Source organism: Ranitomeya variabilis, chromosome 2 (genome assembly GCF_051348905.1).
Source record: "Ranitomeya variabilis isolate aRanVar5 chromosome 2, aRanVar5.hap1, whole genome shotgun sequence".
In the NCBI taxonomy this organism is placed as follows: Eukaryota; Metazoa; Chordata; class Amphibia; order Anura; family Dendrobatidae; genus Ranitomeya; species Ranitomeya variabilis.
The window spans coordinates 548915981-548987909 of record NC_135233.1 but is presented as its reverse complement, the minus strand read 5'-3'; the positions used below and the strand labels follow the sequence as shown (position 1 = coordinate 548987909).

The 71929-nt window shown below is 46.7% G+C and overlaps 9 non-coding genes across 9 annotated transcripts; all 9 read right to left on the bottom strand.

The window, feature by feature from the left end:
- Positions 1 to 34859: 34859 nt before the first annotated feature.
- On the bottom strand, positions 34860 to 34931 carry TRNAQ-CUG (transfer RNA glutamine (anticodon CUG)). The gene has a single exon. It is a non-coding gene; the product is annotated as a tRNA-Gln (tRNA).
- A 626-nt stretch (positions 34932 to 35557) lies between these two features.
- On the bottom strand, positions 35558 to 35639 carry TRNAS-UGA (transfer RNA serine (anticodon UGA)). The gene has a single exon. It is a non-coding gene; the product is annotated as a tRNA-Ser (tRNA).
- A 759-nt stretch (positions 35640 to 36398) lies between these two features.
- TRNAQ-CUG (transfer RNA glutamine (anticodon CUG)) lies at positions 36399 to 36470 on the bottom strand. Its single transcript has one exon. It is a non-coding gene; the product is annotated as a tRNA-Gln (tRNA).
- Positions 36471 to 37095: 625 nt separating this feature from the next.
- Positions 37096 to 37177, bottom strand: TRNAS-UGA (transfer RNA serine (anticodon UGA)). Its single transcript has one exon. It is a non-coding gene; the product is annotated as a tRNA-Ser (tRNA).
- A 759-nt stretch (positions 37178 to 37936) lies between these two features.
- Positions 37937 to 38008, bottom strand: TRNAQ-CUG (transfer RNA glutamine (anticodon CUG)). The gene has a single exon. It is a non-coding gene; the product is annotated as a tRNA-Gln (tRNA).
- A 625-nt stretch (positions 38009 to 38633) lies between these two features.
- Positions 38634 to 38715, bottom strand: TRNAS-UGA (transfer RNA serine (anticodon UGA)). Its single transcript has one exon. It is a non-coding gene; the product is annotated as a tRNA-Ser (tRNA).
- Positions 38716 to 39474: 759 nt separating this feature from the next.
- On the bottom strand, positions 39475 to 39546 carry TRNAQ-CUG (transfer RNA glutamine (anticodon CUG)). Its single transcript has one exon. It is a non-coding gene; the product is annotated as a tRNA-Gln (tRNA).
- A 625-nt stretch (positions 39547 to 40171) lies between these two features.
- On the bottom strand, positions 40172 to 40253 carry TRNAS-UGA (transfer RNA serine (anticodon UGA)). The gene has a single exon. It is a non-coding gene; the product is annotated as a tRNA-Ser (tRNA).
- A 1462-nt stretch (positions 40254 to 41715) lies between these two features.
- TRNAS-UGA (transfer RNA serine (anticodon UGA)) lies at positions 41716 to 41797 on the bottom strand. The gene has a single exon. It is a non-coding gene; the product is annotated as a tRNA-Ser (tRNA).
- Between the last annotated feature and the right edge of the window lie 30132 nt (positions 41798 to 71929).

The following is a 71929-nucleotide window of genomic DNA, read 5'->3' as shown; positions in this document are numbered from 1 at the left end:
TTATAATACAAGTCAATGGCAAGGTTAGCGTTTATCTCGAGGTGGTGGTGCAATGATAAGGCTGCTGTCTGTGGTCTGTAGGGTATGTGCACACGTCCGGATTTCTTGCAGAAATTTCCTGAAGAAAACCGGAAATTTTCTGCAAGAAATCCGCATTTTTTTTGCTTTTTTCCCGGTTTTTTTTGCGTTTTTTAGCATTCTGCAAGCGTAATTAGCTTGCAGAATGCTAAAGTTTTCCAAGCGATCTGTAGCATCGCTTGGAAAACTGACTGACAAGTTGGTCACACTTGTCAAACATACTGTTTGACAAGTGTGACCAACTTGTTACTATAGATGCTGCTTATGCAACATCTATAGTAAAAGATAGAATGTTTAAAAAATAATAAAAAAAATAAAAAATGGTTATACTCACCCAGACGATCTCCTCAGCGACGTCCGTTCCTATAGATGCCGGTGTGGTTCAGGACCTGTGATGACGTCGCGGCTTGTGATTGGTCGCGATGTTTCACTTTGATGAGATAAGGCTGGTTTCACATGACTTTTGGATATGGGATGGACCCACTCCATCTTAAAACCACCATATCTGCTGTAAACCTAGGTACTAAAATAAATACACAAAACACATTATTTTGGTTGTCAAAATGGCCACAGCTTTTATTCAAATCACAGGATTAAATAATCACAGTAGGAGTCAGGTGGAGTGCTAGTACATTGGGATTCACAAGTACTACGATATCCCCAGCTGTCTGACATACAGCACCAGGACAGACAGCCATAAAGGGGCGGCACGCACTGGCTTGCCATTCAAGCAGAGCCAGTAAACTTTCAGGGCACCAATGACCCTATTATCCTCACTCCTGTGCTTAACCACTGTGCCCGCCCCTGATTGATGTTACCATTACAACGTCCCTGAGGCTGGCCACCAAAGCCGAGCCTGCTCACCACCATGAGGTTTTACATCCTCTATTAGTTAAAATGAGTCCACCTTAACTTGTCTGCAACTTCCACCTGACTCCTAAACCGCCACCAGCGAGGCCATTTGACACCTGGAATGGACTCGACCCCCATCACCCATGCCTAATAAAGTCATCAACCAGTTCTGCTTGCTATGGAAAGACTGTGCATATGAGTAACAAAGTTCCAGGGCTACAAAAGATTAATTTTAACAATGCAACACTACCAAATTATGATCGATAATATGGTAACTACAGCAAAATAACAGCCACTAAACATCCTGCAATGAGGATCCTATAATGGGGAATGCAGAAACTGAACTATAATAAAGGGGTAGCCACAGTCTGACCACCTGTATAATGACATCTGTCATGCCCCAAAAACTATTATACTGCATGTATTGTTGCCAGCTCTAATAACTCACTAATTCACAGATTTTAGTTCTAGAAACCACCATTACATACAGTAGCTGGGATGCAGTAACCAATTCTTAAACCCACTTACTATTACTACCCAAAAAGTGATGAGTGTAAATAAAGAGAAAGATGCTATAAACAAGGAGTAATTAAAAGCCATACACAATATAATATTGACAGTAGAACCGATCATTAAATACTTTAAATAATTTCTGTAATATTTGGACATAGTAAATGAAATAAGCCTATAGCAGAAAAGTCTACAAAGGCATTATTAATAACCTTGCCACGCCATTGTTAATTGCTTTACAGGCACTCGATAGCATATACCATTAACCCTCTTCAACTGGGACAAAGGCATTGGGAATAGGCACATTGTTAATGCGCTTGATTACTTCACCCTTAGCTGCACCTACTGGCTCAAGGGCATCGGGATGCACTTTATTACTTTTCCCTTAGTCACTCCCACTGACTCCAGGGCACCCATATTAGGTACCTTGCTCTTCAGTTTAATGCCCCATATTACTGCATTTTCCAGACGACCACCTTGAAAGAAACAGGAGTTGGTCAATATAAACAGTCAAAATCTATGCCTCAGCATTCTCAAGTCACATGAAAAAAGAGAGCGTCCTTGAAGCTACCGATTGTATTGAAATGCATGCCTATTTTTCCAGCTATTGTTCCTAGCTCATAGGACCCAATTTAATTTGTAGGCATGTAAAATATTATTGCCATGACCACAGGGACTTTACCCTAACAGGGTCTTGTAAGATATAAATGCTTCTGGAGACCAGGGGGCCATACCATGATTGTCACTCCTCCACACCAGGGGGCCATACCAAAGATGGTTACCCCTTCATACCAGGGGGTCATACTATGATGTACACCCCTCCATCCAGGGACCATACCCGAAAAGTTTACTCCTCTACACAAGGGGTCATACTATGATGAATACCCCCCTAAACAGAGGGTCCATACCTGAGATGGTTACCCCTACTGACCAAATTATATTAAGCTTCAAGGACCCACTAAAAAAGAAGCAAATAAGTGTTTTTTTTTTCTTTTTTTAATACACACCTTTATTAAAATAAACATACAATAACATAACAAAGCATAAATAACCTTAGCTCGCTGGGAGGAGTCCTTGAAGCTCATAAGATCTGGCGATTACCAAACATAAAGTGAACATAAAATGTACCAATTGCTCCCAGCCGTTACCCCATTGGCTCGGGAGTACCATAACCACAGGGTTCCAATGTTCACTTGAACTTCATGAGGATCCGACAAACCCTTGCCGAAACTCCCCACCACATTGCACCAGATCCAGAACCATACTTAATACCAAAAGGAGGAATCCATATCCCAGTGGATCCCCCAGACCAATTTGTAACCAACTTCAAGGACCCCCGCAACTGCCCAGCTCCAGGTAATCCACTCAGTCTGTGCTATCCACCATCTTAGGTAATATAAAATTAAGCACTCGGTGGGTATACACCATTTCTGCAAATATACAGTGGGGCAAAAAAGTATTTAGTCAGTCAGCAATAGTGCAAGTTCCACCACTTAAAAAGATGAGAGGCGTCTGTAATTTACATCATAGGTAGACCTCAACTATGGGAGACAAACTGAGAAAAAAAAATCCAGAAAATCACATTGTCTGTTTTTTTTAGCATTTTATTTGCATATTATGGTGGAAAATAAGTATTTGGTCAGAAACAAAATTTCATCTCAATACTTTGTAATATATCCTTTGTTGGCAATGACAGAGGTCAAACGTTTTCTGTAAGTCTACACAAGGTTGCCACACACTGTTGTTGGTATGTTGGCCCATTCCTCCATGCAGATCTCCTCTAGAGCAGTGATGTTTTTGGCTTTTCGCTTGGCAACACGGACTTTCAACTCCCTCCAAAGGTTTTCTATAGGGTTGAGATCTGGAGACTGGCTAGGCAACTCCAGGACCTTGAAATGCTTCTTACAAAGCCACTCCTTCGTTGCCCTGGCGGTGTGCTTTGGATCATTGTCATGTTGAAAGACCCAGCCACGTTTCATCTTCAATGCCCTTGCTGATGGAAGGAGGTTTGCACTCAAAATCTCACGATACATGGCCCCATTCATTCTTTCATGTACCCGGATCAGTCGTCCTGGCCCCTTTGCAGAGAAACAGCCCCAAAGCATGATGTTTCCACCACCATGCTTTACAGTAGGTATGGTGTTGGATGGATGCAACTCAGTATTCTTTTTCCTCCAAACACGACAAGTTGTGTTTCTACCAAACAGTTCCAGTTTGGTTTCATCAGACCATAGGACATTCTCCCAAAACTCCTCTGGATCATCCAAATGCTCTCTAGCAAACTTCAGACGGGCCCGGACATGTACTGGCTTAAGCAGTGGGACACGTCTGGCACTGCAGGATCTGAGTCCATGGTGGCGTAGTGTGTTACTTATGGTAGGCCTTGTTACATTGGTCCCAGCTCTCTGCAGTACATTCACTAGGTCCCCCCGCGTGGTTCTGGGATTTTTGCTCACCGTTCTTGTGATCATTCTGACCCCACGGGGTGGGATTTTGCGTGGAGCCCCAGATCGAGGGAGATTATCAGTGGTCTTGAATGTCTTCCATTTTCTAAATATTGCTCCCACTGTTGATTTCTTCACTCCAAGCTGGTTGGCTTTTGCAGATTCAGTCTTCCCAGCCTGGTGCAGGGCTACAATTTTGTTTCTGGTGTCCTTTGACAGCTCTTTGGTCTTCACCATAGTGGAATTTGGAGTCAGACTGTTTGAGGGTGTGCACAGGTGTCTTTTTATACTGATAACAAGTTTAAACAGGTGCCATTACTACAGGTAATGAGTGGAGGAAAGAGGAGACTCTTAAAGAAGAAGTTACAGGTCTGTGAGAGCCAGAAATCTTGATTGTTTGTTTCTGACCAAATACTTATTTTCTACCATAATATGCAAATAAAATGCTAAAAAAACAGACAATGTGATTTTCTGGATTTTTTTTTCTCAGTTTGTCTCCCATAGTTGAGGTCTACCTATGATGTAAATTACAGACGCCTCTCATCTTTTTAAGTGGTGGAACTTGCACTATTGCTGACTGACTAAATACTTTTTTGCCCCACTGTATGAAGGGGACAATATAAGAATTAAAAGAACATACAATAAAACATCAAAGCATAAAGAACATTAACATGCTGGGAGGAGTCCTTGAAGCTCATAAGATCTGGTGATTACCAAACAAAAAGTGAACATAAAATGTACCAACAATTACTCCCAGCTGTTACCCCACTAGCTCGGGAGCACCACAACCACAAGGTTCCAATGTTCACTTGAACTTTTTGAGGATCCGACAAACCCTTGCTGAAAATCCCCTCTACCATTCACCAGATCAAGAACCAAGTTAAATTCCAAAAAGAGGAATCCATATCCCAATGGATCCCCCAGACGAATTTATAACCAACTTCAAGGACCCCCCCAACTGCACAAGATGTGGGATAAGTCAAGATGAAAACACCATGTAAGTTTACAGGTTGATACTGGAAAATGTCCCATCATAAGGTCAGATAAATTCGATGATGGGCAATGCTGTGTTATGTGCTATAACAATAAAGAAGCCGCCTGCTCCTCTACAGCAGTTACAGACAGGCTCTCCAATCACCAGCTGCACATATATCGTAAGAAAATATAATATGTAGGTCTAGTATAAGCTGGCTGCAGCCATAAGTGTATGTGCAGAAAACTGCAAGGTCTGTGTCCCCAGTCAGTCACACTACCTACATACAACAGATGAGAGACAGGGCTGAAAACTGGGCCCATGATGTGTTCTCCAGAGCAAGGTGCAGCATCACACTTGGCGTGCCCACTCACTGTCCGCCATGTACTGAGTTATTAGTGCCCACTCACTGCCCGCCATGTGCTGAGTTATTAGTGCCCACTCAATGCCCGCCATGACTGCGTTAGAGGTGCCCACTCACTGCCTGCCATATGCTGCGTTATTAGTGCCCCACTCACCACCACGCCATGTGCTGAATTACTCCCCAAATTATTATTTACACCTGATAAAATATACACTCACCGGCCACTTTATTAGGTACACCATGCTAGTAACGGGTTGGACCCTCTTTTGCCTTCAGAACTGCCTCAATTCTTCGTGGCATAGATTCAACAAGGTGCTGGAAGCATTCCTCAGAGATTTTGGTCCATATTGACATGATGGCATCACACAGTTGCCGCAGATTTGTCGGCTGCACATCCCAAAGATGCTCCATACAAGGCAGGATGGATCCATGCTTTCATGTTGTTTACGCCAAATTCTGACCCTACCATCCGAATGTCGCAGCAGAAATCGAGACTCATCAGACCAAGCAACGTTTTTCCAATCTTCTACTGTCCAATTTCGATGAGCTTGTACAAATTGTAGCCTCAGTTTCCTGTTCTTAGCTGAAAGGAGTGGTACCCGGTGTGGTCTTCTGCTGCTGTAGCCCATCTGCCTCAAAGTTCGATGCACTGTGCGTTCAGAGATGCTCTTAGGCCTACCTTGGTTGTAACGGGTGGCGATTTGAGTCACTGTTGCCTTTCTATCAGCTCGAACCAGTCTGCCCATTCTCCTCTGACCTCTGGCATCAACAAGGCATTTCCGCCCACAGAACTGCCGCTCACTGGATTTTTTTTCTTTTTCTGACCATTCTCTGTAAACCCTAGAGATGGTTGTGCATGAAAATCCCAGTAGATCAGCAGTTTCTGAAATACTCAGACCAGCCCTTCTGGCACCAACAACCATGCCACGTTCAAAGGCACTCAAATCACCTTTCTTCCCCATACTGATGCTCGGTTTGAACTGCAGGAGATTGTCTTGACCATGTCTACATGCCTAAATGCACTGAGTTGCCGCCATGTGATTTGCTGATTAGAAATTAAGTGTTAACAAGAAGTTGGACAGGTGTACCTAATAAAGTGGCCAGTGAGTGTATATAGTAAGGCTCCAGGTAATCCACTCAGTCTTGTGCTATCCACCATCTTAGTTAATATAAATAAGCGCTCAGTGGGTATAACCCGATCCTGCAAACATATGAAGGGGACAATATACAGAAAAAGGGGTGGATATATCAGGCAGGACAGCATGCAACATAATAGGACTAAAGGCTGCCATATCGCCAGAAATAAAGCACAGATTTGGAAGTCATGCACAAATGATATGTGCAGCAAGGAATGTAACCTGGAGACCCAGGATCTAACATGTACTCAAAGTCTGTATACATGATAAGCATGCTGTACAGAGATGGAGCCTTTACTCATATATCACATATAGATAGTGAGAGTAACCTGTTATGCTGGATCTGTACACCCAGCATCATCAGACTGTACTGTAGCAGAGATGGAGCCTTTACTCATATATCACATATATATAGTGAGAGTAACCTGTTATGCTGGATCTGTACACCCAGCATCATCAGACTATACTGTAGCAGAGATGGAGCCTTTACTCATATATCACATATATACAGTAGTGAGAGTAACCTGTTATGCTGGATCTGTACACCCAGCATCATCAGACTATACTGTAGCAGAGATGGAGCCTTTACTCATATATCACATATATATAGTGAGAGTAACCTGTTATGCTGGATCTGTACACCCAGCATCATCAGACTATACTGTAGCAGAGATGGAGCCTTTACTCATATATCACATATATATAGTGAGAGTAACCTGTTATGCTGGATCTGTACACCCAGCATCATCAGACTGTACTGTAGCAGAGATGGAGCCTTTACTCATATATCACATATATATAGTGAGAGTAACCTGTTATGCTGGATCTGTACACCCAGCATCATCAGACTGTACTGTAGCAGAGATGGAGCCTTTACTCATATATCACATATATATAGTGAGAGTAACCTGTTATGCTGGATCTGTACACCCAGCATCATCAGACTGTACTGTAGCAGAGATGGAGCCTTTACTCATATATCACATATATATAGTGAGAGTAACCTGTTATGCTGGATCTGTACACCCAGCATCATCAGACTGTACTGTAGCAGAGATGGAGCCTTTACTCATATATCACATATATATAGTGAGAGTAACCTGTTATGCTGGATCTGTACACCCAGCATCATCAGACTGTACTGTAGCAGAGATGGAGCCTTTACTCACATATCACATATATATAGTGAGAGTAACCTGTTATGCTGGATTTGTACACCCAGCATCATCAGACTATACTGTAGCAGAGATGAGGTCACATACAGGTCACCAGACTCCATAAATGGGAAGGGGGAATCAGCACACAGCAGCATGCAATGCACAGACATGAAGTGCAGCCTCTTACCCTCATATATATATACGGTGTATATATACACCATCCCCTGTTACTGCTCCCCTTCACCAGTGACTAGTACCTGTAACTGCCCAGCTTCACGCTAGCAATAGCAGACACTGTATGTGTCAATGCTCTGACCTATCATACAGATACCCAAAACTCATGAAGACTCTGTATAATACAGCAGAAATGTGATACAACAGCCATGTCTGTAAGACTGGTTTCACATTTGCGTTTGTGGCCGCAGCGTTTGTACCGCATATAAACGCATGCGTCGTGTTTTCCTATATTTAACATTGAAAACGCATGCGGTTTTTTTTGTTTGCGTTTTGCCGCGTTTGCCGACGCATGCGTCGTCTCGTCGTTTGCGGCTTGGCACGGAAATGCAACATGTAGTAATTTCTAGAGGCGTCTATTTGCCGCCAGGAAACGCATGCATTCGATCGCGCAAGGATTGCGACAAAAAAACGCATTGCTGTCAATGTAAATGCATGCATTTTTAAGCACATGCGTTTTGTTGCTTTTTTGAATGCATGCGATGTACAGTAAAATCACACTGACAGGTTACAATTAGTGTTGAGCATTCCGATACCGCAAGTATCGGGTATCGGCCGATACTTGCGGTATCGGAATTCCGATACCGGGATTCCGATACTTGCCGCGTATCGGATACCGGAATCGGAAGTTCCAAGATTCAAAATTCAGAAATTCAGCCAATGAGAATGATTCCAAGTGTGGGCACATCCTGTTTAGCATGGAGGGCATGAAAGTACTGGCAAGGCTGTGATTGGCTGCTGAAATGATGTCATGATGCAGTTTAAAAGTCGCTGGCGCCATTTTGCGATCACTCTGCTGTGAATTCAGTTAGTGACAGGACGCTGTTTGCTGACTGAGGGACAGTTTAGAGATAGCGATTTGCTTCTTTGTGCTTTCCAAAGGCTAATTTAGCAACCGCTGTGTTCACCTACTATTCACCTTGCTTTTGCCTTGTAGCGCTGTTTTCACAGCGATCTGCAAGGTCTGTGTGTGTGTGTGTGTGAGTGCAGCCCACTCTCTAGTCTGAGTGCAGCCACATAGGCCATCCATAGCTGGTTGTATTCAGTTCAGGGAGGGTGGTTCATTGCCTCATACTGTTCTTTTTTTTTTTTTTTTTTTTTCAAGTAGTGTAGTCTGCTGCTAATTTATTCAAAAAAATCCTATTAGTGTCTTTCCACCCGTCTCCAGCTAATTTGTGGAAAAACACTACATAGGATAAAGTAGAGGAGGGTTTTTGGGCCTTGCAGCGCCGTTTACGGCTGTCTGCACGGTCTCCGTGTGACTGCAGCTCGCCCTGTAGTCTGTGAGCAGCTATAGCCTGGTTGTCTCCAGCTCAGGGTTGTTCACTGTGTCATACCGCCAAATCAATTTTCATTTTTTTTCAAGTAGTGTAGTCTGCTGCTAATTTCTTAAAAAAAATCCTATTAGTGTCTTTCCACCCGTCTCCAGCTAATTTGTGGAAAAACACTACATAGGATAACGTAGAGGAGGGTTTTTTGGCCTTGCAGCGCCGTTTACGGCTGTCTGCACGGTCTCCGTGTGACTGCAGCTCGCCCTGTAGTCTGTGAGCAGCCGTAGCCTGGTTGTCTCCAGCTCAGGGTTGTTCACTGCGTCATACCGCCAAATCAATTTTCATTTTTTTTCAAGTAGTGTAGTCTGCTGCTAATTTCTTCAAAAAAATCCTATTAGTGTCTTTCCACCCGTCTCCAGCTAATTTGTGGAAAAACACTACATAGGATAACGTAGAGGAGGGTTTTTGGGCCTTGTAGCGCCGTTTACGTCTGTCTGCACGGTCTCCGTGTGACTGCAGCTCTATCTGTTGTCAGTTCAGCCCCCAAAAAATAAATAAATAATAAAGTTCACCAAACACACCAGTTACACCACTTTACATTTGTGTAGGCCACATTAGCTCATATTAAAGTCTAGTCCACACTTTAGAAAATTAGTGTTTCTTATACCTGTTAGGAGGAGTTGCTCAGGAATAAGCACACAAATCCGTTAGTACTTTTCTGCTTATCTTTATCAGTCAACCAAGATGAAGAAGGCAGTGAGTAAGGCACGTGGGCGTGGGAGCCGTCGCGGAGCAGGGAGGGGAAGTGGGGATTCTGTGCCTGCTGCGGGCACCGGTGACTCATCAGCACCCACTTTCACCAGGCAACAGTCATTCATGCGTAGCTTTGTGTCAGAGCGCCGTACACCGCTGCTGCGTGAAGAACAAATTGAAGCTGTTGTCGGATGGATGGCAGCTAATGCATCAACTTCCATTAGTGCCACATCCTCTCAGACACAGAGCACTGGAGAGCAGCCATCTGTCTCTTCACCACCTGCCAAATTGCCCAGGCAGACAGAGAGCCCAGGACAGGAGCCGTCTCTACTTCTGTTCTCTGAATCTCTTGGCTTGGAAACAGGGGGCCAGCCAAGCAGCATTGGAGAAATGGAAGAAGAGGCAGGGTGCAGTGATGCCCAACAGCTTTTTCTGTCTTCCTCTGAAGAGGCGGGTGGGCCAGTGGCTCTGGTCACCACATCGCAGGCCGCATCAGCTGATGATGACACTCAGGTGCCACTTACTGGTGCGTGCTCTGCTGCTGAGACTACCCAGGAGGAGCAGTTGGGGGCAGAGGGTAGTGTAGATGATGAGGTCCTCGACCCATCTTGGCGTGAGGGACAGGAAGGTGGTGGGAGCAGCTCTGAGGAAGAGATTCCCCGTACGGCCCAAAAAGGGAGAGGGAGGGGGAAGACTGCGGATCCTGCAGCCTCCGCTTTGGCACCCGTTAGGAGCATGTCTCTTCCAAAAGCCAAAAAGGGCGCTCCCAAGACTTGCAGTGCCTGGTCCTTTTTTGACACAGTTGCAGATGACATTTGCTATGTCAGATGCAACGTGTGTCATCAAAAAGTCAAAAGAGGGAAAAATGTCAGCAACCTCAATACCTCCAACATGTGGAAACATGTGCGCAACAGGCACCCGGCGGAGTTAGAAAAACACACTGAAGAGGTAGGCCAACCAACAGCGGCAGCTACCACCTCTTCAGCTCGTGTTGCCTCTTCCTCTAGCTCACACGCAGCTGGTTCGGCTTCCTCCCAGGATCGCCGTGGAAGAACCTCTGGCCCTGTTGTCCAGAGACCCGCTGTAATTCCACCCGCAGCGCCACTTTCCCAGTCATCCACACACTCCCAGCCCAGTCTACAGCCATCGGTAGTACAGGCATGGGAGAAAAGGCGGCCTTTCTCGTCAAACCACCCACGAGCACAGGCTCTGACTGCAGGCATTGCCAAACTTCTGTCACTGGAAATGCTGTCATTCAGGATGGTGGAGACTGACAGCTTCCGTGACTTGATGTCATTGGCAGTCCCACAGTACAATGTGCCCAGCCGCTTTTACTTCAGCAGGCAAGCCGTCCCTGCCCTGCACAAGCATGTGGAGGGACACATAAAACACGCGCTACTGAACGCCGTCAGTAGCAAGGTCCACCTCACCACCGATGCGTGGACCAGTCAACATGGACAGGGGCGATACCTTTCCCTCACTGCCCATTGGGTTAATGTTGTTGAGCCAGGTACAGACCGTGCGAGTGGCGCAGGACGTGTCCTGCCCACTCCAAGGATTGCAGGAATCCATTCTGTACGCATTGACTCCTCCTCTTACACCAGTTCCTCAGAATCATCGCTGCAGGAGCCGTCACAGTCCACCTCCACATGGACCCGTGATGAACGTGTACCTGTTACGACCGACATGAGCACAGCCGTGGCCAAACGTCAACAGGCCGTCTTGAAATTAATTTTTTTGGGGAATCGTAGCCACACAGCGCAGGAGCTCTGGAATGCCATCAAGCAGGAGAGCGATGTGTGGTTTGTGCCAGCGAATCTCCAGCCAGGCATGGTAGTGTGTGATAATGGCCGAAATCTGGTGGCAGCTCTGGGCCTCGGCAACCTCACTCACATCCCATGTCTGGCACATGTGCTCAATTTGGTCGTGCAGAGCTTTTTGAGGGACTATCCGGATCTTGATGCACTGCTGCACAAGGTCCGCCTAGAGTGTGCTCACTTGCGGCGTTCCAGCACGGCAAAAGCGCGCATTGCGGATCTGCAGCGCCGACACCGCCTGCCGGAACATCGCATCATATGTGACCTACCTACCAGGTGGAATTCCACGTTACATATGTTGGAGCGGTTGTGTGAGCAGCAGCAAGCTGTAATGGAGTACCAGCTGCTTCAGGCGCAAAAAAGTCGCAGTCAGCGCCGTACAGACTTCACAACCACAGAGTGGGCCACTATGAATGACGTCTGCCAGGTTTTGCGTCCCTTTGATTATTCCACGCGGATGGCGAGTGCAGATGATGCACTAGTCAGCATGACTGTCCCCCTTATCTGCCTGCTTGAAAAATCACTGCAAGCGCTAAGGGATGATGTTGTGGAAGAGGTGGAGGATGAGGATTCACCATTTCCATCATCTTCTGGACAGTCAGCGCCACGTGGTTCCTGACAAACGCGTAGGCAGGGGACAGTTTGTGAGGAGGATGAGGAGGAGTCAATGGAGGAGGAAGACATCCGTCCAGAGGAGGGAGTTACACAATTGTCCAGTACTCAGTGTGTACAGCGAGGGTGGGGTGATGACGAGCGGGCAGAGATCACGCCTCCAGCAGGGGACAGCGTTTCTTGGGCAGTTGGCAGTCTGCAGCACATGGTGGATTACATGCTGCAGTGCCTGAGAAACGACCGCCGCATCGCCCACATTCTCAACATGTCTGATTATTGGGTGTTCACCCTCCTCGATCCTCGCTACCGGGACAACGTAGAAAGCCTCATCACACCGTTGAACCGGGAGCGAAAAATGCGGGAGTACCAAGACACACTGGTCAATTCCATCATCTTCTCCATTCCAACTGAGAGAAGTGCTGCTAGTGCATTCCAAAGCAGCTCAGTGCGTCCAGGCAGTGGTGGAGGCTCTGCACAAAGAGGGAGCAGAAGCAGTGCCTCTGCCCAAGGCAAGACCAGTATGGCCGAACTGTGGCACAGTTTTCTGTGCCCGCCACAAAAGTCTACACCATCACAGACGGCTCCAGTCAGCAGGAGGCAACGGTTCCGTCAGATGGTGACAGACTACATGTCTTGCCCTCTTGCTGTACTCCCAGACGGCTCTTCCCCTTTCAAGTTTTGGGTCTCAAAGCTGGATACATGGCCAGAGCTAAGCCAGTATGCATTGGAGGTGCTGTCTTGCCCTGCGGCCAGTGTATTATCGGAACGTGTCTTTAGTGCTGCAGGTGGTGTACTAACTGACCGTCGCATGCGACTATCCTCCGATAACGTTGACCGGCTTACTTTCCTGAAAATGAACAAGGCCTGGATCTCGCATGAATTTGCCACTCCTCCTCCTGATTAACTAATTAGGTCACTGTATACGTTATCCAGGTCTCCTGTTGTGTTCATCTTTCTACCACCTGAACTTAAATTCCTGGGCTCCAACACCGCCAGTTGAGGCTCAGAAGTGCCGTCTGCACAGTCAAAACATACGACCCAGTGTTATTGGGTTTCAGTAACGTCAGCTGATCCCCAGCTGTGTAGCCGGCAATGTGTCATGCGACCGCCACGCTGACACAACAACTGAAATGTAAGGGAATCTGTCCCCCCCCCCAAGGCGTTTGTTACTGAAAGAGCCACCTTGTACAGCAGTAATGCTGCACAAGGAAAAAGGTAGCTATTTTGGTTTTGCTCCTTGCACACGCAAAACTTAACACTTATAAAATGTGTCCACTGATACCGTAAAACCGTCCCAGAGGTGGGACTTTCCTTCGTAATATGACGCAGCACAGCCGTCATTCCTACCCCCCCGGCGCCGCGCCCCGGCTCATCAGTGTTGTTTGATTCCGTCCCGGAGCCTGCGCTGTTATGTTATCCCGTGGCCAGGCACACTTAGCGCTGCCCGTCTTCTGGCATCATTTGGTGTCAGGCTGGCTGCGCCTGTGCGGCCGCGCTGGCCGAGAGCCCGCCTCGCAGTGTCTTCTGATTTAATCCCACTGGGGGCCTGGGATCCATGGACATGCGCAGTGCATATCTGAACCTCCACCTCTCACTCATCTCCCTATGGCTTCTTCAGACTGTTCGGTGTCAGCTGGTCCCTAATAGCATGCCACGGCCGTGACACCGCACAGTCTTAAGAAGCCATAGGGAGGGGAGTGAGAGGTTCAGATATGCACTGCGCATGTCCATGGATCCCAGGCCCCCAGTGGGATTAAATCAGAAGACACTGCGAGGCGGGCTCTCGGCCAGCGCGGCCGCACAGGCGCAGCCAGCCTGACACCAAATGATGTCAGAAGACGGGCAGCGCTAAGTGTGCCTGTCCACGGGATAACATAACAGCGCAGGCTCCGGGACGGAATCAAACAACGCTGAGGAGCCGGGGCACGGCGGCGGGGGGGTAGGAATGACGGCTGTGCTGCGTCATATTACGAAGGAAAGTCCCACCTCCGGGACGGTTTCACGGCTTCAGGGGACACATTTTATAAGTGTTTAGTTCTGTGTTTGCAAGGAGCATGATGAAAAGAGCCACCTTTTCCTTTTGCATCTTTTGTGCTGCACAAGCTGGCTCTTTCAGCTACAAACGCCTTGGGGGGGGTTAAAGGTTCCCTTTCGACTTTCTCAGGCTTCGGCCTACATTGTGTTCCTCTGCTTTTCCACCTGCCCCTGGGCTCCAACACCGCCAGTTGCCGTCCAGAAGTGCTGTACGCACAGTCAACAGTCCCTCCTCTGTTATTGGGGTTCAGTAACGTCAGCTGTTCCCCTGCTGTGTGTGTGGCAATCCCTCCTACCTCCTCCAACCTCCTCCTCCTCCACCTGTCCCTGGGCTCCAACACCGCCAGTTGCCGTCCAGAAGTGCTGTACGCACAGTCAACAGTCGCTCCTCTGTTATTGGGGTTCAGTAACGTCAGCTGTTCCCCTGCTGTGTGTGTGGCAATCCCTCCTACCTCCTCCAACCTCCTCCTCCTCCACCTGTCCCTGGGCTCCAACACCGCCAGTTGCCGTCCAGAAGTGCTGTACGCACAGTCAACAGACCCTCCTCTGTTATTGGGGTTCAGTAACGTCAGCTGTTCCCCTGCTGTGTGTGTGTGGAAATCCCTCCTACCTCCTCCAACCTCCTCCTCCTCCACCTGTCCCTGGGCTCCAACACCGCCAGTTGCCGTCCAGAAGTGCTGTACGCACAGTCAACAGTCCCTCCTCTGTTATTGGGGTTCAGTAACGTCAGCTGTTCCCCTGCTGTGTGTGTGGCAATCCCTCCTACCTCCTCCAACCTCCTCCTCCTCCACCTGTCCCTGGGCTCCAACACCGCCAGTTGCCGTCCAGAAGTGCTGTACGCACAGTCAACAGTCGCTCCTCTGTTATTGGGGTTCAGTAACGTCAGCTGTTCCCCTGCTGTGTATACGGCAACGTGTACTGCGACCGCCACGCAGGCACAACAAGTTAAATTTAAGGGAACCTGTCCCCCCCCCCCCAGGCGTTTGTTACTGAAGGAGCCACCTTGTGCAGCAGTAATAATGATGCAAAGGGAAAAAGTGCCTCTTTTCGTGGTGCTCCTTGCAGATGCTGAACCTAACACTTATGAAATGTGTCCCCTCACAGCGTTCAACTGTCCGGTAGGTGGAACTTTCCTTTGTCATGTGACGCAGCACAGCCGTCATTTTTACCCCCTTGGCGCCGTGCGCCACCTCCTCAGCGTTGTTTGAATCTGTCCCGGAGCCTGCGCTGTTAGGTTACCCCTTGGCCATGCACACATTTTGCGCTGCCCGTCTTCTGACATCATTTGCTGTCAGGCTGGCTGCGCCTGTGCTGGTGCGCTGTCCGAGATTCAGCCTCGCGGTGTCGTCTAATGTAATCCCACCGCGGGCCTGGGATCCGTGTCCATGCGCAGTGCATATCCTCGCCTCTCACTCCCCTCCCTACGGCTTCTAAAGACTGTTCGGTGTCAGCTGATCCCTAATAGCATGCCACGGCCATGACACCGCACAGTCTTAAGAAGCCGTAGGGAGGGGAGTGAGAGGCGAGGATATGCACTGCGCATGGACACGGATCCCAGGCCCGCGGTGGGATTACATTAGACGACACCGCGAGGCTGAATCTCGGACAGCGCACCCGCACAGGCGCAGTCAGCCTGACAGCAAATGATGTCAGAAGACGGGCAGCGCAAAATGTGTGCATGGCCAAGGGGTAACCTAACAGAGCAGGCTCCGGGACAGATTCAAACAACGCTGAGGAGGTGGCGCACGGCGCCAAGGGGGTAAAAATGACGGCTGTGCTGCGTCACATGACAAAGGAAAGTTCCACCTACCGGACGGTTGAACGCTGTGAGGGGACACATTTCATAAGTGTTAGGTTCAGCATCTGCAAGGACCATAATTAAAAGAGCTAAGTTGACCTTTTCCAGCATTAGTGCTGTACACGATGGCTCTTCCAGCTACAAACGCCTGGGGGGGGGTTAAAGGTTTCCTTTCAACTTGCTCCAGTGCAGGCTTCGGCCTACACTCCGCTCCCCCTGCTCCCCCTGCTGACCCTGGGCTCCAACACCGCCAGTTGGGGCCCGGTACTGCTAGCTGCACAGAGAAAAACACCAGCCAATGTGTCAGTGGGGTTCAGCACTGCCAGCTGTTCCCCTGCTGTGCAGCCGGCAACGTGTCCTGCAACTGCCACGCAGGCACAACAGACCCAAAAGCTGCCGCCAGTGCAGGCTTCGGCCTACACTCTGCTCCCTCTCCTCCTCCTGCTGACCCCGGGCTCCAACACCGCCAGTTGGGGCCCGGTACTGCTAGCTGCACAGAGAAAAACACCAGCCAATGTGTCAGTGGGGTTCAGCACCGCCAGCTGTTCCCCTGCTGTGCAGCCGGCATCGTGTCCTGCAAAAGCCACGCAGACACCAGAACTGAAATTGAAGGGAACCTGTCCCCCCTCCCCCAGGCGTTTTTACGTTATCCAGCCACCTTGTACAGCGGTAATGCTGCATGTGTGCAAGGTGGCTCATAAACGTATTCTCCTCGCACATGTGGAACTGAAAACACGTCTGAAATGTGTCCTCTGTGTGACCATTTAACCGTCCCGGTGGTGTGACTTTCCTTTGTAATGACACGCTGCAACCCCCTTGGTAGCGCTGCCCGTCTTCTGGCATCATTGTTTGGCTGGCTGCGCCTCTGCGGCCGCCCTGACCCACACAACGCCCCTCGGTGTCTTATTTATTGGGACTGCGAGGGTGTGATTGATGGGCATGATCAGTGCATCAGTTCGCCTGTCCTTCCTCTCCTTCCGCCTTCTTCGGACTGTGCGGCTTCATGGCCGTGGCATGCGATAAGGGATCAGATGACGCCGCACAGTCTGAAGCGGGTGTAAGGACCCGAGTGTGAGAGGCGAACATATGTGCTGCGCCAGGCCCTGAATCCCAGCCCCGCAGTGTTTTAACAATGTTAAGACACTGCGGGGCTGGGATTCATGGTCATCGCGAACCGCACCGGCTGACATTAAATGATGTCAGAAGATGGGCAGCGCTAACAGCGCTAGGCCAGGGGACAACACGACAGCGCAGACTCCTGTACAGCAAATAACAACGCTCAGGAGGCTGCACCCAGCACCAAGGTGGGATTCTTGACATCTGTGCTGCGTCTCATTACAAAGGGAACTCGCGCCTCCAACACAGTTTGACTGTATAAAGGGCTAAATGTTAGACGTGTTTCATTCAGCGTGTGCAAGGAGCGAAATTAAAAGAGCAACCTTTGACTTGTGCAGCACTACTGCTGCATAAGCTGTGGCTCTTCTACTTTGTAACCCCTGAGGGGGGGTTAAAGGTTACCTTTGAAATTGGTTCAATTAGGCTTCAGCCTACACTCTGCTCCCCCTGCAGAGCCCGGGCTCCAACACCGCCAGTTGGGGCCCGGTACTGCTAGCTGCACAGAGAAAAACACCTCGCCAATGTGTCAGTGGGGTTCAGCACCGCCAGCTGTTCCCCTGCTGTGCAGCCGGCAACGTGTCCTGCAACTGCCACGCAGGCACAACAGACCCAAAAGCTGCCGCCAGTGCAGGCTTCGGCCTACACTCTGCTCCCTCTCCTCCTCCTGCTGACCCCGGGCTCCAACACCGCCAGTTGGGGCCCGGTACTGCTAGCTGCACAGAGAAAAACACCAGCCAATGTGTCAGTGGGGTTCAGCACCGCCAGCTGTTCCCCTGCTGTGCAGCCGGCATCGTGTCCTGCAAAAGCCACGCAGACACCAGAACTGAAATTGAAGGGAACCTGTCCCCCCTCCCCCAGGCGTTTTTACGTTATCCAGCCACCTTGTACAGCGGTAATGCTGCATGTGTGCAAGGTGGCTCATAAACGTATTCTCCTCGCACATGTGGAACTGAAAACACGTCTGAAATGTGTCCTCTGTGTGACCATTTAACCGTCCCGGTAGTGTGACTTTCCTTTGTAATGACACGCTGCAACCCCCTTGGTAGCGCTGCCCGTCTTCTGGCATCATTGTTTGGCTGGCTGCGCCTCTGCGGCCGCCCTGACCCACACAACGCCCCTCGGTGTCTTATTTATTGGGACTGCGAGGGTGTGATTGATGGGCATGATCAGTGCATCAGTTCGCCTGTCCCTCCTCTCCTTCCGCCTTCTTCGGACTGTGCGGCTTCATGGCCGTGGCATGCGATAAGGGATCAGATGACGCCGCACAGTCTGAAGCGGGTGTAAGGACCCGAGTGTGAGAGGCGAACATATGTGCTGCGCCAGGCCCTGAATCCCAGCCCCGCAGTGTTTTAACAATGTTAAGACACTGCGGGGCTGGGATTCATGGTCATCGCGAACCGCACCGGCCGACATTAAATGATGTCAGAAGATGGGCAGCGCTAACAGCGCTAGGCCAGGGGACAACACGACAGCGCAGACTCCTGTACAGCAAATAACAACGCTCAGGAGGCTGCACCCAGCACCAAGGTGGGATTCTTGACATCTGTGCTGCGTCTCATTACAAAGGGAACTCGCGCCTCCAACACAGTTTGACTGTATAAAGGGCTAAATGTTAGACGTGTTTCATTCAGCGTGTGCAAGGAGCGAAATTAAAAGAGCAACCTTTGACTTGTGCAGCACTACTGCTGCATAAGCTGTGGCTCTTCTACTTTGTAACCCCTGAGGGGGGGTTAAAGGTTACCTTTGAAATTGGTTCAATTAGGCTTCGGCCTACACTCTGCTCCCCCTGCAGAGCCCGGGCTCCAACACCGCCAGTTGGGGCCTGGTACTGCTAGCTGCACAGAGAAAAACACCTCGCCAATGTGTCAGTGGGGTTCAGCACCGCCAGCTGTTCCCCTGCTGTGCAGCCGGCAACGTGTCCTGCAACTGCCACGCAGGCACAACAGACCCAAAAGCTGCCGCCAGTGCAGGCTTCGGCCTACACTCTGCTCCCTCTCCTCCTCCTGCTGACCCCGGGCTCCAACACCGCCAGTTGGGGCCCGGTACTGCTAGCTGCACAGAGAAAAACACCAGCCAATGTGTCAGTGGGGTTCAGCACCGCCAGCTGTTCCCCTGCTGTGCAGCCGGCATCGTGTCCTGCAAAAGCCACGCAGACACCAGAACTGAAATTGAAGGGAACCTGTCCCCCCTCCCCCAGGCGTTTTTACGTTATCCAGCCACCTTGTACAGCGGTAATGCTGCATGTGTGCAAGGTGGCTCATAAACGTATTCTCCTCGCACATGTGGAACTGAAAACACGTCTGAAATGTGTCCTCTGTGTGACCATTTAACCGTCCCGGTGGTGTGACTTTCCTTTGTAATGACACGCTGCAACCCCCTTGGTAGCGCTGCCCGTCTTCTGGCATCATTGTTTGGCTGGCTGCGCCTCTGCGGCCGCCCTGACCCACACAACGCCCCTCGGTGTCTTATTTATTGGGACTGCGAGGGTGTGATTGATGGGCATGATCAGTGCATCAGTTCGCCTGTCCCTCCTCTCCTTCCGCCTTCTTCGGACTGTGCGGCTTCATGGCCGTGGCATGCGATAAGGGATCAGATGACGCCGCACAGTCTGAAGCGGGTGTAAGGACCCGAGTGTGAGAGGCGAACATATGTGCTGCGCCAGGCCCTGAATCCCAGCCCCGCAGTGTTTTAACAATGTTAAGACACTGCGGGGCTGGGATTCATGGTCATCGCGAACCGCACCGGCCGACATTAAATGATGTCAGAAGATAGGCAGCGCTAACAGTGCTAGGCCAGGGGACAACACGACAGCGCAGACTCCTGTACAGCAAATAACAACGCTCAGGAGGCTGCACCCAGCACCAAGGTGGGATTCTTGACATCTGTGCTGCGTCTCATTACAAAGGGAACTCGCGCCTCCAACACAGTTTGACTGTATAAAGGGCTAAATGTTAGACGTGTTTCATTCAGCGTGTGCAAGGAGCAAAATTAAAAGAGCAACCTTTGACTTGTGCAGCACTACTGCTGCATAAGCTGTGGCTCTTCTACTTTGTAACCCCTGAGGGGGGGTTAAAGGTTACCTTTGAAATTGGTTCAATTAGGCTTCGGCCTACACTCTGCTCCCCCTGCAGAGCCCGGGCTCCAACACCGCCAGTTGGGGCCCGGTACTGCTAGCTGCACAGAGAAAAACACCTCGCCAATGTGTCAGTGGGGTTCAGCACCGCCAGCTGTTCCCCTGCTGTGCAGCCGGCAACGTGTCCTGCAACTGCCACGCAGGCACAACAGACCCAAAAGCTGCCGCCAGTGCAGGCTTCGGCCTACACTCTGCTCCCTCTCCTCCTCCTGCTGACCCCGGGCTCCAACACCGCCAGTTGGGGCCCGGTACTGCTAGCTGCACAGAGAAAAACACCAGCCAATGTGTCAGTGGGGTTCAGCACCGCCAGCTGTTCCCCTGCTGTGCAGCCGGCATCGTGTCCTGCAAAAGCCACGCAGACACCAGAACTGAAATTGAAGGGAACCTGTCCCCCCTCCCCCAGGCGTTTTTACGTTATCCAGCCACCTTGTACAGCGGTAATGCTGCATGTGTGCAAGGTGGCTCATAAACGTATTCTCCTCGCACATGTGGAACTGAAAACACGTCTGAAATGTGTCCTCTGTGTGACCATTTAACCGTCCCGGTGGTGTGACTTTCCTTTGTAATGACACGCTGCAACCCCCTTGGTAGCGCTGCCCGTCTTCTGGCATCATTGTTTGGCTGGCTGCGCCTCTGCGGCCGCCCTGACCCACACAACGCCCCTCGGTGTCTTATTTATTGGGACTGCGAGGGTGTGATTGATGGGCATGATCAGTGCATCAGTTCGCCTTTCCCTCCTCTCCTTCCGCCTTCTTCGGACTGTGCGGCTTCATGGCCGTGGCATGCGATAAGGGATCAGATGACGCCGCACAGTCTGAAGCGGGTGTAAGGACCCGAGTGTGAGAGGCGAACATATGTGCTGCGCCAGGCCCTGAATCCCAGCCCCGCAGTGTTTTAACAATGTTAAGACACTGCGGGGCTGGGATTCATGGTCATCGCGAACCGCACCGGCCGACATTAAATGATGTCAGAAGATGGGCTGCGCTAACAGCGCTAGGCCAGGGGACAACACGACAGCGCAGACTCCTGTACAGCAAATAACAACGCTCAGGAGGCTGCACCCAGCACCAAGGTGGGATTCTTGACATCTGTGCTGCGTCTCATTACAAAGGGAACTCGCGCCTCCAACACAGTTTGACTGTATAAAGGGCTAAATGTTAGACGTGTTTCATTCAGCGTGTGCAAGGAGCGAAATTAAAAGAGCAACCTTTGACTTGTGCAGCACTACTGCTGCATAAGCTGTGGCTCTTCTACTTTGTAACCCCTGAGGGGGGGTTAAAGGTTACCTTTGAAATTGGTTCAATTAGGCTTCAGCCTACACTCTGCTCCCCCTGCAGAGCCCGGGCTCCAACACCGCCAGTTGGGGCCCGGTACTGCTAGCTGCACAGAGAAAAACACCTCGCCAATGTGTCAGTGGGGTTCAGCACCGCCAGCTGTTCCCCTGCTGTGCAGCCGGCAACGTGTCCTGCAACTGCCACGCAGGCACAACAGACCCAAAAGCTGCCGCCAGTGCAGGCTTCGGCCTACACTCTGCTCCCTCTCCTCCTCCTGCTGACCCCGGGCTCCAACACCGCCAGTTGGGGCCCGGTACTGCTAGCTGCACAGAGAAAAACACCAGCCAATGTGTCAGTGGGGTTCAGCACCGCCAGCTGTTCCCCTGCTGTGCAGCCGGCATCGTGTCCTGCAAAAGCCACGCAGACACCAGAACTGAAATTGAAGGGAACCTGTCCCCCCTCCCCCAGGCGTTTTTACGTTATCCAGCCACCTTGTACAGCGGTAATGCTGCATGTGTGCAAGGTGGCTCATAAACGTATTCTCCTCGCACATGTGGAACTGAAAACACGTCTGAAATGTGTCCTCTGTGTGACCATTTAACCGTCCCGGTAGTGTGACTTTCCTTTGTAATGACACGCTGCAACCCCCTTGGTAGCGCTGCCCGTCTTCTGGCATCATTGTTTGGCTGGCTGCGCCTCTGCGGCCGCCCTGACCCACACAACGCCCCTCGGTGTCTTATTTATTGGGACTGCGAGGGTGTGATTGATGGGCATGATCAGTGCATCAGTTCGCCTGTCCCTCCTCTCCTTCCGCCTTCTTCGGACTGTGCGGCTTCATGGCCGTGGCATGCGATAAGGGATCAGATGACGCCGCACAGTCTGAAGCGGGTGTAAGGACCCGAGTGTGAGAGGCGAACATATGTGCTGCGCCAGGCCCTGAATCCCAGCCCCGCAGTGTTTTAACAATGTTAAGACACTGCGGGGCTGGGATTCATGGTCATCGCGAACCGCACCGGCCGACATTAAATGATGTCAGAAGATGGGCTGCGCTAACAGCGCTAGGCCAGGGGACAACACGACAGCGCAGACTCCTGTACAGCAAATAACAACGCTCAGGAGGCTGCACCCAGCACCAAGGTGGGATTCTTGACATCTGTGCTGCGTCTCATTACAAAGGGAACTCGCGCCTCCAACACAGTTTGACTGTATAAAGGGCTAAATGTTAGACGTGTTTCATTCAGCGTGTGCAAGGAGCGAAATTAAAAGAGCAACCTTTGACTTGTGCAGCACTACTGCTGCATAAGCTGTGGCTCTTCTACTTTGTAACCCCTGAGGGGGGGTTAAAGGTTACCTTTGAAATTGGTTCAATTAGGCTTCGGCCTACACTCTGCTCCCCCTGCAGAGCCCGGGCTCCAACACCGCCAGTTGGGGCCTGGTACTGCTAGCTGCACAGAGAAAAACACCTCGCCAATGTGTCAGTGGGGTTCAGCACCGCCAGCTGTTCCCCTGCTGTGCAGCCGGCAACGTGTCCTGCAACTGCCACGCAGGCACAACAGACCCAAAAGCTGCCGCCAGTGCAGGCTTCGGCCTACACTCTGCTCCCTCTCCTCCTCCTGCTGACCCCGGGCTCCAACACCGCCAGTTGGGGCCCGGTACTGCTAGCTGCACAGAGAAAAACACCAGCCAATGTGTCAGTGGGGTTCAGCACCGCCAGCTGTTCCCCTGCTGTGCAGCCGGCATCGTGTCCTGCAAAAGCCACGCAGACACCAGAACTGAAATTGAAGGGAACCTGTCCCCCCTCCCCCAGGCGTTTTTACGTTATCCAGCCACCTTGTACAGCGGTAATGCTGCATGTGTGCAAGGTGGCTCATAAACGTATTCTCCTCGCACATGTGGAACTGAAAACACGTCTGAAATGTGTCCTCTGTGTGACCATTTAACCGTCCCGGTGGTGTGACTTTCCTTTGTAATGACACGCTGCAACCCCCTTGGTAGCGCTGCCCGTCTTCTGGCATCATTGTTTGGCTGGCTGCGCCTCTGCGGCCGCCCTGACCCACACAACGCCCCTCGGTGTCTTATTTATTGGGACTGCGAGGGTGTGATTGATGGGCATGATCAGTGCATCAGTTCGCCTGTCCCTCCTCTCCTTCCGCCTTCTTCGGACTGTGCGGCTTCATGGCCGTGGCATGCGATAAGGGATCAGATGACGCCGCACAGTCTGAAGCGGGTGTAAGGACCCGAGTGTGAGAGGCGAACATATGTGCTGCGCCAGGCCCTGAATCCCAGCCCCGCAGTGTTTTAACAATGTTAAGACACTGCGGGGCTGGGATTCATGGTCATCGCGAACCGCACCGGCCGACATTAAATGATGTCAGAAGATAGGCAGCGCTAACAGTGCTAGGCCAGGGGACAACACGACAGCGCAGACTCCTGTACAGCAAATAACAACGCTCAGGAGGCTGCACCCAGCACCAAGGTGGGATTCTTGACATCTGTGCTGCGTCTCATTACAAAGGGAACTCGCGCCTCCAACACAGTTTGACTGTATAAAGGGCTAAATGTTAGACGTGTTTCATTCAGCGTGTGCAAGGAGCAAAATTAAAAGAGCAACCTTTGACTTGTGCAGCACTACTGCTGCATAAGCTGTGGCTCTTCTACTTTGTAACCCCTGAGGGGGGGTTAAAGGTTACCTTTGAAATTGGTTCAATTAGGCTTCGGCCTACACTCTGCTCCCCCTGCAGAGCCCGGGCTCCAACACCGCCAGTTGGGGCCCGGTACTGCTAGCTGCACAGAGAAAAACACCTCGCCAATGTGTCAGTGGGGTTCAGCACCGCCAGCTGTTCCCCTGCTGTGCAGCCGGCAACGTGTCCTGCAACTGCCACGCAGGCACAACAGACCCAAAAGCTGCCGCCAGTGCAGGCTTCGGCCTACACTCTGCTCCCTCTCCTCCTCCTGCTGACCCCGGGCTCCAACACCGCCAGTTGGGGCCCGGTACTGCTAGCTGCACAGAGAAAAACACCAGCCAATGTGTCAGTGGGGTTCAGCACCGCCAGCTGTTCCCCTGCTGTGCAGCCGGCATCGTGTCCTGCAAAAGCCACGCAGACACCAGAACTGAAATTGAAGGGAACCTGTCCCCCCTCCCCCAGGCGTTTTTACGTTATCCAGCCACCTTGTACAGCGGTAATGCTGCATGTGTGCAAGGTGGCTCATAAACGTATTCTCCTCGCACATGTGGAACTGAAAACACGTCTGAAATGTGTCCTCTGTGTGACCATTTAACCGTCCCGGTGGTGTGACTTTCCTTTGTAATGACACGCTGCAACCCCCTTGGTAGCGCTGCCCGTCTTCTGGCATCATTGTTTGGCTGGCTGCGCCTCTGCGGCCGCCCTGACCCACACAACGCCCCTCGGTGTCTTATTTATTGGGACTGCGAGGGTGTGATTGATGGGCATGATCAGTGCATCAGTTCGCCTTTCCCTCCTCTCCTTCCGCCTTCTTCGGACTGTGCGGCTTCATGGCCGTGGCATGCGATAAGGGATCAGATGACGCCGCACAGTCTGAAGCGGGTGTAAGGACCCGAGTGTGAGAGGCGAACATATGTGCTGCGCCAGGCCCTGAATCCCAGCCCCGCAGTGTTTTAACAATGTTAAGACACTGCGGGGCTGGGATTCATGGTCATCGCGAACCGCACCGGCCGACATTAAATGATGTCAGAAGATGGGCTGCGCTAACAGCGCTAGGCCAGGGGACAACACGACAGCGCAGACTCCTGTACAGCAAATAACAACGCTCAGGAGGCTGCACCCAGCACCAAGGTGGGATTCTTGACATCTGTGCTGCGTCTCATTACAAAGGGAACTCGCGCCTCCAACACAGTTTGACTGTATAAAGGGCTAAATGTTAGACGTGTTTCATTCAGCGTGTGCAAGGAGCGAAATTAAAAGAGCAACCTTTGACTTGTGCAGCACTACTGCTGCATAAGCTGTGGCTCTTCTACTTTGTAACCCCTGAGGGGGGGTTAAAGGTTACCTTTGAAATTGGTTCAATTAGGCTTCGGCCTACACTCTGCTCCCCCTGCAGAGCCCGGGCTCCAACACCGCCAGTTGGGGCCCGGTACTGCTAGCTGCACAGAGAAAAACACCTCGCCAATGTGTCAGTGGGGTTCAGCACCGCCAGCTGTTCCCCTGCTGTGCAGCCGGCAACGTGTCCTGCAACTGCCACGCAGGCACAACAGACCCAAAAGCTGCCGCCAGTGCAGGCTTCGGCCTACACTCTGCTCCCTCTCCTCCTCCTGCTGACCCCGGGCTCCAACACCGCCAGTTGGGGCCCGGTACTGCTAGCTGCACAGAGAAAAACACCAGCCAATGTGTCAGTGGGGTTCAGCACCGCCAGCTGTTCCCCTGCTGTGCAGCCGGCATCGTGTCCTGCAAAAGCCACGCAGACACCAGAACTGAAATTGAAGGGAACCTGTCCCCCCTCCCCCAGGCGTTTTTACGTTATCCAGCCACCTTGTACAGCGGTAATGCTGCATGTGTGCAAGGTGGCTCATAAACGTATTCTCCTCGCACATGTGGAACTGAAAACACGTCTGAAATGTGTCCTCTGTGTGACCATTTAACCGTCCCGGTGGTGTGACTTTCCTTTGTAATGACACGCTGCAACCCCCTTGGTAGCGCTGCCCGTCTTCTGGCATCATTGTTTGGCTGGCTGCGCCTCTGCGGCCGCCCTGACCCACACAACGCCCCTCGGTGTCTTATTTATTGGGACTGCGAGGGTGTGATTGATGGGCATGAACAGTGCATCAGTTCGCCTGTCCCTCCTCTCCTTCCGCCTTCTTCGGACTGTGCGGCTTCATGGCCGTGGCATGCGATAAGGGATCAGATGACGCCGCACAGTCTGAAGCGGGTGTAAGGACCCGAGTGTGAGAGGCGAACATATGTGCTGCGCCAGGCCCTGAATCCCAGCCCCGCAGTGTTTTAACAATGTTAAGACACTGCGGGGCTGGGATTCATGGTCATCGCGAACCGCACCGGCCGACATTAAATGATGTCAGAAGATGGGCTGCGCTAACAGCGCTAGGCCAGGGGACAACACGACAGCGCAGACTCCTGTACAGCAAATAACAACGCTCAGGAGGCTGCACCCAGCACCAAGGTGGGATTCTTGACATCTGTGCTGCGTCTCATTACAAAGGGAACTCGCGCCTCCAACACAGTTTGACTGTATAAAGGGCTAAATGTTAGACGTGTTTCATTCAGCGTGTGCAAGGAGCAAAATTAAAAGAGCAACCTTTGACTTGTGCAGCACTACTGCTGCATAAGCTGTGGCTCTTCTACTTTGTAACCCCTGAGGGGGGGTTAAAGGTTACCTTTGAAATTGGTTCAATTAGGCTTCGGCCTACACTCTGCTCCCCCTGCAGAGCCCGGGCTCCAACACCGCCAGTTGGGGCCCGGTACTGCTAGCTGCACAGAGAAAAACACCTCGCCAATGTGTCAGTGGGGTTCAGCACCGCCAGCTGTTCCCCTGCTGTGCAGCCGGCAACGTGTCCTGCAACTGCCACGCAGGCACAACAGACCCAAAAGCTGCCGCCAGTGCAGGCTTCGGCCTACACTCTGCTCCCTCTCCTCCTCCTGCTGACCCCGGGCTCCAACACCGCCAGTTGGGGCCCGGTACTGCTAGCTGCACAGAGAAAAACACCAGCCAATGTGTCAGTGGGGTTCAGCACCGCCAGCTGTTCCCCTGCTGTGCAGCCGGCATCGTGTCCTGCAAAAGCCACGCAGACACCAGAACTGAAATTGAAGGGAACCTGTCCCCCCTCCCCCAGGCGTTTTTACGTTATCCAGCCACCTTGTACAGCGGTAATGCTGCATGTGTGCAAGGTGGCTCATAAACGTATTCTCCTCGCACATGTGGAACTGAAAACACGTCTGAAATGTGTCCTCTGTGTGACCATTTAACCGTCCCGGTGGTGTGACTTTCCTTTGTAATGACACGCTGCAACCCCCTTGGTAGCGCTGCCCGTCTTCTGGCATCATTGTTTGGCTGGCTGCGCCTCTGCGGCCGCCCTGACCCACACAACGCCCCTCGGTGTCTTATTTATTGGGACTGCGAGGGTGTGATTGATGGGCATGATCAGTGCATCAGTTCGCCTGTCCCTCCTCTCCTTCCGCCTTCTTCGGACTGTGCGGCTTCATGGCCGTGGCATGCGATAAGGGATCAGATGACGCCGCACAGTCTGAAGCGGGTGTAAGGACCCGAGTGTGAGAGGCGAACATATGTGCTGCGCCAGGCCCTGAATCCCAGCCCCGCAGTGTTTTAACAATGTTAAGACACTGCGGGGCTGGGATTCATGGTCATCGCGAACCGCACCGGCCGACATTAAATGATGTCAGAAGATGGGCAGCGCTAACAGCGCTAGGCCAGGGGACAACACGACAGCGCAGACTCCTGTACAGCAAATAACAACACTCAGGAGGCTGCACCCAGCACCAAGGTGGGATTCTTGACATCTGTGCTGCGTCTCATTACAAAGGGAACTCGCGCCTCCAACACAGTTTGACTGTATAAAGGGCTAAATGTTAGACGTGTTTCATTCAGCGTGTGCAAGGAGCGAAATTAAAAGAGCAACCTTTGACTTGTGCAGCACTACTGCTGCATAAGCTGTGGCTCTTCTACTTTGTAACCCCTGAGGGGGGGTTAAAGGTTACCTTTGAAATTGGTTCAATTAGGCTTCGGCCTACACTCTGCTCCCCCTGCAGAGCCCGGGCTCCAACACCGCCAGTTGGGGCCCGGTACTGCTAGCTGCACAGAGAAAAACACCTCGCCAATGTGTCAGTGGGGTTCAGCACCGCCAGCTGTTCCCCTGCTGTGCAGCCGGCAACGTGTCCTGCAACTGCCACGCAGGCACAACAGACCCAAAAGCTGCCGCCAGTGCAGGCTTCGGCCTACACTCTGCTCCCTCTCCTTCTCCTGCTGACCCCGGGCTCCAACACCGCCAGTTGGGGCCCGGTACTGCTAGCTGCACAGAGAAAAACACCAGCCAATGTGTCAGTGGGGTTCAGCACCGCCAGCTGTTCCCCTGCTGTGCAGCCGGCATCGTGTCCTGCAAAAGCCACGCAGACACTTGCTCTTGTACCTTCTGCTCCCCATCCTGGTTCCAGTACCGTCAGCTGGTTCCGGGCAGAGCCTTTGGCTTAGGTGCCTCCCTCTGGGTATCCGAGTTCCACCAACGTCAGGTGGTCCTTGGTAGTGCTTTCAGGCACGGGTACCTCCTGCTTAGTAACCGGGTTCCAGTAACGTCAGCTGGTCCTCGGTAGTTCCATTGGCTCTTGGACCTTCGGGTAGCCATCCGAGTTCCAGTTCCATCAGCTGGTTCTCGGCATTTTCTCAGCCTTCTTGTACCTTCTGCTACATTTCCAAGTTCAAGAGACTAAACACGATGACCCGGAAGACCACCCCTAAGATGACAACGACACCAGAGACGACAACCACCGTGATGACGACGACCCTGGAGACGATGACCCTGAAGACCACCTCGATGACGACGACCCCGGAGACGACGACCCTGAAGACCACCCCGATGACGACGACCCCGGAGACGACGACGCCGGAGACGACGACCCTGGAGACGACGACGACCTGGAAGACCGAGAAGCAGAAGAACAAGAGGCTGCAGAACAAATAGCAGAAGAACATTAAGCATAACACAAAATATCAGAGCAAAAAATATTATCTAAATTATAAGCAGAAGAAGACTAAGCAGTGTATAGGGGTGAGTCCGTTCCTCCTCGTGGTGCCCTGGATAAAGCCTGATGCTGCAGGCCAAACTGAACGCGGACAAATGTAACTGTTTTGTGACAGGCAGAACGGAAGGTGTAATCTTCAAACTTTTATAGATAACAACTACGGGAATGCCTGTCACAAATAAGAATATGATGAAGAAGTAGAATATGATGAAGATAATAGTAAAATAAAAAGAATATGAACAATGTAACCCAAAAAATAATAGGTAGAAGATGAAGAAGAAGATGAATAAGGTGAAGAAGTTGATGTCAAAGAAGCTGATGATGAGGATAATGAAGAAGAAAGCGTGGGAGAAGTAAAAAAGAAGGTGAAGGGCGTGGAAGTAGTGAAACATCAATATCTGACATAAAAAAAAAAAAAATTAACATAGTCAAATTCTTTCTAACGCTGAACGTCATAAAAAAAAAAAATCCTGCTATTCTATTACATTGGGCTAAACCTCTGTGCCTTTAATATCTCCGCCACGTCCCCCAATACATCCTACATTATTCTTAGTTGTTTTCCTTCATGTAGAATGAACCTACAAGTTTATAAAGGGTTTATTTTAATTCCGATATTTTCGTCCCATTGACTTGCATTGGGATCGGGTATCGGTATCGGATTGGATCCGATATTTTGACGGTATCGGCCGATACTTTCCGATACCGATACTTTCCGATATCGGAAGGTATCGCTCAACACTAGTTACAATAGAGTAGATATATACACATAGAATAGGTATATATACATATACAGTATATATGTCAGTGAGACACCTATGTATATACTGTATATTTATATTTAATGCAGCGCTAGATAGCATAAAAGCCGCTAATTCAATTACCGGCTTCTGCTACCTCCTTCACAAACCCAACAGGATATGAGACATGGTTTACATACAGTAAACCATCTCATATCCCTTCTGTTATTACATATTCCTCTTCAGTAATGTAAGAAGTGTCTGTGTGTCAAATTTGGGGGCTCTAGCTATTAAATTAAAGGGGTAAATGGCGGAAAAAATTGGCGTGGGCTCCCGCGCAATTTTCTCCGCCAGAATGGTAAAGCCAGTGACTGGGGGCAGATATTAATAGCCTAGAGAGGGTCCATGGTTATTGGCCCCCCCGGCTACAAACATTTGCCCCCAGCCACCCCAGAAAAGGCACATCTTGAAGATGCGCCTATTCTGGCACTTGGCCTCTCTCTTCCCACTCCCGTGTAGCGGTGGGATATGGGGTAATGAAGGGTTAATGTCACCTTGCTATTGTAAGGTGACATTAAGCCAGGTTAATAATGGAGAGGCGTCAATTATGACACCTATCCATTACACTGGTCAACAGCATTTTTGGTGCCAAAGATATTTCATCGAATTTAGGGTATTTTGGGGGTGCTGATTCTGAATATGTCATCAGTTTTGCCAGATTGGCTCAAGTTTTTGAGATTTTTGGTATCTTATTTATAGCACTTGTTGGTAAATGTGACGCATCATCTCATTAATTTCTTTGGATTAGTACTTGAACTGAGCAGTTCTCAATATAGTTTTGTGTTAATCAGTGTTCTAAAAGTTTGTTCATAGCTTGATTTTTGCACTAACTTTATGTTGTTGTCTGTTTTCCAGTGAAAAGCATGAACTCATCAAGAAGAAGTTGTCTTAACGATCCAGACTCATTCTGTTACATTTGTGGTGAATACACACTGCCAAAACATAGAAGAAACATAACAGACTTCGTAAAAAAAGTGTATTTTGCCTATTTTGGGGTTATGCTTGGGGACCAAGACAAGTTTTGGGCACCACACATAGTGTGCAAAGCATGTATCGAATTATTACGAAAATGGAGCAAAGGACAAAGAAAAAGCTTCAAATTTGGTGTTCCAATGGTGTGGAGAGAGCCAAAAAATCATCATGATGACTGTTATTTATGGTAAACACAGGTACAGGCACATCTTCACAATGAGGGACAGGCCTTCTTGCAGATTCCATGTTACTCCCATTTTCGTTTCTTATGCTTATTGAATCCTTGCACTTGCACTGCACAGAAATAACAGTCATCATGATGATTTTTTGGCTCTCTCCACACCATTGGAACACCAAATTTGAAGCTTTTTCTTTGTCCTTTGCTCCATTTTCGTAATAATTCGATACATGCTTTGCACACTATGTGTGGTGCCCAAAACTTGTCTTGGTCCCCAAGCATAACCCCAAAATAGGCAAAATACACTTTTTTTACGAAGTCTGTTATGTTTCTTCTATGTTTTGGCAGTGTGTATTCACCACAAATGTAACAGAATGAGTCTGGATCGTTAAGACAACTTCTTCTTGATGAGTTCATGCTTTTCACTGGAAAACAGACAACAACATAAAGTTAGTGCAAAAATCAAGCTATGAACAAACTTTTAGAACACTAATTAACACAAAACTATATTGAAAACTGCTCAGTTCAAGTACTAATCCAATGAAATTAATGAGATGATGCGTCGCATTTACCAACAAGTGCTATAAATAAGATACCAAAAATGTCAAAAACTTGAGCCAATCTGGCAAAACTGATAGCATATTCAGAATCAGCACCCCAAAAATACCCCAAATTCATTAAAATATTTTGGACACCAGAAAAAAAAAATTTTTTTGTTGACCTGTGTTATTAATCCAATCGTACGAAAAAAAAAAAAAAAAAAAAAAAGATCATTTTTTTACTTGATAAGCATTGGTCGATATTAAGGATGGATGATGACATTGGAGACCTGGTGGGACCTCATCCCCTGATCACCTTTAAAAAGGTAGATCAATAGGAGACAGAATTGTACATAGCCATTTTTCCCCTCCAAAAAATGAAGTATGGCTGACTAACAAGTCTAAAGGCTGCTACCGTTGTAGTGGTTGTGTGGGTTGCCCCGTGATGGAGACAGGCCAGATCTTTAAAAGCAATGTCACCAAACGAGAATACAAGATTCGCCACTTCATTAATTGTCGGTCTAAAGGGATAGTGTATAAGGCAACTTGCCCATGTGGCATGGAGTATGTTGGAAAGACCATACGAGAATTCAGAAGACGAGTGGGTGAACATCTGAGAAACATTGCTCTAAAGAGAGATACACCATTGGCTAGACACATCACTATTGCACACAACGGGGATGCATCGGGCCTGAGGTTCATGGGGATTGATAGGGTAGTGGCACCGGCAAGGGGTGGAAATTGGGACAGTAGGATACTGCAATGCGAGACGAAGTGGATATTTCGTCTTAAAACACAACAACCATTGGGCCTCAATGAGATCCTGACCTTTGCCTGTTTTCTATAAATGCATATTCTCAAATAATGATCTTTTTTGTGTCTAATTTCCCCTTTTAAGCATTGACAGTAGTCCGTCTGTATCTTTCCCAATAACCTCCCTCTTTTTGGTCTTTTCTATTCTTTTTATGTAGTTCCTTTTCGGGCACTTAGTTAGTTCATCTTAAAGCCAGGGATTATGAGGGCCTTATAGGGGTAGCCGCCATGGAGTGGGGGCACCATCTCTCATTTTTAGGGTGCCAACCCCCACAGGCTAGGTAGGAATGAGGTGGAGGGCCCCTTTAGGGATAAATAGGCCGCCCGTGTTCCACTAGGTCTCCAATGGTCATTTAACAACTAGGAATGATTATGTAATTAATCCATCCCTTTATTCCTGTGATATATTTAATATTAAAAATAAAAATAATAGTCTGTTCCTAGGTTTGACTCCTCTGCGCCCGTACTACATGGTATATTTAGCAGAAGCATAAAATAAATGGTAGAGGATTCTGCCATGATTTTTATAGTTTTTTTCTTTTGGACATAAACGCTCTCAGGTAGATTTTTTGGTACCCTAAGTACTAGTGACCACTAATGCTTTTCATAATGTTCTCCTTCCGTAATGTGGAGGTCGTAGGACATATTTGTATATCATTGATTTATCTCTTCCCCATGGAAGTAAGGTTTGTAAACCTGCGATTAAGGTACCTTAGGGGTTAAAATCCTCCCTATTCTTTCAAAGACACTTTGTGTGTCCATATCCATGTATACAACGCTAGGTACTCCTCCTGGGGGTGGAGTTTTCGCCTCCCCTTGTGACCGGAAGTGACGCTTGCATGTCACTGTGCGCTTCACGCGGACATGATCCCCTAACTTAGGATCATGTGATCGCTTGCAAACCGGAACCCGGACGCAGCTCTAAGTGCGTCACATACTCAATGTTAGTGGCGCGGTGTATAAAGGTAATAGCTGTGCGCGGGGAAACCGACCCTCTTATGTGTGCCGGACGGACGACACACACTTTATGATCCTCTTGAAGTGGCCTCTCCCCTGATGATATTGCCACAAGAAACGGGTTGGGAGAAATTTGGAATGAGGGAGGAATAATATTCGGCGGGATGAAATCCATATGAGTAAGGTTTGGAACGGGCACGCAGAGTGCCACCTTATATGCATGGATTCTCAGACCACAATATCCTGTGAAGCAACTTCCATCTTGGGTGAGATTGTTCCTATTATTAATAGCAGTCAATGTGTATTCCCTTTGATTGGATTTGTTTTGGTGACAAAGCTTACTATATAGAGGGCATATAAGAGAAGATACCTCTTGTATTTTGCTAGTCTTTATCTAAACAAGGTGTTGGTGTTAATCACCGTGCTGTGTTGGAGCTTATTGCATAGCTCACTGATGGTATCAGCTAGTATATATATGTACGTTGTTATTTATGTTGTTTTATGAGTCTGATAGGCTCTTTTTAATAAGTATTTATTAAAAGTTATATTTTATTATATCTAACTACAGCCCTACCTTGCTAATAATGCACCATGATCAAGAGCATTGATTATCCCTCTGGAAAACATCTCAGAAAATAGAAACAAAATTCCAGGTCCCGTAAAAATGTAAAAATCTGATTTCAAGCCATCATCAATGTGAAACATGTACAGTTTAAGACTTTTATCTCTTCATGAGGTGGATTTGGAGTGGGTCCATTCCAAAAACATCCTGAAAATTACCCTGAAAATGCTGAATATACTGAACAAATTCACTTCCATGTAAAAAAGACTTGCTATTCATATGATCGGGCTTTTGGTATCTTTTAACCACATCAAGTTTCCAAAAATTCCAAGCGGTTAACTGAAATAAGCATATCTATCTTCAGGTGTTTTTCATTTAGAAATGCTCCATACTTATAATACAACTCAATGGCAAGGTTAGAAACACTCCTTAAAGGTTCCTGAGTGACTTTTGGTGCATTTTGTGAGCTACAAAGAAAAGCCACAAAAGCAGACTCAAAAGATGCCCAAAACAATTTTTAGAAAATCCCCACCGAAAATGGTGGTGTTTTAAGTTTAATCAATCCTGCTTCACAGGTAGCTTTGGCCATAGAACTCACAGTGATCACTCCATGTATGCTTAGAACATTGAAATCTTTTTTTGGCATGTTGATTTTAACTTTTTCTTTTTATGTTAAACCTTGGGCACAGGAGAACTCAGTGTCAGTGGAAAAAGTGAAAGATGTGTAAGAAGAACTGCCCAGGTTCCACTGAGATTTGAACTCAGATCGCTGGATTCAGAGACCAGAGTGCTAACCATTACACCATGGAACCACACACAAAGAAGACATGGCTGCAGTTTTTTGCTCTGAAAAGCACAACTGAACTCATGAATGATGGTGAAAACAGGCTCTAAAGCTGTAGCGCAAATGTACAATTAATACACAATGGTAAATTAATATCTCCTAAACTTTTATTCCACAAGTGTGCCAAGGGTTCCACAATATCTCTGCAAGGACAGTTTTAAATGTTGATGAAAAGTGACTAGTAAAACGAGTGCTAGATCTGTTACTTGGAAAAAGAGCAAAAAAAAAATTAATTGCAAAAGTTATACTGTTAGAAAGCTGTTCATCCAGAAGTCGCTACAAAATTTTCTTTGTGTGGTAAAAGGTTTCATCCAAGAGATAATTCAAGGTTGTTGCAAATCAAAGTGCATGTCCCAGTACATCTGCCACAACAATGGTCTGTGGCCGGTAGACAAAAGCGGGAGAAGCACCACTTACCTGGTGGCACTCACGGTGCTTCTTTTGATTAGCGGCATGACGCACATGGGATGTAGCACCAGATTGGCTTATGGAAAGTACGTCCAGAGTTCGCATATCACTGTCATGGGGGGTAGACAAGGAAACACGCAAATTTATCTACTCAGGTAATGAGTCAAAAATCTATAGGAAGACTTACGTAGCCGGCAGGATATGAACCTGTGTGGGGAAACCCCAATGGATTTCAAATCCATCGCCTTAACCACTCAGCCACGACTACTCAGACATTAACATTTGATGAGATTCACACACCTTTTCTTAGAGCACCATGATCAAGAGCAGTGATTATCCCTCTGGAAAACATCTCAGAAAATAGAAACAAAATTCCAAGTCCCAGTGAAAATGTAAAAATCTGATTTCAAGCCACCATCAATGGGAACCATGTACAGTTTAAGACTGTTATTTCTTCATAAGGTTGATTTGGAGTTGGTCCATTCCAAAGACATCCTGAAAATTACCCTGAAAATGCTGAATACACTGAACAAATAAACTTCCATGTAAAAAAGACTTGCTATTCATATGATCGGGCTTTTGGCGTCTTTTAACCAAATCAAGTTTCCAAAAATTCCAAGCGGTTAACTGAAATAAGCATATCTATCTTCAGGTGTTTTTCATTTTGAAGTGCTCCATACTTATAATACAAGTCAATGGCAAGGTTAGAAACACTCCTTAAAGGTTCCTGAGTGACTTTTGGTGCATTTTGTGAGCTACAAAGAAAAGCCACAAAAGCAGACTCAAAAGATGCCCAAAACATATTTTAGAAAACCCCACCGAAAATGGTGGTGTTTTAAGTTTAATCAATCCTGCTTCATAGGTAGCTTTGGCCATAGAACTCACAGTGATCACTCCATGTATGCTTAGAACATTGAAATCTTTTTTTGGTATTTTGATTTTAACTTTCTCTTTTTATGTTAAACCTTGGGCACAGGAGAACTCAGTGTCAGTGGAAAAAGTGAAAGATGTGTACGAAGAACTGCCCAGGTTCCACTGAGATTTGAACTCAGATCGCTGGATTCAGAATCCAGAGTGCTAACCATTACACCATGGAACCACACACAAAGAAGACATGGCTGCAGTTTTTTGCTCTGAAAAGCACAACTGAACTCATGAATGATGGTGAAAACAGGCTCTAAAGCTGTAGCGCAAATGTACAATTAATACACAATGGTAAATTAATATCTCCTAAACTTTTATTCCACAAGTGTGCCAAGGGTTCCACAATATCTCAGCAAGGACAGTCTTAAATGTTGATGAAAAGTGACTAGTAAAACGAGTGCTAGATCTGTTACTTGGAAAAAGAGCAAAAAAAAATTAATTGCAAAAGTTATACTGTTAGAAAGCTGTTCATCCAGAAGTCGCTACAAAATTTTCTTTGTGTGGTAAAAGGTTTCATCCAAGAGATAATTAAAGGTTGTTGCAAATCAAAGTGCATGTCCCAGTACATCTGCCACAACAATGGTCTGTGGCCGCTAGACAAAAGTGGGCGGAGCACCACTTACCTGGTGGCACTCACGGTGCTTCTTTAGATTAGCGGCATGACGCACATGGGATGTAGCACCAGATTGGCTTATGGAAAGTACGTCCAGAGTTTGCATATCACTGTCATGGGGGGTAGACAAGGAAACACGCAAATTTATCTACTCAGGTAATGAGTCAAAAATCCATAGGAACACTTACGTAGCCGGCAGGATATGAACCTGTGTGGGGAAACCCCAATGGATTTCAAGTCCATCGCCTTAACCACTCAGCCACGACTACTCAGACATTAACATTTGATGAGATTCACACACCCTTTCTTAGAGCACCATGATCAAGAGCAGTGATTATCCCTCTGGAAAACATCTCAGAAAATAGAAACAAAATTCCAAGTCCCAGTGAAAATGTAAAAATCTGATTTCAAGCCACCATCAATGGGAACCATGTACAGTTTAAGACTGTTATTTCCTCATAAGGTTGATTGGAGTGGGTCCATTCCAAAAACATCCTGAAAATTACCCTGAAAATGCTGAATACACTGAACAAATAAACTTCCATGTAAAAAAGACTTGCTATTCATATGATCGGGCTTTTGGCGTCTTTTAACCAAATCAAGTTTCCAAAAATTCCAAGCGGTTAACTGAAATAAGCATATCTATCTTCAGGTGTTTTTCATTTTGAAGTGCTCCATACTTATAATACAAGTCAATGGCAAGGTTAGAAACACTCCTTAAAGGTTCCTGAGTGACTTTTGGTGCATTTTGTGAGCTACAAAGAAAAGCCACAAAAGCAGACTCAAAAGATGCCCAAAACAATTTTTAGAAAAACCCCACCGAAAATGGTGGTGTTTTAAGTTTAATTAATCCTGCTTCATAGGTAGCTTTGGCCATAGAACTCACAGTGATCACTCCATGTATGCTTAGAACATTGAGATCTTTTTTTGCCATGTTGATTTTAACTTTCTCTTTTTATGTTAAACCTTGGGCACAGGAGAACTCAGTGTCAGTGGAAAAAGTGAAAGATGTGTACGAAGAACTGCCCAGGTTCCACTGAGATTTGAACTCAGATCGCTGGATTCAGAATCCAGAGTGCTAACCATTACACCATGGAACCACACACAAAGAAGACATGGCTGCAGTTTTTTGCTCTGAAAAGCACAACTGAACTCATGAATGATGGTGAAAACAGGCTCTAAAGCTGTAGCGCAAATGTACAATTAATACACAATGGTAAATTAATATCTCCTAAACTTTTATTCCACAAGTGTGCCAAGGGTTCCACAATATCTCAGCAAGGACAGTCTTAAATGTTGATGAAAAGTGACTAGTAAAACGAGTGCTAGATCTGTTACTTGGAAAAAGAGCAAAAAAAAATTAATTGCAAAAGTTATACTGTTAGAAAGCTGTTCATCCAGAAGTCGCTACAAAATTTTCTTTGTGTGGTAAAAGGTTTCATCCAAGAGATAATTAAAGGTTGTTGCAAATCAAAGTGCATGTCCCAGTACATCTGCCACAACAATGGTCTGTGGCCGCTAGACAAAAGTGGGCGGAGCACCACTTACCTGGTGGCACTCACGGTGCTTCTTTAGATTAGCGGCATGACGCACATGGGATGTAGCACCAGATTGGCTTATGGAAAGTACGTCCAGAGTTTGCATATCACTGTCATGGGGGGTAGACAAGGAAACACGCAAATTTATCTACTCAGGTAATGAGTCAAAAATCCATAGGAACACTTACGTAGCCGGCAGGATATGAACCTGTGTGGGGAAACCCCAATGGATTTCAAGTCCATCGCCTTAACCACTCAGCCACGACTACTCAGACATTAACATTTGATGAGATTCACACACCCTTTCTTAGAGCACCATGATCAAGAGCAGTGATTATCCCTCTGGAAAACATCTCAGAAAATAGAAACAAAATTCCAAGTCCCAGTGAAAATGTAAAAATCTGATTTCAAGCCACCATCAATGGGAACCATGTACAGTTTAAGACTGTTATTTCCTCATAAGGTTGATTGGAGTGGGTCCATTCCAAAAACATCCTGAAAATTACCCTGAAAATGCTGAATACACTGAACAAATAAACTTCCATGTAAAAAAGACTTGCTATTCATATGATCGGGCTTTTGGCGTCTTTTAACCAAATCAAGTTTCCAAAAATTCCAAGCGGTTAACTGAAATAAGCATATCTATCTTCAGGTGTTTTTCATTTTGAAGTGCTCCATACTTATAATACAAGTCAATGGCAAGGTTAGAAACACTCCTTAAAGGTTCCTGAGTGACTTTTGGTGCATTTTGTGAGCTACAAAGAAAAGCCACAAAAGCAGACTCAAAAGATGCCCAAAACAATTTTTAGAAAAACCCCACCGAAAATGGTGGTGTTTTAAGTTTAATTAATCCTGCTTCATAGGTAGCTTTGGCCATAGAACTCACAGTGATCACTCCATGTATGCTTAGAACATTGAGATCTTTTTTTGCCATGTTGATTTTAACTTTCTCTTTTTATGTTAAACCTTGGGCACAGGAGAACTCAGTGTCAGTGGAAAAAGTGAAAGATGTGTACGAAGAACTGCCCAGGTTCCACTGAGATTTGAACTCAGATCGCTGGATTCAGAATCCAGAGTGCTAACCATTACACCATGGAACCACACACAAAGAAGACATGGCTGCAGTTTTTTGCTCTGAAAAGCACAACTGAACTCATGAATGATGGTGAAAACAGGCTCTAAAGCTGTAGCGCAAATGTACAATTAATACACAATGGTAAATTAATATCTCCTAAACTTTTATTCCACAAGTGTGCCAAGGGTTCCACAATATCTCAGCAAGGACAGTCTTAAATGTTGATGAAAAGTGACTAGTAAAACGAGTGCTAGATCTGTTACTTGGAAAAAGAGCAAAAAAAAATTAATTGCAAAAGTTATACTGTTAGAAAGCTGTTAATCCAGAAGTCGCTACAAAATTTTCTTTGTGTGGTAAAAGGTTTCATCCAAGAGATAATTAAAGGTTGTTGCAAATCAAAGTGCATGTCCCAGTACATCTGCCACAACAATGGTCTGTGGCCGCTAGACAAAAGTGGGCGGAGCACCACTTACCTGGTGGCACTCACGGTGCTTCTTTAGATTAGCGGCATGACGCACATGGGATGTAGCACCAGATTGGCTTATGGAAAGTACGTCCAGAGTTCGCATATCACTGTCATGGGGGGAAGACAAGGAAACACGCAAATTTATCTACTCAGGTAATGAGTCAAAAAGCTATAGGAACACATACGTAGTCGGCAGGATTTGAACCAGCACGGGGAATCCCCAATAGATTTCAAGTCCATCGCCTTAACCACTCGGCCACGACTACTCAGACACTAACATTTGATGAGATTCACACACCTTTTCTTAGAGCACCATGATCAAGAGCAGTGATTATCCCTCTGGAAAACATCTCAGAAAATAGAAACAAAATTCCAAGTCCCAGTGAAAATGTAAAAATCTGATTTCAAGTCACCATCAATGGGAACCATGTACAGGTTAAGACTGTTACCTCTTCATAAGGTTGATTTGGAGTGGGTCCATTCCAAAAACATCCCGAAAATTACCCTGAAAATGCTGAATACACTGAACAAATAAACTTCCATGTAAAAAAGACTTGCTATTCATATGATCGGGCTTTTGGCGTCTTTTAACCACATCAAGTTTCCAAAAATTCCAAGCGGTTAACTGAAATAAGCATATCTACCTTCAGGTGTTTTTCATTTTGAAGTGTTCCACACTTATAACACAAGTCAATGGCAAGGTTAGAAACACTCCTTAAAGGTTCCTGAGTGACTTTTGGTGCATTTTGTGAGCTACAAAAAAAGCCACAAAAGCAGACTCAAAAGATGCCCAAAACAATTTTTAGAAAAACCCCACCGAAAATGGAGGTGTTTTAAGTTTAATTAATCCTGCTTCATAGGTCGCTTTGGCCATAGAACTCACAGTGATCACTCCATGTATGCTTGGAACATTGAAATCTTTTTTTGGCTTTTGTATGTTGATTTTAACTTTCTCTTTTTATGTTAAACCTTGGGCACAGGAGAACTCAGTGTCAGTGGAAAAAGTGAAAGATGTGTACGAAGAACTGCCCAGGTTCCACTGAGATCTGAACTCTGATCGCTGGATTCAGAGTCCAGAGTGCTAACCATTACACCATGGAACCACAAACAAAGAATACATGGCTGCAGTTTTTTGCTCTGAAAAGCACAACTGAACTCATGAATGATGGTGAAAACAGGCTCTAAAGCTGTAGCGCAAATGTACAATTAATACACAATGGTAAATTAATATCTCCTAAACTTTTATTCCACAAGTGTGCCAAGGGTTCCACAATATCTCAGCAAGGACAGTTTTAAATGTTGATAAAAAGTGACTAGTAAAACGAGTGCTAGATCTGTTACTTGGAAAAAGAGCAAAAAAAAATTATTTGCAAAAGTTATACTGTTAGAAAGCTGTTCATCCAGAAGTCGCTACAAAATTTTCTTTGTGTGGTAAAAGGTTTCATCCAAGAGATAATTCAAGGTTGTTGCAAATCAAAGTGCATGTCCCAGTACATCTGCCACAACAATGGTCTGTGGCCGCTAGACAAAAGCGGGAGAAGCACCACTTAACTGGTGGCACTCACGGTGCTTCTTTTGATTAGCGGCATGACGCACATGGGATGTAGCACCAGATTGGCTTATGGAAAGTACGTCCAGAGTTTGCATATCACTGTCATGGGGGGTAGACAAGGAAACACGCAAATTTATCTACTCAGGTAATGAGTCAAAAAGCTATAGGAACACATACATAGTCGGCAGGCTTTGAACCTGCGTGGGGAAACCCCAATAGATTTCAAGTCCATCGCCTTAACCACTTGGCCACAACTACTCAGACATTAACGTTTGATGAGATTCACACACTTTTTCTTAGAGCACCATGATCAAGAGCAGTGATTATCCCTCTGGAAAACATCTCAGAAAATAGAAACAAAATTCCAAGTCCCAGTGAAAATGTAAAAATCTGATTTCAAGCCACCATCAATGGGAACCATGTACAGTTTAAGACTGTTACCTCTTCATAAGGTTGATTTGGAGTGGGTCTATTCCAAAAACATCCTGAAAATTACCCTGAAAATGCTGAATACACTGAACAAATAAACTTCCATGTAAAAAAGACTTGCTATTCATATGATCGGGCTTTTGGCGTCTTTTAACCACATCAAGTTTCCAAAAATTCCAAGCGGTTAACTGAAATAAGCATATCTATCTTCAGGTGTTTTTCATTTTGAAGTGCTCCATACTTATAATACAAGTCAATGGCAAGGTTAGAAACACTCCTTAAAGGTTCCTGAGTGACTTTTGGTGCATTTTGTGAGCTACAAAGAAAAGCCACAAAAGCAGACTCAAAAGATGCCCAAACAATTTTTAGAAAAACCCCACCGAAAATGGAGGTGTTTTAAGTTTAATTAATCCTGCTTCATAGGTAGCTTTGGCCATAGAACTCACAGTGACCACTCCATGTATGCTTGGAACATTGAAATCTTTTTTTGGCTTTTGGTATGTTGATTTTAACTTTCTCTTTTTATGTTAAACCTTGGGCACAGGAGAACTCAGTGTCAGTGGAAAAAGTGAAAGATGTGTACAAAGAACTGCCCAGGTTCCACTGAGATCGCTTGATTCAGAGTCCAGAGTGCTAACCATTACACCATGGAACCACACACAAAGAAGACATGGCTGCAGTTTTTTGCTCTGAAAAGCACAACTGAACTCATGAATGATGGTGAAAACAGGCTCTAAAGCTGTAGCGCAAATGTACAATTAATACACAATGGTAAATTAAAACGAGATTTGATAAAGATGTTATCTAATAGGGACTCGTTCAGTTGCCATGATCTGCAAGGGGAAAATTGTTTGGAGAGAAGTAAGTCAACTGTTACATAAGAGTGGTCAGAGAAAAGAGAGGGAACTGTATCTGTTTGTTGTACATTGGGTAACAGATCTAGGGGCGAACAGATAATCGATTCGATGGTACAAACCATGTGGGTGTGAGAAAAATGTGTAGTCACATTTAGTCGGATGCATGTAGCGCCACAGGTCTAGGAAATGGCGAGCTTATTTTAATCTTGCTAGATCTCTCAGGGAAAACATGCTTTTTTTCTTCGTTGTGTCCATGGAGGGTTCGAGAGCCAGTTTAAAGTCTCCTTCCAAAATAAGCATGCCCTCTCTGAAATCTCGAATCTTCTTTAATATAGCCAGAAACCATTTTAATTGCTTCTTGTTTGTCGCATAGATATTACAAATGGTAACGGCCACACCAGCCAAGATTCCCTTTAATAATAAAAAGTGTCTGTCTGCATCTGCCAATTGATCATGGAGGAGAAATGGTATGCCTTTAGCTATGGCTATTGACACTCCTTTTGATTTTGCTTGGGGCGAGGTGGCATGAAACCATCTGTCGTAATATGCTTTCCCAAAAGAGGGAATTTTTTTTTCAGTTTAGTGTGTTTCTTGTAGAAGCAGCAAATCTATACCTTTTTTCTTAAAATGTGAGATGGTTTGGCCTCTGGAAGCCGGAGAATTGAACCCATTGGTGTTAAGAGTGAGTAATTTAAATACCTTCTGGTTGTCAGCCATTCGGGGAGTATTGTGATATAGAGTATTATCCATCGACGGCAATCATCCCAAGGTGCCTGAGGGAAAAGAGGGAGGAAGGAGCAAGGGAGGGGATGAAAAAAGAAGGAATAGAAGGGTAGTAGAGATGAAATATTATATTATACAAATGCACAAAATGACATTCAACTAAGTGCAACATTTTGAAAACTAATGAACTGGGAGTAGCTAATTACTGCCAGCTAGTAGGGAAGGCAAATTTAACCTTCATTATTCATTATATATTATTATTATTATTATTATTATAATTTTTATAGCGCCATTTATTCCATGGCGCTTTTCATGTGAAAAGGGGGCAAATATAGACAAATACATTAAACATGAGCAAAAAACAAGGCACACAGGTACAGAAGTCGGGAGGACCCTGCCCGTGAGGGCTCACAGTCTACAGGGAATGGGTGAGGATACACTAGGAGAGGGTAGAGCTGGTTGTGCGGTAGTTCAGTAGGTTGAGGAGCACTGCAGGTGTGGCACCCCAGGGACCTTGTCATCAAAGTAGCATTGCTTTCCTCATGGGGAGAGTGATGTTACGCTTGAAGGCAAGAAGGGATAACTGTAACCAGGTACCACAAACATGCAACACATTCACACTCCAGGCCATCAGGGGGAGCTTTTGATCCTATTTACTAGGTGACTCCCCATATATATTTATATATATATATATATATATATATATATATATATATATATATATATATATACATATATATACACATATATATATATATATATATATATATATATATATATATATATATATATATACATACTGTATATATATATCTGGTAGTCTGTAGGGAAAGGGAGTTAGTTCCAGGAAGGTCCAGTCTATGCTTGTGAGAAGACAGACTGGATCAGTCTGAGGCAGAAGATGGTTTACGGAGCTGTGTAGCCGAGGTGCAGCAGTTCCCGGAAATAGACATTCAGAAAGCCGAATTGATTGCAGTGAACGTGCAGGAGAGCAAAGCACAGGAGAGGATATCAGGGTTAGACCAGCCCAGAGCAGGCTGCCTCCTTCTGAGGTGCAGAGACCGGTAGCCGGAACACTGAGGTTATAAGGACCTCCATGACTTACATCAGAGGCGGCAGGACAGCTGAACTCCAAGTTACCTGTCCGACCTAATACCCAGGAGGCACGGTGACACCCTTAGAGGCTGGGGCATGCTAGAGTCCCTATAAACCGCCTCAAGTCACCAGTCATATGGGTTATGTCCTATCCAAACCAGGGGACAAAGAGAGAGATAACATTTGTGAGGACCTTATGTGAAACCATAGGCAGTAAGTGACTACACCAGCACGGCGCTAGAGGAAGGCTTTGATTTCCACCTGGATAAGTGGACTCCTATCTTGCCTCCAAGACGGCCGGACTCTGCCTGCCCTGTGATCTGGTGCCCTGGACTGTGGCTGCCTGAAGTCTTCAGTAAACAAGGTAAAGAGACTGCAAACCTGTGTCCTCATTCTTTACTGCGCCATTCACCATCTTCCATCTACACACCGGGAGCCCTGGGGATATACTTCACCTGTGGGAAGTTATACCATCTGTTGTGAACTGTGTTTCTGGGCTCCCTCTGGTGGTCACTAACGGTATTGTGTTAGGCATGTCTTGTTGCAGGCCTGAGCTCCAGCTGTATCGTTAAGCAGCGGGTGTTCCCTATTTAAGTCTCTTCTGGACTCAGTCTCTTGCCTGGCATCGTTGTATCCAGATCTATATGGTCTCCTCCGGATTCCTTTCTGTCTGTTTCATGCAAGAAAAGCTAAGTCCGTTTTGTACTTTTGATCATTTGCATTTTCTTGTATTTTTGTCCATCTTGCTTACATTTGATTTTCTGGCTCGCTGGAAGCTCTAGGGGGGCTGATATTCTCCCCCCGCATCGTCAGTCGGTGTAGGGGTTCTTGAATATTCAGCGTGGATGTTTTTGTAGGGTTTTCTGCTGACCGCATAGTCCACTATCTATTTTCTGCCTATCTAGACTAGTGGGCCTCACTTTGCTGAATCTAGTTCATCTCTACGTTTGTGTTTTCCTCTTGCCTCACCGTTATTATCTGTTGGGGGCTTTCTATCTCTTTGGGGTTCAATTTCTCTGGAGGTAAGTCAGGTCTTATTTTCCCTCTAGGGGTAGTCAGTTCTCCGGCTGGCTCGAGACGTCTAGAACCAACGTAGGCACGTTCACCGGCTGCTTTTAGTTGTGTGTGTTAGGATCAGGTATGCGGTTAGCCCAGTTTCCACCTCCCTAGAGCAGTATTTAGGTTTTTGCTATTTTGTCGGTATATCAAAGATCCTCTACCACTGGGATCATAACAGTATGCCAGGCCCAAAAAGAAAATGTTTAATGCATCGCAGAAGCGGGATTAAAAAGAAGTTCTGAGTTTTTTGTTTTTTTTTTGCTACAGTTTGCCTAGCTTCTTCCATCCCCTTTTACTCTGAGTGGTTGGAGTTCTGCTGCAGACATGAATGTCCAGACTCTGACTTCTAGTGTGGATCAGCTTGCTGCTAGGGTGCAAAGCATTCAGGATTTTGTTATCCATAACCCTATGTCTGAACCCAAAATACCTATTCCTGAGCCGTTTTTTGGAGATAGATCTAAGTTCCTGAATTTTAGGAATAATTGCAGATTGTTTCTGTCTCTGAAACCTCGTTCCTCTGGGGATTCCGCTCAGCAAGTTAAGATTGTTATTTCCTTCTTGCGCGGCGACCCTCAAGATTGGGCCTTCTCTCTGGCGCCAGGAGATCCTGCATTGGTGAATGTTGATGCGTTTTTCCTGGCGCTTGGTTTGCTTTATGAGGAGCCTAATCTTGAAAATTAGGCTGAAAAAATGTTGCTGGCTATCTCTCAGGGTCAGGACAAAGCTGTGGTGTACTGTCAGAAATTTCGGAAATGGTCCGTGCTTACTCAATGGAATGAGTGTGCTCTGGCCGCAAATTTCAGAAATGGTCTTTCTGAAGCCATTAAAGATGTGATGGTGGGGTTTCCTATCCCTACAGGTCTGAATGATTCTATGGCTCTGGCCATTCAAATTGATCGACGTTTGCGGGAGCGCAAATCTGTTAATCCTTTGGCGGTGCTGTCTGAACGGTCACCTGATTTTATGCAATGTGACAGAATTCTGACCAGAGCCGAGCGACAAAATCATAGACGTCAAAATGGGTTGTGTTTTTACTGTGGTGATTCAACACATGTTATCTCAGCATGCTCTAAACGCTTAAAAAAGATTGTTAGTCCTGTCGCTATTGGTACTTTTCAGCCTAAGTTTATTCTGTCTGTGACTTTAATTTGTTCATTATCTTCTTACTCAGTTATGGCTTTTGTGGATTCTGGTGCTGCTTTAAGTCTGATGGATTTCTCGTTTGCCAGGAGCTGTGGTTTTGTCCTGGAGCCTTTGGAAAATCCTATTCCTCTTAGAGGAATTGATTCTACGCCATTGGCAGAGAATAAACCTCAGTATTGGACGCAAGTGACCATGTGCATGACTCCTGAACATCAGGAGGTGATTCGTTTTCTGGTACTGCATAAAATGCATGATGTTGTCGTTTTGGGTCTGCCATGGTTACAGGCCCATAATCCAGTTTTAGATTGGAAAGCTATGACTGTGTCTAGTTGGGGGTGTCAGGGGATTCATGGCGATTCTCCATTGGTGTCTATTGCTTCTTCTACTCCTTCTGAGATCCCTGAGTTTTTGTCAGACTTTCAGGATGTATTTAATGAGGCCAGTTCCAGTGCCCTTCCCCCTCATAGGGACTGTGATTGTGCTATAGATTTGATTCCTGGTAGTAAATTTCCTAAGGGACGACTCTTTAATTTATCTGTGCCAGAGCATGCCGCGATGCGGAGCTATATAAAGGAGTCTTTGGAGAAGGGACATATTCGCCCATCCTCTTCTCCCCTTGGTGCAGGATTCTTTTTTGTGGGCAAGAATGACGGGTCTTTGAGACCGTGTATAGATTATCGTCTTCTGAATAAGATCACGGTTAAATTTCAGTATCCTTTGCCATTGTTGTCTGATTTGTTTGCTCGGATTAAGGGTGCCAGTTGGTTCACCAAGATAGATCTTCGTGGTGCGTATAACCTTGTGCGTATAAAGCAGGGAGATGAATGGAAAACGGCATTCAATACGCCCGAGGGTCATTTTGAGTACCTGGTGATGCCTTTTGGACTATCTAATGCCCCTTCTGTGTTTCAGTCCTTCATGCATGACATCTTCCGGAAATATCTGGATAAATTTATGATTATTTATCTGGATGATATTTTGGTTTTTTCTGATGATTGGGAGTCCCATGTGAACAAGGTCAGGATGGTGTTTCAGGTTCTGCGTGAAAACGCTCTATTTGTGAAGGGCTCAAAATGTATCTTTGGGGTACAGAAGGTTTCTTTTTTGGGTTTTATTTTTTCCCCTTCAACTGTAGAGATGGACCCAGTCAAGGTCCGTGCCATTCATGACTGGACTCAGCCCACGTCTGTTAACAGCCTGCAGAAGTTCTTGGGCTTTGCTAATTTTTACCGTCGTTTTATCGCTAATTTTTCTAGCGTGGTTAAACCTTTGACGGACATGACCAAGAAGGGTTCTGATGTTGCTAATTGGTCTCCTGCGGCCGTGGAGGCCTTTCGGGAGCTGAAGCGTCGGTTTACTTCAGCGCCAGTCTTGTGCCAGCCGGATGTCTCTCTTCCCTTCCAGGTTGAAGTTGATGCTTCTGAGATTGGTGCAGGGGCCGTTTTGTCGCAAAAAAGTTCTGATGGCTCCGTGATGAAGCCATGCGCCTTCTTTTCAAGAAAATTTTCACCTGCTGAGCGGAACTATGATGTTGGTAATCGGGAGTTATTGGCTATGAAGTGGGCATTTGAGGAGTGGCGTCATTGGCTCGAGGGAGCTAGACATCGTGTGGTGGTCTTGACTGATCATTAAAATCTAATTTTCCTCGAGTCTGCCAAGCGCCTGAATCCTAGACAGGCTCGTTGGTCGTTGTTTTTCTCCCGTTTTAACTTTGTGGTCTCGTTCCTGCCTGGTTCAAAGAACGTGAAGGCTGATGCACTTTCTAGGAGTTTTGTGCCTGACTCTCCGGGAGTCTCGGAGCCGGCTGGTATTCTCAGAGAGGGAGTGATATTGTCTGCCATTTCCCCAGATTTGCGTCAAGTGCTGCAGAAGTTTCAGGCTGATAGACCTGATCGTTGCCCACCGGAGAGACTATTTGTCCCTGACAGATGGACCAGCAGAGTTATTTCTGAGGTTCATTCTTCAGTGTTGGCGGGGCATCCTGGGATTTTCGGTACCAGAGATTTGGTGGCTAGGTCCTTTTGGTGGCCTTCCTTGTTGCGGGATGTGCGTTCCTTTGTGCAGTCCTGTGGGATTTGTGCTCGGGCTAAGCCTTGTTGTTCTCGTGCCAGCGGGTTGCTTTTGCCCTTGCCTATCCCGAAGAGGCCTTGGACGCACATTTCCATGGATTTCATTTCGGATCTTCCGGTATCTCGGAAGATGTCTGTCATCTGGGTGGTGTGCGACCGTTTCTCTAAAATGGTCCATTTGGTGCCCTTGCCTAAGCTGCCTTCCTCCTCTGATTTGGTTCCTTTGTTCTTTCAGAATGTGGTTCGGTTGCACGGCATCCCTGAGAATATTGTGTCTGACAGAGGATCCCAGTTTGTGTCCAGATTCTGGCGATCCTTTTGTGCTAAGATGGGTATTGATTTGTCTTTTTCGTCGGCTTTTCATCCTCAGACTAATGGCCAGACCGAGCGAACTAATCAGACGTTGGAGACCTATTTGAGATGTTTTGTTTCTGCTGATCAGGACGATTGTGTTACCTTTTTGCCACTGGCCGAGTTTGCCCTTAATAATCGGGCTAGTTCTGCCACTTTGGTTTCGCCCTTTTTCTGCAACTCTGGTTTTCATCCTCGTTTCTCCTCGGGCCAGGTTGAACCTTCTGACTGTCCTGGGGTCGATTCTGTGGTGGATAGGTTGCAGCGGATTTGGAACCATGTGGTGGACAATTTGAAATTGTCACAAGACAAGGCCCAGCGTTTTGCCAACCGCCGCCGCGGTGTGGGTCCCCGACTTCGTGTTGGGGATTTGGTTTGGTTGTCTTCTCGGCATGTTCCTTTGAAGGTCTCCTCTCCTAAGTTCAAGCCTCGCTTTATCGGTCCTTATAAGATTTTGGAAATCCTTAACCCAGTGTCTTTCCGCTTGGACCTTCCAGCGTCATTCGCCATTCATAATGTGTTCCATAGGTCCTTGTTGCGGCGGTACGTGGTGCCTGTGGTTCCTGCTGTTGAGCCTCCTGCCCCGGTTTTGGTTGAGGGCGAGTTGGAGTACGTGGTGGAGAAGATTTTGGATTCTCGTATCTCTAGACGGAAACTCCAGTATTTAGTTAAGTGGAAAGGCTATGGTCAGGAGGATAATTCCTGGGTTGTCGCCTCTGATGTTCATGCGGCTGATTTGGTTCATGCCTTTCACGCTGCTCATCCTGATCGCCCTGGAGGTCTTGGTGAGGGTTCGGTGACCCCTCCTCAAGGGGGGGGTACTGTTGTGAACTGTGTTTCTGGGCTCCCTCTGGTGGTCACTAACGGTATTGTGTTAGGCATGTCTTGTTGCAGGCCTGAGCTCCAGCTGTATCGTTAAGCAGCGGGTGTTCCCTATTTAAGTCTCTTCTGGACTCAGTCTCTTGCCTGGCATCGTTGTATCCAGATCTATATGGTCTCCTCCGGATTCCTTTCTGTCTGTTTCATGCAAGAAAAGCTAAGTCCGTTTTGTACTTTTGATCATTTGCATTTTCTTGTATTTTTGTCCAGCTTGCTTACATTTGATTTTCTGGCTCGCTGGAAGCTCTAGGGGGGCTGATATTCTCCCCCCGCATCGTCAGTCGGTGTAGCGGTTCTTGAATATTCAGCGTGGATGTTTTTGTAGGGTTTTCTGCTGACCGCATAGTCCACTATCTATTTTCTGCCTATCTAGACTAGTGGGCCTCACTTTGCTGAATCTAGTTCATCTCTACGTTTGTGTTTTCCTCTTGCCTCACCGTTATTATCTGTTGGGGGCTTTCTATCTCTTTGGGGTTCAATTTCTCTGGAGGCAAGTCAGGTCTTATTTTCCCTCTAGGGGTAGTCAGTTCTCCGGCTGGCTCGAGACGTCTAGAACCAACGTAGGCACGTTCACCGGCTGCTTTTAGTTGTGTGTGTTAGGATCAGGTATGCGGTTAGCCCAGTTTCCACCTCCCTAGAGCAGTATTTAGGTTTTTGCTATTTTGTCGGTATATCAGAGATCCTCTACCACTGGGATCATAACAACCATCTAGCTGCCATAACATCACCCCAGAGGACCGTGACATCCCCCTGTGAACTCTGGACCCGGTACCGAGTACCCCAAGGCCCTGGCGGGCAACTCACAGGCTGTAGGCTTGTCGGAAGAGGTGGGTCTTCAGGTTCTTTTTGAAGGTTTCCGTGGTAGGCAAGAGCCTGATGTGTTGGAGTAGAGAGTTCTAGAGTATGGGGGAAGCATGGGAGATGTCTTGGATGTGGTTGTGGGAAGAAGAGATGAGAAGGGAGTAGAGAAGGAGATCTTGAGAGGAACGAAGGTTGCATGTAGGTAAATACCGGAACATCACTATTAAAATAGCACAAAAGTTTCACATAACTGGAAAAAGTTATTTTTTTAAGTAAATTCACAGGAAATATCAATATCCAATTTGAACCATTAACAAAACTATCTGGGGATTTATTCCCCACAGTGAGTTACTTTTGTCGCCGGAAAAGGCGTCCTCTTCAGGTATCCAGATCTTTTGTGGGAGTTGATTTTGAGATTTTACGTCTTGTCTTCTGTGATTTAGGGGTAGAGACTGGGTGCCAGGGGGATGGGAGGGGGAGTGGTTGTGGTATGGAGGCCGCACGGAAAGTCTCAATGTCAGGGTACTGGTCCAGGGAGATATTTAGGTCTTTACATAGTTTTCGAATTTCAGCTGAAGATCTGGTTTGTAATCTTTTATCTTTAGAGATAATCTGGATCCCGAAGGGAAATAGCCATCGGTATTGTAGCTTTTTTTGGAGAACAGCTTTGGTTAATGGTTTACGTTGTTGTCGTTTCTTCAGTGTGATTGCTGAGAGGTCCTGGAATAGTTTGAGGAGAGAACCTTCAAATTTAATGTCTTGTGCTTCTCTTGCGCATTTTAGTATCAGATCTTTGGTGCAAAAATCCAAGAATCTGCACAATACATCTCGAGGTGGGTCTCCTTGTCAGGGTTTAGGGTGGAGCGCTCTGTGTATTCTTACAATTTCGATTTCTTGAGGGTCTTGCTCTAAGAGGAGTGATCAGAAGGTCTCAGTTGCAGCCTTGCTTAGAGTGTCAAAGGCAACAGATTCCGGTAGCCCTTTTATCTGAATGTTGTTCCTGCATTCTCGGTTTTCATGTTTCTCTAGAGTGGAAAGGACAAGTTGCAGTTGTTCCTCTTGGGCTTTAATGCAGGAAAGGATAGCATTAGAATGTTCTACATAGGTGGATTGTGCACCTTCTAGAGTCTCCAGTCTATGACTTTGTTGAGATATTTCTTGTTTGATGTCTGTTCTATTCTTTTCTGATGGGTTCTAAGGCTTTGGATAAGATTCGCTTAATAAAGGAATGTGTCACCGGTTGGTCTTTGCAACTAGAGCCCATATCAGAGTCGCTCTCCATATCTGTCTCCGTTTCTCCCTCTTGTGCTGAATTAGGTGGATAGTTTGATTTAACAGCACTAGATTACTTGTTTTGGTAGATCTAGTCGTCTTAACACCGGATTTAACCATTGTGTGGTATATTGAGTTGTATACTAAAAAGCTTCTAGTTCCTCCCCTAACTAGCAAAGGGGCTTATTAGAATATAATGTTACTAGATTTTTGCCTAGGCAGGGAGAATGTCAATTCAAGTGCTGGAGGAGGGAGCAGGTCAAAGCAGGTCAAAGGACTTCTGATAGTATACAGAAACAGTTCTTTTTAGTGGCCACTAGGTGTCAGCGTAATACCACAAAACTGTATTAAGGCAATTTTGACTCTCCTGTATTGATTTTAGAGAGGTTCTCCATATTTCCCATATAATGGAAGAAAAAGATAAATTTGAAGGCTGTAGTGATAAGTCCGCTTATTATTTTATTATTTGATGTGCAAATTATTACTAGGCGAGCACCATATGCTTTTGTGGTTCTGTAAAGGTGCTGGGGGGGTACCATCACTAGTCAAGGGAGGTCAGTCAATAGGGTTTTATGCCTAGGGGTACTGGGTATGGGGCAGCAGGAATATTTACCCCAGGAATGGCTAGGAGGTTGTACTGCCCCACTACCAGAGCAGAGCACAGACATTTCCCTCTGTACTGTGGCACAGGTTTAAAATGGTGCCCGTTATGGCGGGAAACCCACAATGGACGTTATCTCCTGTGCAAGGATTGTTCACAGAGGGGTTCTCCACCGAGACAGGTGAGGCGGGGAGCGCAGGAGGAGATGGAACACGGGACCCCACACTGAGCCCGTATCTAATCCTTGGTCCCAGCTGGCGCACCTTCCCTCATGTGCAGCAGATGGAAGGTGCAGAGGGCTGTTGTGAATTCTGCTTTTGGGCTCCCTCCGGTGGTTGTAGGTGGTAATGCAGTTGTCCCTGAGTTGCAGTCCTGGTCAGGTGTATCTGCTGATTGCAGTTCTGACTGGGGTATTTAGGCGTGCAGGATTCATTAGTCCTTGCCAGTTGTCCATGGTTGTTGGGAGGTTTTGGTCCTGGTTTGGTTCCTTCTGCCTTCTGCCAAATCAGCAAAGATAAGTGTCTGGTTTTGTTTCTGTGGCACACATGCTGTGTGCTTAATAATTCTGTGCTATTCAGTGTTTTTTTTGTCCAGCTTAGATTGTGTCAATATTTTCTCAGTCTTGTTGGATTCTCTGGAGTGGCAGATATACATTCCATGTCTTTAGTTAGATTGTGGAACATTTTGTATTATCTGCTGTGGATATTTTTGGAAGGGTTTTAATACTGACCGCTTAGTATTCTGTCCTATCTTTCCCTATTTAGCTAGAGTGGCCTCTTTTGCTGAATCCTGTTTTCTGCCTGCGTGTGTCTTTCCTCTCCTACTTACAGTCAATATTTGTGGGGGGCTGCCTATCCTTTGGGGTTCTGCTCTGAGGCAAGGTAGTATTCCTATTTCCATCTATAGGGGTATTTAGTCCTCCGGCTGTGTCGAGGTGTCTAGGGTTTGTTAGGCACACCCCACGGCTACTTCTAGTTGCGGTGTTAGTTCAGGTTTTGCGGTCAGTACAGTTTCCACCTACTCCAGAGAAAGTTCATGCGCTCCAAAGTCACCGGATCATAACAGAGGGCTAGATGTCAGCAGCAGCGGAGAGGCACAGCGGGGATTGGCGCACCAGAGTCTATGGGAGTGGCGGGGAGCTGATTCAGGTAAGCAGCAGGGCAGTGAGGGGGAGGTGAGCCTGGGACTGGAGCAGACGGTACCTCTATCTAGTCGCCCGCTGGTTGCAGCACACCGTCATAGCTGGCTCCAAGATGGCGCTTTCCCACTCTGCTACTCTTACCTCCGGACTGAAGTGTGAGCCCAGGGCGGGTAAAGAATAGGTCCTCGCTCTGGTAGCTTCTCCCAGGGATAGCTGTTGAGATTTGATCCGCACAGGAAGTGAAATCGCAGCTGGTGAGGCTTTAACTCCCGAGAAATCCCTGATTTGTGCAGGAGCTCTTTGCATGTGCGACTTGTCTCTTTTGCAGTCAGGCCATGCCCCCCAATAATCATCATCTAATTTTTAAGGTGCTTAGTGCAAAAAAAAAGAAAAAAAGGTGCTGCTATCCTATCTCCAAAAATGGGTACAAGTATGGCAATTGCTATATTCCTAATTGACCATCAGATGGTGATGTTGCCTCACAATAGGAGGTTCACGTAAAAGACAAGCTTTATATCATTACAATAGTTCAAAAATAAATTGTTTTACTACATTGCCAAAACCAAGCACTAAGCTATCACACTAAATATTAATTTAAACCCTGTGACGCTGCAATTGAGAATGACATTATACTACCATACAGATATTTCAAAACACCTATTAAATATTTAGCAAAAGGTGACGGGTAAAAGTAATAAGGTATAGCTCAAGTGATTCAACGTATGATATATGAAATGTGATAAAATACCTTCGTGCCTCTATGATATACTTAGTGCTGCTGTCAGAACTTTCAGCCTCCTGCCTCGACGCCCCCGTTTCGCCCTGCATCTTCCAGGGGGCGTGTGTGTCACTTTATGTGGTAATAACTCTGGAACGCTTCAACATATCTCAGTGATTTTGAGATTGTTTTTTGTGGCACATTATCTTTATGATAGTGGTAAGTTTAGGTCGATATGTTTTGTGTATATTTAGAAAACATATCAGAAATTTGACAAAAACGTAAAGAAAATTAGGAATTTTCAAACTTTGAATGATTATCCCTTTGATCCAGTCATAGTCATATCACAGAAAAAAAAATAATAAATAACATTTCCCTCATGTCTGCTTTACATCAGCACCATTTGTAAAATGTTATTTTATTTTGTTAGCATTTTAGGAGGTTTAAAAATGTAGCTGCAATTTTACATTTTTTCATGGAAATTTACATTTATTTTTTTAAGGGACCTACCCAGGTTTGAAGTAACTTTAGGGGTCCTAGATATTGGAAAAACCCCAAACTGATACCATTTTAAAAACTACACCCTTTGACATATTGAAAGCTGCTGTCAGGTAGTTTATTAAACCCTTCAGGTGCTTTTCAGGAATTAATACAAAGTGGCTTGATAGGAATGAAAAAGTGTATTTTTACCACCTAAATGTCGCTATCTTTTGAACAGGCCACTATAGCCGGGAGAGTCTAAGACCACTATTTGGCCATGACCTGCCATGGTAAACATCAGGACAACACAATCATGATCTCGGGGTGCCAACGAGGATAAACAGGAAGCCCCACACTCTGTTAGCCATTTATATAATATAGTCATTGTTGACAGCAGCATCTAAGAGGTTAAACATTTTTGGACAGTGCCAACACTGATCGTGGCTGATGCAGCAAGTTGTCAGCTATAGTGTACAGCCAACAGCTGCTGAATTGTCTCCTGTATGGGGAGGCTATTCTCTTATCTCTCAGGTCAGTAAAAAGACGTATTGGCTGTAATTAAGTGGTTAAAAATATAAAAAAATAAATAAAAGTTCAAATCACCACCCATTCAAAATAAAACAATAAAAAGAAAAAAACACATATTTGGTATTGTTGAGCTCAGAATCAACTGATCTATCGATATAAAAATAATTAATCTGATTGGTACACACTGTACCAAAAAAAAGTCAAAGCGCCAGAATTATATTTTTTTCGTTGCCGCAACATTGCATTAAAATGCAATAACGGAGAATCAACAGATTGTATCCACACCAAAATGATATAATTAAAAACGTCAGCTTGGCACACAAAAAATAAGCGCCAGATCATGAAAAATGGAGATGCTATGGGTCTCGGAAAAATTACGCAATGTTTTATTTAGATTTTTTTTTTAACAAACTTTGGATTCTTTTTCACCACTTAAATAAAAAACAATCTATACATGTTTGGTATCTACAAACTCGTAATGACCTGTAGAATCATAACAGCAGGTCATTTTCAGCATTTGGTGAACATGGTAAAAAAAAATCCAAAAACCGGTTGTGGAATTACAATTTTTTTTGCAATTTCACCACACTTGTAATTTTTTTCCCGTTTTCCAGTACACGATATGGTAAAATCAAGGGTGTCGTTCAAAAGTACAACTCGTCCCACAAAATAAAACAAGCCCTCACATGGCCATATTGATGAAAAAATAGACATTATGACTCTGGGAAGAAGGGGAGCGAAAAACAAAAGCAAAACGAGTAAAGGGCTGCGATGTGAAAGGGTTAACTATTTTGTGTGATATAACGCTCTGATTAAGGGCATAAGAATTAACAGTTTGAAAAATTGTGAAATTTTAGCAAAATTTCCATTTTTTTTTCAGAAATAAAAACAAGTCATATTGAAGAAATTTTACAATTATCATGAAGTGCAATATATCACGAAGGTCTCAGAATCAGTGGAATCCGTTGAAGCGTTCCAGAGTTATAACCACATAAAGTGACACTGGTCAGAATTGTAAAAATTTGGCTTGGTCATTAAGGTCAAAATTGTCATTAAGGGGTCAATGCCAGGTTTACATTTTACTTGGAATGCCTCCACTACTCCTGATTTCCCAGCGGCTGCTGTATGGTTAAGTACCTGTTCAGTACTCACTCCACTGCTTACAGGTGCAGGCGCTGCTTGCTTCCCCACTAGTGATGAGAGAGCACTAAAATGTTTGGGTACTCGTAACTCGAGCAAATCGTAATGCTCGGGTGCTCTACTCGAGTATAATGGAAGTCAATGGGAAACTTGAGAATTTTTCTGGCGTGCCCTCCTCCAGAGGTATGGAGGGGATCTAAAAATTGCTGAAGATAATGTAAACAGTGCTAAAATGGCATGGGAACAGCATGCGGAAGACCCCTGGAAGCATCCCTGAATCCCAGGTCGGTGCTGAGAACAATGTTGTCAGAGTATTATGCCACTTTTACGAATTCACAATAAAACATATAAACCTGCACTGAAAATGGATTTGACTGTAAAAAATGATAATGATTCTTCCCAGGATAATGACTTGTATATATGGCAAAATAAATAAGAGAAAAAAAATGTTTCTCCACATCTTGGGCTATGTTAACACGCAGTGTTTTTACACGTTTGCTTTGCTTTCAATGGTGAAAAAAAATTCAACAGGAAACGTAATTTTATCTAATTTTATAATTTTAAAACCTAGTCTGGCCATGTGGTGTTAAACATGATCAGACACATTGAAAGTCACAATTTTTTGTGCATGGGAAAAAACAGCAAGGCTTAGAATTTATAAGGCAATAATCCCTGACTAGATGCTTGTCAAATGCTATCCCTACTGCGACACCTCACTCTAGATTAATTTTAGATAAAAGAGATATTATTGTGGAATATAGAAGGGATTTGAACCATCCCCCAAAAGATTTCTTCTTGTACTTTGCAGTCACAAAGTCTGGAGGGACGCTAGTAACACTGGCAACTTGGATGAATTTTAGAGTACAGATTATCATAAAAAACATGAATGGGTCAATGAGCCCATGAAATAAGCAGCATCAGGAAGGCTTAGAATTTATAAGGCAATAATCCCTGTCTAGATGCCTGTCATACGCTATACCTACTGCGACACCTCACCCTACATGACTTGCAGATTAAGCAAGGCAAATGTCACCTTGCCATTTAGCGCTGCAGAACTTATTTTGTGTACAGAGGTGTTGCATAGCAAAAAAAAAAAAATGTCAGTTCCTAATGTGTTTTAGCATGCCATATTTCACCTTGTCATTTAGTGGCGGTGAAATTCATCTCAGTGCAGAACTGTTACAGAGTGAAAAAAAAAATATGTTACAAACATGATACAACATGCCATATCCCACCTTCTCATTTTGAGGTGATGAAATGTACCTGTCTGCAGAGCTCATGCAGAGTAAAAAAAGATTTCTGTGACAAATGTGATACGGCAGGCTAGATCTGAATTTGAAATTGTTCGAAGCATATACTTTATTCTATACAGCCCTCATCCAAACAAAAAAAAAAACTTTCTTCTGTTACTAAGATGATACAGTAAAGGAGATTTCAGTTTGAAATTGTTTTGAGCATATCTTCTATGTTATACAGGCTTCATCCACACTGAAACCATTCTTTCTTCTGTTACTAACATGATACAGTAGGGGAGATCTCACTTTGAAATTGTTTGGAGCATATATTCTTTATTATGCAGGCCTCATCCACACAAACAATTAATTCTTCTGTTACTAGCGTGATACAGTAAGGGAGATCTCACTTTGAAATTGTTTACGCATATATTCTTTGTTATACAGGCCTCATCCAAACTGAAACAATTCTTTCTTCTGTTTCTAATGTGTTACAATAGAAGAGATCTCACTTTGAAATTGTTTGGAGCATATCTTCTATGTTTTACAGGCCTCATCCATACTACAAAAAATACTTTTTTGTGTTACTAATGTGATTCAGCATGCCATATTTCAACATGTCATTTAGTGCCACTGAAATTAAGCTGTGTGCAGAGCTTGTGAGCATAAAAATCTAAAGTTTTGTTGCTTATACTGTGCTCCTACCACACTATCTGAGCAACATGACTGGGAAAAAGCGAGGTCGTGGTGGCAGAGTTAATAGGCTTGGTGTTCAAGGTGTAACTACTAATGATAGTGAAAGGACTAGTGAACCAACACTGTCACATACTATCTAAACACAACTGACAACTTCTGTTACTGGACGGTCTACTCCACTTCCTTTCTTTGGCAGCCGCACAGTGTCCACTGTCCCACAGTTGTGGTCACGTAAAAGATTTTTAACTCCTAAACATGACAAAGCTAAGAGTTTGTACTTCATCATCTCCAATCTTTTGGCCATGGAAATGCTGCCTTTACGCCTGGTAGATACAGACGGTTTCTGAAACCTGATGTTCATCGCAGTTCCCCATACCAGTTGCGTAGTGGCCATTTCTTCTCTAAGAAAGCTGAGGCTGCCCTACATCAGCATGTCGCAGACAACATTACCCCTCCCTTGACTAAATCTATGTCTGCCAGGGTGCATTTCACTACAGATACTTGGATGAGAAAGTATGGCAAAGGGTGTTACATTTCTCTGACTTTGCACAGGTTGACTCTGGTGGCTGTGGGGGCAGGTAGGGATTCCAAGGTTTGTGGAGCAGCCCCTTCCCCAAGGCATGCAGGACAAACCTCTATTTCACACTTCCTCAACTGCTTCTGCATCCTCCACCACCTCTAGGACCTCCACCTGTGCCCTCAACCTCTGCCTTAATGAGACAAGACACATGTTTCAACGATGCAGAGCGAATCCCCACTACCTCTGTACTGCACAGTCAGGTCTCAACACAATCAGGCAGTGTTAAAATTGATATGCCTGAGAGATCGCAGTCATACAGCTGAAGAGTTGTGGACAGCTCTCCAGGCCGAGCTGGATCAATGGCTGTCTGCTCTGAACCTGGATCCAGGGAAGGCAGTGTCTGATAATGGTGCAAACCTGGTGGTGGCCCTATGCTGAGGCAAGCTCACACACTTTGCTTTGCATGGCTTACATGCTCAACCTCATGGTACAGCGATTTCTCCACCACTAACCTGGCCTAGGAGAGGTCTTTGTCCATGCCAGTTAATAGGTTGATATGCAATGTGCAGACACGGTGGAATTTCTGCACATGTTGCAGTGACTGTGGCAGCAGCTACGAGCCCTTACACAGTATGTCATGTCATATAGCCTGGACCAAAGCAGTAAAGACTTGGCGCATATCACATTTGTGGAGTGGGCACAGATTAAGAGCTTCTGCACCTTTCTGCATAGTTTCAAAATGACGACTAAGATGGTTAGTGCTGACAATGTCATCATCAGCATCACTATTCCAGTCATCTACTTGCTGGAGCAGACTTTCAATAGCCTGCAGGAGGAGATGGTGGTCCCAGAAGAAGAGGAGGATGCATAATGAATAACATGGTCTCAAAGTCTCAGACTGTCGTCACACAGGTGGGTTCCAAGGGAGGATTACTGTGATTGAGAGGGGCTGGTGATACCAGATATACTGTTAGTGAAGGTGCAAGAACTGAGGAGCAAATGGATGAGGAAGAGGTGATGGGTGAGCAACTGTCAGGAGATGAAGAGGATAATCATCCCTATTCTGTTGTTCTTGGTTGAAGGGAGGGGACGGAAGAAACAAGCATCAGTGTTACCCAGCCATGAACAGAGCATGGGCTTGTACCTCATGGAAGAGCCCAACATATGAATGCATTCTTGCTGCACTATCTGATCCCCGTATAGTTATGATTAGAAATAGTGATGACTACTGCATTGCCACTCTGTTAAATCCACGTTATAAGACAACATTTTGCTAGATGCTTCCCGCCCTGGAAAGAGGCGTGCGAATGCCGACCTACAGCAATGCCTTACCCACCTCATCTTAATTTGAAGTTCAATTTAAAGATGTAAATGCTCGCCCAGACCCTGATACTTCATGCATGGCTCATTGCTGCCGTGCCACTCTAAAATTGGTACTGTGCGTCAATTGGAGGCCATTTTCCTGGTGTCTGCCCCTAATTTGATGTTTTTTGGCAGCTTTTGGGAACATTTGAAGGTGTTGTGTATGCTTTTGTTTTTGCTTTCCATTGACTTCAATGATGTTTGGCAAATATTCGATGAATAATTCGTTGAATATGCAAAATCGGTTATCTTGATCTGAACCAAGCACTGAAAAATTCACTTATCTCTAGTTTTCAGGCCATCCACGCTGAACAGACAGGATGAAGGTGTTGAGTGTACTACCATCTGTATTGCAGGCGAGCAACTGCTGTTCCTCCTCCTTGTTATCACCTAATCCGCATTGAGAATATGAGATGGGATTGGGCCGTGTATCATCACTCAGTAAAGTTTATTGTTCCATCTCAACTTGCGCCTCCTGCTTTTAGGGTTTGCGGAACGCACCGAATATATTTATTGATGGGATTGGTGCGTTGGCAACCCGGGATCCACCGTGCAGGAAAGAACCTGCTGCTAAGTGAATGGTGGCACAATATGGCGGTATGAACCAGCTCTGTTAGCTTCACAGAGCGGCCGAGAAAGCAAAGCTCTGTGCCCTGTTAGACTCTCACAAAGGGACAGGCTAACTACCAAGATGAGAGCAGTCTGTGGTCATGCATGCACACAACACTCCTCGCCGGAGGTGCCAGCATTCTAGGGGCTTATTTCAGCCGGGTCCCGGAACACATTCAAACACATGACCACAGTGGCGCAAAGCACGTAACTTTGGAAGATACTAGCGCATGGCCGTGCGGCCATGCGAGCCTTAAATAGCTGCAGCACGTGCAGGACCTTCCTAAAAAGAACCAATGAGAGACTGCTACAGAGCCTGCGCACCTACAGGACCTTCCTAGAAGGACCAATAGATTTGGCTGCAGTACCTGAGCATGTGACCCTTGATCTCCACTGAGAGATCTTGCCCTGGGCATGCTCAGTGTGTGCAAAGCAGGACTTAGTCCCAGAAAAGCCTGCTCGCCGCAGATCAGTGCAGGGTACAATAGCAGAGCCTGGAGAGGCAGCAGTAACCCTTTGCACAGAATCAGTCTCAGTGAGACGCTGGGACCGGCGTCTCCACAGAGCAGGCTCCACTGCGGCCGATGGAGAATGGGAGACCGCAGCAGACACGGATCGAGATTCCCCCTGTGCAGCAGAGGAAAATCGACTCCTAACATTAACCCCCCCCCCTAGGGCCCCCCCTCCCTGAGCCTCGCTATGCTCAAAAGCTGCAATGAGCAGCGGAGCCCGAATGTGCTCCACAGGCTCCCAGGTTCTTTCCTCTGGACCGTGACCCTTCCAATCCACCAGATAAAATTTCTTGCCACGTACCACCTTGCACCCCACGATAACATTCACCTCAAACTCATCCGTGGATAAACCCGATGACTCAGAAAACTGGGACAAATGAACGGGCTTTAAGAGGGAAACGTGAAAGGTATCGGTGATACCAAGGTGTGGAGGAATAGCCAAACGGTAGACCACAGGGTTGACCTGTTCCAGAACCTTGAACGGGCCAATGTAGCGAGGCGCAAACTTAGTGGACTCAACTCACAGCCTGATGTTATGGGCGGAGAGCCACACTAAGTCGCCAGGAGCAAAGGTCGGAGCGGGGCGCCGGTGTGTATCGGCCGAAACCCTCATTCTCTCCTTGGAGGCCCGGATGGCATCCTGTGTGCGATCCCAGATGTCACGTGCCTCCACCACCCAGTTTGACACCCTAGAATCGGTGGATGACATGGGCATGGGCACAGGGACACGCGGATGCTGGCCGAAATTGAGGAGAAAAGGAGTCTGACCAGTGGAATCAGCTACGGCATTGTTCAAGGCAAATTCCGCGCAAGGTAGCAAAGATGCACAGTCATCCTGCCTAGCAGAGACAAAATGTCGCAAGTATGTCACCAGAGTCTGGTTGATTCTCTCTACCAACCCATTCGTCTCGGGATGATATGCAGAGGAGAGATTCAGCTCTATGCTGAGTAAATGGCAGAGCTCTCTCCAAAACTGAGACGCAAACTGGGGACCCCGGTCGCTGACAATTTTATGGCTAAGTGCACACGTAGCAGAATTGCCGCGGAAATTTCCGCCGCAATTCTGCGCCTCCTGCCGCGGGTATATCGCATGCAGAATTTGCATGCATATACCCACAGAAAACTAGCGTTTTGCAAGCATAATTAGCTTGCAGAATGTGCTAGCGTTTGCCAAGCGATCTGTAGCATCGCTTGGAAAACTGTTTGACAGGTTGGTCACACTTGACCAACTTTTTACTATAGATGCAGCCTATGCAGCATCTATAGTAAAAGAATGTTTAAAAAAAATAAAAAAAATTAAAAAAAGGTTATACTCACCTCAGCGGCTTCCGTTCCTAATACTGTGTGTTCAGGACATTCCATTGACGTAGCGGTCATGTGACCGCGACCCGCGACGTCATCGCAGGTCCTTCACACACACCACGGAAGCTGCTGAGAAGGTCGGGCCGCCAGAAGGTGAGTATATCGCTATTTTTTATTTTAATTCTTTTTTTTTTTACCAAATACATGGTGCCCAGTCCGTGGAGGAGAGTCTCCTCTCCTCCACTCTGGGGACCAACCGCACTTGATCTGCTTACTTCCCGCATGGTGTGCACAGCCCCGTGCGGGAAGTAAGCAGATCAATGCACTCCTATGTGTGCAGAATCGCCGCGATTCCGCAATTTTAATGAACATGCTGCGTTTTTTTCTGGATTGCGATTCTGCTCAGGAAAAAAATGCAGCATGTGCACAAAAAATATGGATTGCATTCTGTTACATAGGATGCTTAATGTTAGCGGTTTTTTCGCGGTTTTATAGCGTTTTTATAGTGAAAAACCGTGAAAAAAACGCAAAAAATCTGCTACGTGTGCACACAGCCTATCAGGCATTCCATGTAAGCAGAAAATATGTTTAATGAACAACGCCACCAAGGCCCGTGCAGAAGGTAACCGTGGAAGCGGCACCAAATGCACCATCTTAGAAAAATGATCGGTGACTACCCAGATAACGGTGCAGCTACGAGACTTGGGTAAGCCCACCACGAAGTCCATCCCGACCATTTCCCAGGGCCTGTCTGCCACCGGCATGGGGTAAAGTAACCCAGCAGGCCGTTGCCGAGGAGACCGATTCTGGGCGCAGGAGACACACGCCCGAATATAGTCCCCGACGTCACAAGCCATATGCGGCCACCAGTACGTCCTCGCCAAAAGCTCAGATGTCCTCTTGGTCCCAAAATGTCCACCCACTCTGGAGGAGTGAGCCCAAGAGAGAACCTCCAGTCGCAAATTCGCTGGTACGAAGGTCTTGCCCGGGGGCATGGACTCAAGCGAAACCGGAGCCACAGTTCTCAGGCTCTCAGAAGGGACAATAAGCCAAGGCTCCTCCTCCTCCTCCTCAGATGACACTACGGAGCGGGAGAGAGCGTCAGCACGAATGTTCTTCTCCCCGGAGAGAAAATGGAGAGTAAAATAGAACCGGGAGAAGAACAGGGACCATCTAGCCTGGCGAGAATTCAGCCGCTGGGCCGTCTGTATATATACCAAGTTCTTGTGGTCAGTGAACACTTGGAAGGGAAAGCGAGCTCCCTCCAAGAGGTGTCTCCACTCTGAAAAAGCCAACTTCATGGCTAGCAACTCCCTGTCCCTGATGGAATAATTCCTCTCCGCTGGTGTGAAGGTCTTGGAGAAAAAGAAGCAAGGATGCTTCCGACCTTGAGCATCCTTTTGGAAAAGGACTGCTCCAGCACCATCGGATGAGGCATCCACCTCCATGATAAATGGCTTATCTACATCGGGGCGATGTAGGATGGGAGCGCTAGCGAAGTGTGACTTAATCGAGAGAAAGGCCTTGGAGACCTCCTCTGACCACAACTTGGGATTTGCTCCCTTCTTGGTGAGGGCAACCAAGGGAGCTACCAAAGTTGAGAAGTGTGGAATGAACTGGCGATAGTAATTAATGAACCCCATAAAGCGCTGCACCGCTTTAAGAGAACAGGGTTCCTGCCAGTCCATCACAGCCTGTAGCTTGGCAGGATCCATAGCCAAACCCTGGGCAGAGATGATATAACCAAGGAAAGGCAAGGACTCCTGCTCAAACACACACTTCTCCAACTTGGCGTAGAGGGAGTTTGCCCGTAAGAGGTCGAAGACTTTGTGAGCATCTCTCCGATGGGAGTCAATATCTGGAGAGTAGATAAGAATATCATCCAGATAGACTACAACCGAGGTGGTGAGCATATCCCGGAAAATGTCATTCACAAAGTCTTGGAAAACGGCTGGCGCATTACAGAGCCCGAAGGGCATCACCAGGTATTCATAATGCCCATCCCTGGTGTTAAAAGCCGTCTTCCATTCGTCCCCCTCACGGATGCGAATCAGGTTGTAGGCACCCCGCCGATCTAATTTTGTAAATACCCTTGCTCCCCGTAGCCTATCAAAAAGCTCAGAAATCAGGGGTAATGGGTACTTGTTCTTAATGGTGATAGCGTTAAGATCCCTGTAATCTATGCATGGACGTAAGTCCCCTGTCTTCTGTACAAAGAAGAACCCTGACCCTGCAGGTGACACTGACTTCCTAATGAATCCTCTTGCCAGATTCTCTTGGATGTACTGAGACATTGCCTCCGTCTCCGGGAGAGATAACGGATAAACTCGACCCCGGGGAGGCTCAGCACCAGGCAAGAGGTCAATAGGACAGTCATAGGGGCGGTGAGGCGGAAGGGTCTCCGCAGCCCTTTTGGAGAACACGTCTGCATAGGGCCAATAGTGTTTGGGGAGAGAGGAAAGATCTGCGGGTACCTGAGTTGTAGCAACCTGAACGCACTCCCTCTGACATCTACCCTCGCAAGATTTACTCCATCCCAAAATTCTCCCTGAGGACCACTCTATATGAGGAGAATGGTCGCGTAGCCATAGTACCCCCAACAGGACCTCATCAATTCCCTCAGGAATGACTAATAGGGAGATAATCTCCTGATGTGATGGAGACACAGAAAGCGTGATAGGAATGGTTTGGTGGGTAATCTGAGAGGGTAGTGTCGACCCATTTACCACTAGAACGGTTACTGGTTTGACGAGCATAACCAGGGGTATTGCGTGACGCTGGGCGAAAGCGAATGACATAATATTACCCTCCGCCCCAGAGTCCACGCATAGCTCTACCATAAGAGTGGATGGGCCAAAGGTAATTGTCCCCTTGAAGGACAACTTTGAGGCAAACGTCGCCGTGTCTAGTGTACCTCCTCCTACTGCCACTAGACGCTGATGTTTCCCTGACCGCTGAGGACCCTTGGAGGCAAGATGTCCTGACTGCTGGCAAACATGACAGACCTTATGTGCATGAGCGGACTGGGACTTGGGTCCCGCTCGTGTCACCTCTATGGCCTCATGTGACTCGGAAGCCTAGACTGGAGATTCCAGAGGTCTGGCAAAGGTGGGAGCCAGCCGAAACCTCTGCCTACACTGGGCTCGCTCCAACCTTCGCTCGTGAAAACGAAGGTCCATGCGAGTTGATACAGCTATGAGCTCCTCCAGTGTGGCGGGAATCTCCCTAGTAGCCAAAGCATCCTTAACATGGTCAGCCAGCCCCCTCCAAAATACAGGAATGAGGGTTTTATCTGGCCATTCCAACTCAGACGCTAACGTCCGGAAGGAAACCACAAAATGGCTGACCATGTCTGAACCCTGAGGTCCTACAAAGACCTGTTTCAGAGTGTCCAGAAACCAAGGAACACTCCGCACCACATGATCGTTGCGCTCCCACAGCAGCGTAGCCCACTCCGAAGCCCTGTCCGACAAGAGAGAGATTATGAATCCCACCTTTGCCCGCTCTGTGGGAAAACGTGCAGCCAGGAGCTCGAGGTGTATACCACACTGGCTCACGAAACCCCTACAAGACTTACTGTCCCCAGAGTGTTATGACCTGGTGGTTAAGAAGCAACATGGGACAAGCTCTGAGGAGGTGGTATCTGTACTGACCGCAGTTCCTAATCCTAACACCAACACTAGAAGTAGCCGTGGGATGTTCCTGTCACTCCCTAGACACCTCGTCACAGCCTGAGAACCAACTACCCCTAAAGATGGAAACAGAAAGCTATCTTGCCTCAGAGAAAACCCCCAAAGGAAAGATAGCCCCCCACAAATATTGACTGTGAGTGGAGAGGGAAATGACATACACAGAATGAAAACAGGATTTAGCAAAGGAGGCCAAAACTACCTAAATAGACAGAACAGAAAAGGATACTGTGCGGTCAGTATTAAAAGCTAAAAAATTCCACGCAGAGCTTACAAAAATAATCTCCACACCGACTCACGGTGTGGAGGGCAAATCTGCTTCCTCAGAGCTTCCAGCTAAGTTGAATATATCATACTGAAAAGCTGGACAAGAAAAAACATAACATGAGCTGAGCGATTAAGTCCACAGCAGGTGGACAACAAAAGAACAAGCAAGGACTTAGCTTTGCTGAAATGGACAGGCAATCAGAGAAATCCAAGGAGAGATCTGAATCCAACCAAGAAACATTGACAGCTGGCACTGGCTGAAGCCCAAAGCCAGGTTAAATAGCAGAGCCAGGAGAGACGATCAGTGGAAGCAGCTGCTAATGCTAAACCCAAGGAGCAGCAGTTCCACTCAAAACCACCAGAGGGAGCCCAAGGGCAGAATTCACAAAAGTGCCATTCACAACCACCGGAGGGAGCCCAAAAACGGAATTCACAACAGTACCCCCCCCTTGAGGAGGGGTCACCGATCCCTCACCAGAGCCCCCAGGCCGATCCGGACGAGCCAAGTGAAAAGCACGAACCAAACCGGCAGCATGGACATCGGAGGCAACAACCCAAGAATTATCCTCCTGGCCATAACCCTTCCACTTGACCAGATACTGAAGCTTCCGGCTCGAAAAACGAGAATCCAAAATCTTCTCCACCACATATTCCAACTCCCCCTCAACCAACTCCGGAGCAGGAGGATCAACAGAGGGAACCACGGGCACCACATATCTCCGCAACAAAGATCTATGGAAAACATTATGGATGGAAAAAGAAGCTGGAAGGGCCAAACGAAAAGATACCGGATTGATAATTTCAGAAATCTTATAAGGACCAATAAAGCGAGGCTTGAACTTAAGGGAAGAAACCTTCATAGGAACATGACGAGAAGATAACCAGACTAAATCCCCAACACGAAGCCGGGGACCAACACACCGACGAAGCTTAGCAAAACGTTGAGCCTCTTCCTGAGACAACGTCAAATTGTCCACCACATGAGTCCAAATCTGCTGTAACCTGTCCACCACAGAATCCACACCAGGACAGTCAGAAGGCTCAACCTGCCCTGAAGAAAAACGAGGATGAAAACCAAAATTACAAAAAAAAGGCAAAACCAAGGTAGCCGAACTAGCCCGATTATTAAGGGCAAACTCGGCCAACAGCAAGAAGGTCACCCAATCATCCTGATCAGCAGACACAAAGCATCTCAAATAGGTTTCTAAGGTCTGATTGGTTCGCTCAGTTTGGCCATTTGTCTGAGGATGAAATGCTGAAGAAAAAGACAAATCAATGCCCATTCTAGCAAAAAAAGACCGCCAAAACCTAGAAACAAACTGGGAACCTCTGTCAGACACAATATTCTCCGGAATGCCATGCAAATGAACCACATGCTGAAAAAACAATGGAACCAAATCAGAGGAGGAAGGCAATTTAAGCAAAGGTACCAATTGAACCATCTTAGAAAACCGGTCACAAACCACCCAGATAACAGACATCTTCTGGGAAACAGGAAGATCCGAAATAAAATCCATGGAAATATGCGTCCAGGGCCTCTCAAGGACCGGCAAAGGCAAAAGCAACCCACTAGCACGGGAGCAGCAAGGCTTGGCCCGGGCACAAGTCCCACAGGACTGCACAAAAGAACGCACATCCCGCGACAAGGAAGGCCACCAAAAGGACCTAGCAACCAAATCTCTGGTGCCAAAAATCCCAGGATGACCAGCCAACACCGAACAATGAACCTCAGAAATTACCTTACTTGTCCATCTATCAGGAACAAACAGTTTCCCCACTGGACAGTGGTCAGTTTTATCAGCCTGAAACTCCTGAAGCACCCGCCGTAAATCAGGGGAGATGGCAGAAAGAATCACCCCCTCCTTGAGAATACCAACCGGCTCAAGGACACCCGGAGAATCAGGCAAAAAACTCCTAGAGAGGGCATAAGCCTTCACATTCTTAGATCCCGGAAGATACGAGACCACAAAATCAAAACGGGAGAAAAACAGGGACCATCGAGCTTGTCTAGGATTCAACCGCTTGGCAGACTCGAGGTAAATCAGATTCTTATGAATCTGCCGGAGCCGGAGCTCCTGAAAGGCCTCAACAGCCGCAGAGGACCAATTCATCACATCAGCGCCTTTCTTCGTCAAATCGGTCAGGGGCTTAACCACACTGGAAAAGTTAGCAATGAAACGGCGATAAAAATTAGCAAAGCCCAAAAATTTCTGAAGGCTCTTCACAGATGTGGGTTGAATCCAATCATGAATGGCCTGGACCTTAACAGGATCCATTTCTATAGCCGAGGGAGAAAAAATGAAACCCAAAAAAGAAACCTTCTGAACTCCAAAAAGGCACTTAGACCCCTTCACAAACAAAGAATTAGCACGAAGGATCTGAAATACCATCCTGACCTGTTTCACATGAGACTCCCAATCATCGGAAAAAAACAAAATATCATCCAAATATACAATCATGAATTTATCAAGATAATTCCAGAAGATATCATGCATAAAGGACTGAAACACAGATGGAGCATAAGAGAGCCCGAATGGCATCACCAGGTTTTCAAAATGGCCTTCGGGCGTATTAAATGCTGTTTTCCATTCGTCACCTTGTTTAATACGAACAAGATTATACGCCCCTCGAAGGTCAATCTTAGAAAACCAACTAGCCCCCTTAATCCGAGCAAACAAATCAGAAAGCAAAGGTAAAGGGTATTGGAATTTGACCGTGATCTTATTGAGAAGGCGATAATCTATACAGGGTCTCAAGGAGCCATCCTTCTTGGCAACAAAGAAGAATCCAGCTCCCAACGGTGACAAAGACGGGCGAATATGCCCCTTCTCCAAAGACTCCTTTACATAACTCCGCATGGCGGCATGCTCTGGCACAGACAGATTGAAAAGTCGGCCCTTAGGGAACTTACAGCCAGGAATCAAGTTAATAGCACAATCACAGTCCCTAGGAGGAGGAAGGGAGCTGGACTTGGGCTCATCAAAAACATCCTGGAAATCTGACAAAAACTCAGGAACTTCAGAAGAGGGGGAAGAGGAAATTGACATCAAAGGAACATCACTATGTATCCCTTGACAACCCCAACTAGTCACAGACATAGATTTCCAATCCAGCACTGGATTATGTACCTGTAACCATGGAAAACCAACATCATGCAAATTATGCAACACCAGAAAACGACAATCTTCCTGATGTGCTGGAGCCATGTACATGGTCAACTGTGTCCAGTACTGAGGTTTATTCTTGGCCAATGGTGTAGCATCAATCCCCCTTAAGGGAATAGGGCTCTGCAAAGGCTGCAAGGAAAAACCACAGCGTCTGGCGAACTCTAAGTCCATTAAGTTCAGGGCAGTGCCTGAATCCACAAATGCCATAACAGAAAAGGACGATAATGAGCAAATCAGGGTAACAGACAAGAGAAATTTAGGCTGTACAGTACTAATGGTAACAGACCTAGCGACCCTCTTAGTACGCTTAGGGCAATCAGAAATAGCATGAGCAGAATCACCACAGTAATAACACAGCCTATTCTGACGTCTGAATTCCTGCCGTTCTGCTCTAGTCAAAATCCTATCACATTGCATAGGCTCAGGACTCTGCTCAGAGGACACTGCCATATGGTGCACCACTTTGCGCTCGCGCAGGCGCCGATCAATTTGAATGGCTAGAGACATTGATTCGTTCAAACCAGCAGGAGTGGGAAACCCCACCATAACATCCTTAAGGGCTTCAGAAAGACCCTTTCTGAAGATTGCTGCCAGGGCATACTCATTCCATTTAGTGAGCACAAACCACTTTCTAAATTTCTGGCAGTATACTTCTGCCGCTTCCTGACCCTGACACAGAGCCAGCAAGGTTTTTTCTGCCTGATCCACAGAATTAGGTTCGTCATACAGCAATCCGAGCGCTTGAAAAAATGCGTCTACATTGAGCAATGCAGGATCCCCTGACTCAAGGGAGAATGCCCAGTCCTGAGGGTCTCCACGCAGCAGAGAAATGACAATCTTCACCTGCTGAATGGGGTCACCAGAGGAACGGGGTCTCAAAGCAAAAAACAATCTGCAGTTATTTTTAAAGTTCAAAAATTTGGATCTATCCCCAAAAAACAAATCAGGAGTAGGAATTCTAGGCTCTAAAGCCGGAGTCCGAACAACATAGTCTTGGATACTCTGTACCCTTGCAGCGAGTTGATCCACACGAGAGAACAAACCCCCAATATCCATGTCAGCGCCAGAATCCTGAACCACCCAGAGATTAAGGGGAAAAAAAGGACAAAACAGGCTGCAGAGAAAAAGAAAAAAAAATGGCTCAGAACTTTTTTTTTCCCTCTTTTGAGATGCATTCAACACATTGTGGGACAGCTGTACTGTTATGACCTGGTGGTTAAGAAGCAACATGGGACAAGTTCTGAGGAGGTGGTATCTGTACTGACCGCAGTTCCTAATCCTAACACCAACACTAGAAGTAGCCGTGGTGTTATGGTTCTCAATGGCAAGAGAACATAGCCCAGCAAACATAAGTACTAGCTCTTGGAAGGATGGAAACTAAACTGACCATGAACTAAACCTGCCGCACAACTAACAGTAGCCGGGTAGCGTTGCCTACGTTTTTTATCCCTAGACGCCCAGCGCCGGCCGGAGGACTAACTAATCCTGGCAGAGGAAAATATAGTCCTGGCTCACCTCTAGAGAAATTTCCCCGATAGGCAGACAGAGGCCCCCACATATATTGGCGGTGATTTTAGATGAAATGACAAACGTAGTATGAAAATAGGTTTAGCAAAATTGAGGTCCGCTTACTAGATAGCAGGAAGACAGAAAGGGCACTTTCATGGTCAGCTGAAAACCCTCTCAAAATACCATCCTGAAATTACTTTAAGACTCTAGTATTAACTCATAACATCAGAGTGGCAATT